This window comes from Gallinula chloropus, assembly GCF_964237585.1.
Source record: "Gallinula chloropus genome assembly, chromosome: 1".
In the NCBI taxonomy this organism is placed as follows: Eukaryota; Metazoa; Chordata; class Aves; order Gruiformes; family Rallidae; genus Gallinula; species Gallinula chloropus.
In genome coordinates, this window is record NC_140085.1 from 143,514,105 (window position 1) to 143,583,377 (window position 69,273).

Here is a 69,273-nt window from a genome sequence, read left to right on the forward strand (position 1 = left end):
TTCCACTGCCCTGTTTCTTTAGTTGTTACAAACTGCAACTACCATGACGGAGGGAGTTTCCTCCCCACCTCCTTAGAGAAGACAAGATTTCAAAACTGCTAACGTAGGTGTCAGGAAATCCTGGGTTTCCTCACATCTCCCTACAGTTTTTTTTCCCCAAAAAGACTGTTAATGTGACAACACCTGTCTCCCCCCCCTCAAAATTGCAATTGTAAACATACACAAGCCCAGGGAGTGCAGTGCTAAGGTGGCACCTCACACATATGTGCAGAAAGGGGAATGCTTGCCTCCACAGTGGGGTATTTATCTTCAAAGAAATTCCCTAGCAGGGTTTGTTGTTTGGCTTCTTTAGCTCATGGGGAGGTCTGGACATACATTGAGAGTGATTTCAGTCAGTCAGCAGCAATTTTTCCCCTTGTCAGGGTGAAGAGCCTAGAGACTTTTATGTAAAGACAGTAAACTACAGAGATGCTATACATTGCTATCTGTGTTTTTTAATGAGGAGAATTAAGGTGACGTAGGGGGCGATACATGAAGCTGACACCACAACGAAGCTCACAGTTTTCCCCAGCATTTCAGTTTGGACTCTAGCCAAAGGCTTTTCAGTTCTCATAACTAAATTCATATTGTTGATTGCTACCACTACTGTCCTCCTAATCGAGAATGATGGCTTCCCATAAAGGAAAAGCAGCTGCAACCAGATAAATTCAGGTCAGAAAGTAACTGTGAAGGCATCGATGAGCTTCCAACTGCAGTTGGGTTTCCTCTACCGCTCGCCTGCTTGCAAACATTGTGCAACCAAGGTAGCTCACAGAAGGAGCTGAGGAATTTTTATTCATGGCATATTTGTGCCTCAGGAAATGTAACCTAAGCCCAGAAACTGGACCACTTGGCTCAGCGAGGCAAACACGCAGCTCGAGCAACACATTTTAAGGGAGTGCTTGCTAGCAGCTATTCCTGAGCACCTCCGTGATCCAAACAGCTCTGACAGAAAGAGTGCCAGGCGATCCCAGGGAAACACATGAACAGAACCAGGATGTTAGTGCACGATTTATAAATGTAAACGGAGAAAACCATAACAAACAGAAGTTTACAGCAACAACAGAAGTTCAGCAAAGTTCAGCAAAGATTCTGTTTCGATGCAAATGCAGTTAAAAGCACAAACTGCAGGAAATAGGTAAGGCAAACCTTTTGTTTTTCCAAAGTGTAAGTATGTCCTTAGCATAATTTAAGTAATCCATTGCCGCTGCAATCGTGGCTGCTGTAAGTTGCAGGTAAACCTTTTGACCGCACCTATTGCACACTTTCTCCACAGCTACATCATAAAGCCCTTCTCCTGTACCACGAGATTCTTCACTCTGATTAGCTGATCTGTAGAAGTCCAGATAAGTAGTTGACTTAATTATCAAAGATGCTTATTCGTTTGCATTGGTCTATTTTATAATCCGTGGCATATCACTCCAAGCTTGTGATTTCTTTTTGGCCAGTTCCATCCACGATGGCTGATCCACAGCAGCATTACTGGCTTTCTTAAAGGGGCTTATTTCCTCTTTATCCACAGGTGCTGGTGATGGAGCTACTGTGAACAGAAGACATGGGTATTTTATGTTCACTTGCTGTGCAGCAATACAGCCTGGCTCTTTCATGAAAAACTTCCCCTAAGGTGAAAAATATCTACATTTCACATGGAAGCTGCTTCTGCAATACAGTATTGAGGCAATAACCGTTCTGTGCTCAAAAGAACACACTTCTTTTTTCCCCATCGCTAATATCTTTTGGTCCCTAAATCTACCAAAACCAACATGCTGACCTGGATTCCTTGCTGTGCCCTGTGCTAACACCCGGGCCAAAGAAAGGAGAGGCTTTTCACCTGCAAGAGCATTCATTTGTGACTTCTCCTTTACCCATAGGAATTTTATTACTTTCCAACTTTGGGCCCTTCTTTCAAGTTTGAATTTACCGAATCGATTTGAAGCTCTTGTGGGGGTGCTTCTGGGCAGAAGGTTTGTAATCACGTCATCCCAGCTCGCTGAGGAAGCTGCACTAAAATTGAATGCTCTTGGAAATAATTTGGCATGCATTTAACTTTTTACACTGGGCTGGTGCATTTGGGACCTCATCCCATGAAATGGCCTAGTGTCCTCAATTCACATGTCTTTCAACAAGAGCTTCTCCTCTGCTGTGTGATCAAAGGGGTAAAAGGAAGATGCTGCCAAATAAAACCCCAGACATGAGTGCTGGGAGAACAGTTTGCCTTTGCTGATGCAGGGCTGGGGATGAGATTAGGATCTACCCCCTACTCCTTTCCCAGCACATTCAAGCAGGATTTCTTCTGGCAGGGCTGTGAGATAACACCTTACATTTTAAGCATTTTATTTCCTACCAGGGACATGATGTGACAGGGAGCTGGTTCTTAGCAGCGGCTGCTTTGCTTCAGACTTTGTCTCTTTCCCATGCTCTTCAGATGGGGCTTTAGGTGCCAAGTGTGAAGGTTTGCTCCATTGCTGCTTCACTGACCCCTAGGCAGAGAGGACAAAATCCATGTAATGCAGAGAGAATGAGACTGGTTTGGAAGAACACAAGCAAAGGGAGTGGACGTGGTGGTCCAAAGACCACGCACATTCATCACACATTGGTCCCAAATCTCTCACTTGATAATGATACCTGTTGAGAAAGCTCCAGTGGTTTCATGTTAGTGTCCATGATACTCACCTTTACAAATTAAGGCTGTCCCTCTGTATCTCTTACTCACAACGGTTTCTATGAGTAGGGGATTATAGTTTTCAGTGCAAACTGTATTGCAAGTCCTTAGCATGCCTCTCCTAACATGCACAGGGTTTGGAAACAGCCTTGTTCTCTCATGTTCTTCCACGTTCTCCTTCCACCTCCCAAATTTTGTGGGTTAGGGCACTGTATTTTTGGAGGGCTGACAGCAAATGGATTTTCCATAAAAAAGAAATTGACTGCATCCTCCCATGGATTTTCTTGCCAGTATCAAAAACTGCCCTGAAGTGACAGTGCCTGCTGCCATGTGGGAGAGAGTGGGAGTAGGACAGTGGCACCAAGCCTCACACACTGCAGCCAGGAGCATCCTGGCATGTTTCTGTTTGCTGATAGAGGGAAATAAAATTCATGGCATGATTTTTAGGGAACGCTGCCAGCTACAATCTGGAGTTTCCTATTCTGACACAGAAACTGTCTTTGGGGATCATTTAAACCCTTGGTGTTTTAAGTGCTGTGCCAATGTGGAGAATTGTTGCAGTTCATAATCTTGCCTGGACCCTTTATTAGGTTTCATTTCTTGCTAATCCAACCACTGGCATTTTTCATCACCTAGAGATCTTCTCTTATTCCAGGGTATAATGCAGCTATCTGTGTTTCTAACAGTCCCATCTGAAGCAAGAAAGTAGGCCATTTGCGCTGGGAGTGCTGTACTGGTATAGGACACACACACGTTGCTGCATCAGCGCGGGGTCCTTACTGTGCAGGAGGAGATAGAGGCAGCGCTTGCACCCGGCTGCTGCCGCCTCCCTGAGCTACCCCGGTACCAGGGAAACCTCGTTGGCATTCTGGATGATCGCCAAGTGCTTCTGCTAGCACGGTTTTGTCATCTGGGCAGATCACTCGCTACAGGTACCATCACCCTCTTCTGCACGGGGCCTCTGAGGAGGCAGCGCCAGCCCGTGTTCCCTGGCACCACACGGCCGCCTGAGCTATCCACACAGAGAAAGCCAGAATTTAGATCTTGGCACCGTCTGCAAGTGCAAAAGTTATTTTTATCCCATTTCACTTCTCAAGGCTCTAAAATTTGTTACCTAGGAGCTTCTGGGACCGAGCTGTTCATTCAGTGTTAAATCAGTCATGAGGTAGAAGAGGCTCAATGAAGTGCTGTGCCTTTGAAGGACAGAGAGAGAATGTATTTCCTCTGTACTGAGGGTGAGCTGAGACTGTACAATTTAGCTCCCCAGTTTGGGTATTCCAGCATGCAATGCACACACTGGATCTGTGAAGTATGTGTTGGGCACCCAAGAAACTTCACAGACCTCATATAGTTCCAGGATTTCTTGGAGATACAAAATTACTTACCTGAATAATCAGAGAACTGTGAATCTGTAATGCATTTCCAGGAGCTGTGGCTATGTTACTTATGATTATATTCATTAAGTATCTGTAATTATTATGGTATTATGGCAATACAGCATTAGGTCCAAAGACTACCAGAGGAAGGTGGTACGGAACCATCACCTCTTTGTACTCTAAGTACCTCTGTTTGCTCCTTCTCGGTACTCGGCTTCTCTGTATCCGACTTAACATCCGAGGCCACGAGTTTCTCTCCGTCGAGTTCCTGCTCCTGCTGCATGCCCCTCTGCTTCTGCCTCGCTATGGAAATCCAGGCTGGCTGCGTGGGACTGTCGGGATGTCTTCCGGAGTCTCCAGCAGCCACGGGGGAAGACACGCTTCTCTCTGTTGACAGGGTATTTATATACATGGTTATTTGAAAGAGAGTTGTAATTAGCTCACGCTCGTTCCATATGCTGCTTGGTCCCAGGATGTGTGATGTGTAAAGAGGAATTCTGTTCAGTTTGGTGTCTGGAGAGCAATCTTCCTCTGCTCACTGTCTTTAAGTTACCGTCCCACTGCTGAAAATCACTTTGTTCAGCTACAGTCCCATGGTCACTGCCCTCACCTGAGCGACCATGGGGCTGTAGCTGAACAAAGTGATGCAGAAACACAAATCAAGCTTCATTAATCTACCTGTCTGTCAATGTCACCCCTTCTGCCCCCTCCTGCCCCCTCCTCCCACCTGCTTCATGGCCTCCTCAGAGACAAGCAGCTGCTGATTTAAAGCTGGACACAGCTGAACTGCGGTGTGGCAAAGGCAAACCCCTTCCTCACTGCAGCTGCCTTCAGCTCCTGCTCTTCCCAGCCCGATGCCTCAGCGTGGGTCCTGCCCTCCTTCCCCGGCTTTAGGGGCAGCCTCCCTCACACAGCCCCTCAGTGCCTGCAGCTGCTGCGGGTGACTGAGCACAATGCTCTGTGGCATCTCATCATGCAGGAACACTGCTAAAGCCAGAGGGTTGTTAACTCACCACCTCCTGACGTGAGGTTTACTTGGGCTGAGGTTTACCTGCTGACGCTGACCGCGCTCTCTGCTGTGGCCAGTCCCTTTCTCTGTGCTCTACCAGAGCTGAGGTTCCAGTGAGACAAATATAAATGAATAAATAAATTAAGCACTTTCCCGGAGTAAAGGGTGAAAAGTGCTACCCTGCTGGCCTCACAACTGCTACCCAGGGACGAGTGGTATCCAGAGGCACTGGGAAGTGAAATAACTGCTATTCAGATAGTCTGTGAAGGGAAATCCTGCCTGTACGCTGGGCAGAACTGGATTGAGAGAAGAGCCTCAGTTCCTCTGTTGGATCCAGCCCCCAGGTCCTCCACTTCTTCACTGGCTCACACTGCAACCAACATTCAGTTTCCCAACTAACGTGGAGTGTCTGTGTGGTTTAGAAAAGAGGAACAGGAACAGTACTAACACCCTTAGAGTCATGTTAGAGACATCTCTTTCTAGCCACTAATGTACTCAAATGTACAGAAGGCTCTTTGAGAGCAGACGTAAAGCTTCTCATCCTCAAATCACAGAATGACGAGGTTGGAAAAGACCTTTAAGATCATTGAGGCCAACCATACCTGTCCTCTAGGAGTCCTGCCCCGAGGAAAAGTCTGTTACCTAGTCAGTGCCTTGTTCAGGGACCCAGGGGGAGGCAGACCCAGCCAGGAACGATTACTGCCCCGGAGTCAGTCAGGGCTCAGCTGCTGTGCTGGCGTGGAGCTGGGACATCCAGCCACAGGACCCCGTGGAGCTGCCAGACACGTTACTGGAGAGCTATGGTCAGGTTTAGAGGAACGTGGCCCTGATCAGGAAAGCAGGCAGACGTCTCTGAAGGCACATCTGAGATGCCTCATGAAGGCACGGGAGATCAAAGGGGTGATGCTTTCCCAAGAGCCAGAGTCTGTAAACTCAGACACATTTATAAAAGCCCACAAATGTTCTTTGCTCAGGGACTTTCTCATCAGTGTTGTACCTCACTACAGACAGAGCCGTTATTTGAGCAAGGAAACATTGTAAAGCCTGTGTCAGCTAAAAACCACAAACAGAGAGAACACAAGTTTTGTTTTAAGGCCAAAGCAACATGTTGTGCCAGCGGATGCCTGCATTTCCCTTCACATTCACCTCGTGATCTTGCAGGGAAACATCTGAAAGGAACAAGGCAAAAAGTCCAGCTTTCTATCCACAGCACAGATAAAGCAGGGCCCCCAAACACTGAAGGAACTTCCTCACTCTCTCACAGCAGCTTACTCCAGTTCTCCACATCCCATCTATGCCCCATCTTTCCATGCCAACAGCTGTTCCTCCCATCCTCTTCTTCCCTTCTTTCACTAGCTACCCTTGCTCCATTTTTGGCTCGCTTTACGGGATGATAAAGAATAAGGCTGGGAGAAATCTCAAGATGTCATGTAATCCATCCTTCAGCTGCAAGGCAAGATCAATTTCACATAAACTGTTTCCTGACAAATATGTATCTAACATGTTTTTAAAACCCTCCAAAGATGAGACAGATCTCAAAGTCTTCTTAGATGACCTAACCTATGGCTTCGACCCTCTTTTTCAACTCAACTTTTCTCCCTTATTGGATAAATGAAATCTTCCTTGCTCTAATTCAAATCATTAACCTCTCCTATACACTGTGGACATGAGTCGATTACTCATAGCCTCCTTGCAGCAGCCTTTGATGCATTTGAAGACTCAGACCATGTCTTCCCCATTTTTTTTAACTTTTATGATTAGTCATATTCCCTAGGTCACTCTTGTTTTGTAGGAATTGCCCTGATTTGGTCCAAATCTTCTTCAAAATGTGGGGCTCAAAACTGGCACGTAGCACTTGAGACAAAGTGGTGTTAGCATCAGCTGAAGTGGAAGGACTACAACAGTTCACCTGAGATGGTCATGCAGAATCACCTTATTCCTCTCTTGTACTTAGTTGTGAGCTCCAGACTGTGTTACCTCCCCTCTCCTACGCCCCATGCGTGTCTCTGCATTACGTTACTTTTGCACACATAACAAGCCTTTCCACTTGTCTGCAATGAGAATCTTCCTCTCAGACCACGTTTGCATTTTCCCAAGGTAACCCCGATTTCTGTGGCTGTCCCCCAGTGTGCCCACAGGCTTACCAGCCTGGGGGATCTTGCAGATGTAATCAGCACACACTGAGTTCTGTCAGCCGTGCTCTTTAATATACCAAATAGTGTCAGACCTAGGAGGGTCACCATCTAGTGTGACGGTGAATCATCAGTTGGCACACTCAGTAGCTTTGCATCAACCCAATGAATAGCTCCACCAAGACTGTATTTATAGGGATGCCATGGTATTTATAGGAATGCCCTATGGTACTAGTTATTGTTTGACTTGACTGCTCTCAACCAAGCCACGTTGGCTGGAACTTATATTTGTGTTAAGGATCTTGCAGACATTAAGAAATAGCTCCATTATTCCTTTCAGTATTTCGTATTAAGTGGTATATAACACGCTTCCTCCCTCTATGTTTTCTCCATCTCACCTCCCTTTTCAAGATGTCTGACCTTCTGGAGCCTTCCCTTAACTTCCCCAGTTTGCCAAGATAACCATCTTCTCTGAGAATTTCATGGCAAACTTCATTAGGATCTCTGTAAGTAAACCCACACAGTCGAATTGATGTGATGCCTGCTAATAGCATCTGCCACCCCACTCCCTTCTCTGCTTGGAGGCCATGCCTTTGGATCCACCTGCACCCATCTGCACCTTCTTAGGTCATGGGCAATTTGGGCAGGACCTACGAGTGCACTGTTCAGTAAAACCAAGTACTGTGCTGCATCAGTTCCCAGTGCACCACAGTGGCATACAGATGGACCACCACTACTGAAGGTGATGGTGATGTCTAGTGTTACTCAGAACTGAGGATCTCTCACTGAGTACATAAAGTAGCTTTTCACTTTAGTTACTCACTATCCAAATTAGTGAACTGATTTTCCTGGCACCTTGTGAGGAATCCAATAGTTATGCTCAAAATTAATGTTTTCCCACTAAAGCCTCCCTGTGCCCTGCTGGACTCATCCTGTAGCTCCATCCCCTCAAACATACCCCTTCCTCACCACGTACAGGTCTCTGCCCAGAGAAGACCCAGGCTTCTTCTCTGAGTATACAGCTACAGACATACCACCACACACATCCTTTTCCACCACCTTTGTACCTTCCCTCACTGTCTGGAACATCTCGGTGCTCAAAAACACCCTCTTTACCCTGAAGACCCTTTCCAATCCACCCCCTAACATTCCAACGATACCAGGAACCTGGCTTCTGCCTTGATGCTGCCAGGGATGTGCTCTCTACGGCTCTGTGATTCCAAATCACCCTTTGTGTTCTGTCCCATTTTCCCTGTCGCACCGCAGGAGCTTTCTGTAAACACCAACTGAACTGCACGTTGCTCCTTCTCTGCTCCCACCACACAATCAATACTGACACAATGACTGCAATGCCCAGGCTTTATTTACTGCGCTACAGGTAATGCCCTTATTGCTACCTGTGCAATAGGGTTCCTCTGGCACCCTCAGGGGCTTAGGATTCATCTTCCTGTTATTTCAACGCCCACTACCCAGCACAACGGGGTTCCCAGTCCCGCAGCGACGGGGCTGTTATTACCACGCTGTTTTTCACAAGGCAGATCCTCTAACGAAGGCATCAAGCACTTCTGCTCTTCAGACAATTCTCCCTGATGAGATGCCAGGCATCCTAGTCAAGCCAATTAGAAAGCAGCCAAATTACAGCCAAGTATTATCCCGTAAGAGATGGTATCAGAATACCCCTGTGACAGTAGGGAACAAAACCTCTTTATCATCGCCTTAAAGATTATGCATCTGTACGGGCCTGACTTAGTACAGGAGAGTAGCATCACCTACAGTGGACTGAGAGCTGATCTGCTTTTGGGAGGGGCTTTCTTCTTTCTTTAAGCAATTACGTTCTGCCCTTGTTCCTGTGAGAGCCTTTGCTGCAGAAAGCCAGGCAGGCAGGCATGGCAGGGAATTGCCTTCTCTTCAGCAGAATGCAATAGGTGCAACCCCTGTGGGATCTGTCACCTCTCTGTACACCAGAGTTACTGGACAGGGTACAAGAGGCATCTTCACTATTTATTATCATTCCCATTTCCTTTTACATCCTCCCACCTCCAACCAGAGAAGGTTTCTTGGCAGTCTACATGCACCGTTGTTCCAGCCAGACAGATGAAAGGTGGTGAAGTAACCCAGGAGATGGTACAGTGAAGTGATTTGGCACTTTAAGATAGTCTGAGACTCTCCTATGAAGCACTCGGTACCCTGAGGGGTATCAAGAGGCCAAAAGCTTGTGCAGGAAGTGACTGCTTGCAATGTAAGTGCTGCTTGCACATCTTCCTCAGTTCAGTGACTGTCTGATCACCTTGAAAACCCCTCCCTGTCTTATTTCATACAGTCACAAGGTAGTCTGCACGCTCGTATGGTTTACCATGTGGCAAAGAGCACGGTGTCTAAGGAACCAGATAGCCAGGGTGGAACCAAAAGTCCTCAAAAGCACAGTCTAACTCCTGCCTCTGTGCACGTGACATGCACATCAGCCAGCACAACAGCTCCCAGCTGGTAGATGCCACAGTCAGGGAGACCACACAGCACGAAAGGCAAGCAGGAGCCTCCTCCATCGGACACTGTGAGAATTCAACGGGCCACAGCTGCTGCGAACGCCCCAAGTTTCACTTCTCCTCGGGCGAGGCAGGGCTGAGGCTCTTGCTTCCACGTTACACTCACAAGATTTTCTGAAGAATGCTAAAATCTTCTTCAGTTCTTATTACAACACGTTATTTTAAACAATATGCTATTCAACTTGTTACTTAATAACTTCATGAGCTAATAAAGGATGTTGCTGGCAGCAGTTTCTCTCTGGTTTGCTCCGCTTTAACCTCATGACTGCATCTTTCCCTGGCTTCCTTGGAGCTGACTTGGCCTGAGGCTTTCTGAAAGATGAGCAAGCCCCTTCTCCTCCTCGGGATAAATCACCGACAGTGGGAGAATACCAGGTCAGGACTTGTGCAGCCGCTCTGTGCATAATGTCACCGTGTATTAAAACTCGTATTTAATGTGGGCTGCCAAGGTCTTCTGCTGCCACCTGAAACCACACCCAGAGGCAACTGAGGCCCCTCTCTTCACCCCTTTCCCACAGCCACCAAAAGACACACGGACAGTGGCGAGACCAGCCACCTCATCTGCGTTCTTCATCCCTTCAGCACCTTCCAGACTGACCACCGAAGGTGTGTGAAGTCAAGTGAACCACACAGCTACCTGAGCTCCTCTCAGCTGGGTCTGACAGCGGTAAGGCTAGCTGCCTCAGTGGTCCCTAAGGGGGGGAATCCCACCCCCTGCTTCCTGCAGCCTCATTACATGCAGGTATCTGTTTCCCTTGTCACCTTACTAATGCAGCTTCGTTATTTGTTCCTCTCAGAGATGAATGCTCTGATTGATCTTATAGATGACATTTCTTCTGCCTAAATGTTGTGGAAATGAGTGTGTACGCTTCTCATTGATAGCTGGCTGTTACTGCTTAATGTGTGTCAGACTGGTTGTGCGAACAATGAGACGAAGATAAAACATTCATCTTGATGTACAAAAGGAGGATCTAGGATTGATTTGTTATTGTGGATTGTACTGCTTACACACACAGAGAAAGTGAAAGAGAAACACATACCTATTTCTGTCTATTGACAGAACACTTGGTGTATTCAAATACATCTGGAGGGGTGTGTGCTGCTTATACGGCTAACCACAGAGAAGACACATTGCCCTGAGATTCAGGGATTGAGCTTTTAATTATTGTTTTTTCAGAGATGGCCCCAGCTATTGCACCTATTTTCTTTAAACCTAAAAGCCTTTGTGCACATGGAATGCAGCAGAGGCTCTGGACAGCATTTAAATCTTGTACCTGGAAATGAGTATCTTATGCCTGCAAGAACTGCAGAGAGTGGTTGCTCTTTTATGTAGGTCTGTGCAAAGCAAAAGGTCAGCGGCAGAGTGTTGGAGCCTTTTGAAAGTCGTACCTCTAATGGCAAGTAAAGCTAACTTGTGGATTCCCTGCGTATTTTAAAAGCAAACATACTCAAAACTAATCCAAACAACTTCACACAGGGAGATAACACCCCCTGTAACAACAGTGTCATTGTTTTATAACACTGCTTATGCCTGCATATTTAATTCCACGCCGTTGTATCTCTGCTCATTTATAAAACCCCAGCTATTTTAAGAAGGGTTTTACAAATGCATATGGCATTTAGTATATCCTGGCCTTCATATTTCCCTTTGTTTATTAAAGCACCGCGTGCGTCCGTGTCGGTGTCCACACCCAATTCCTTAATTTCAGACAAAGCTATTTGAAAAGACTTGGCTGAGTATCTCTGACATTTCTTTCTTCCCTAAGCTGCTCTGAGAGGTATCTGACTTTTGGTTGGGTCCGTGCTGCCGACGCCAGGAGAGTCTGTTTTACACAAGAAGCTGCTATGTTTGCATCAAAGTCTATTTCGCTGCTGGAAAACAGCCATGTTGCAAAACAGCCTGACACAACCGAACAGGCAACTTCTTTTGGGGGGAAAAAAAATAAATTGCAGCTTTCTTTTCAGCCATAGCCAGGACAGCAGTAAAGAGATGTCTTCTTTATGTAGAGAGAAACATCTTTCTTGTCATTTCAGAGCCTGTGTTTGCTAGACAATACAGCATCACAGAATCACAGAATGGTAGGGGTTGGAAAGAGCCTCAAGAGATCATTGAGTCCAACCCCCCTGCCAAAGCAGGTCCCCTAGGACAGGTCACACAGGTAGGTAGGTGTCCAGACAGGTCTTGAATATCTCCAGAGAAGGAGACTCCACAACCCCCCTGGGCAGCCTGTGCCAGGGCTCTGTGTACTCACTGTGAAAAGGTTCCTCCATGCCAGTTTAACCCACTGTTACATTCACCGTCCCTCCCCAAGCTCCTTTTCTCCGTTAGACCACATCTCCCTGCTACAGCTCCTTGAGGGCTGGTTCTCATACACCCTAACACACAGGTTCACACAGGCACTGCTGGTGGTTTCGCTCTTGTTAGCATATGGTAGTTGTTTCTGTCGATTTATAGCAAAGCGTGTAAACCCCAGACAACACAGTTTAACCTTCTAATTCTTGCAAAGAGCTGTGCCTTCAGCTACAGAAATTTAAATACTACTCCTTCTGGGGTGACTACTTTCACACAGGCATTAAAGAGCCACCTTGCAGCCCAACAGAGGCCAAGCAGTCCCCTGCAAGTTCCCCAGAAAACTCTGGAGAGCTGGAGTGCTGATTTGACGTGGAGCAGGGAGCCAGCCTCCCACCAGCCTCCCACCAACCCTCCCGTTGGCTGCCTTTGGTGCTGGGAGTGCTGAAAATCTAAAAATTGAACTGAATGAGGCAAATTGCTCCTGCTCACCCCGTGACACAGCAAATTGACTTTGTGAGATGCGTGTCCATGAGAAAGGAACTGCCCCCCTCCTCTTGCAGCACCATTCTGCAACTTCTCCTCTTGTTCAGTGCAGGGATTTCCTAACACCCTGTGGGAATAAATTCCCTGGCAGCATAAAGCATCTCCCGACGGTGACCACAGCTTCTCAAAAGGGCTGATGGACCTGAGGGCTGGGAGAGGGCTGGGTGCCAGCATTAAAGGCAAAAGAAGTGGGTGTCCCAGGGGATCAGGAGGCCAGAGAGGGTTGGGAAGTCACGCCATCCGCAGAGAGCTGTGCTGATTGCACTTGTCAGATGTCTGCTGCTTGCAGTTTGAAAGACATGCTCCTGACTCACTGGACTGTGGCAAACCCTTCAAAGAGCTTAAAATGATGTTTGGGCAGGGTTATTCCCATGCTAAGCCCTCGCTGCATCCCGTGGCTGTCCTACATCTTGGAGAAGGGCATTGCTTCTGGGGTCACTGTGCAACTCCCACCACCACCAAGGCTGGTGTGATGCCAGGGCAGCCAGAAGAGGTAGGCTCACACTGTTCACCCATGACCTCAGGCAAGCAGCTGATGTGGCCACTGAGCACAAGGAAGTGCTTGGTCAGATGTCTAAGGAGAAAGGTCTGCAGTGGGGTAGGAAGGACCTCAGGCCAGTTTAGAACAGCCCACTGTGTATTTCAAATTAAACTCTTCATCCTGGCATGCCCACATATCAGAACACGTTACCAATCTATGCAAAGCTGGAAACGCATGGGAAACCACAGCAGCTTTGCTTAAGGTGATACAGTAAGATCAGTGGGGCTGGTAGATAAGGACAAAGACTAATTATCCTCAGACCAATTGGAATCACTGTGTTAACAACCCCAGGACATACAGATTAGGTGTAATACTGTCAGGTGGGGAGGAGGGGGAAAGGATGTCAAACAAAGGGCTTGTTGACCTGCAGTCCCACTCTAAAGTTTCAGGTGTGTGCATCCCTGCCAGGGGGCCAGGAATGGATCTCACCCACAGAACCTACTTTGCAGAGGACAGTTCTGAGCCTGGGAACAGGGAGTGTCCTTCTCCTCAGGGCTGTGGAGCAGAGGAGAAGTCTGGAGGAGAAATGTGCTCCCCAGCTTCATTTCTTCCCCATCTCCCTCCTACAGTACCTGCTGTCTCCCACCCCATTCCCACTGTAGGCACCCTGGGACTCAGCAGGAGGGATGTACAAAAAGGCTGGGGGCAGGAGTGCTGGTACCACTGCTGCTTTCCCCTGTCCTCTGCCAGACCAACCCTACCGTGCTAGCTCTCCTCCTCTCTTGTTCCTGCCATGACCCTTCCCAAAATCTCAATCAATTAGATATCTGGGCATCACTACAAATAATGAGCTACTCCTCAGGGCAGGGCTGGGGGGAAAATGCCTTTAAATAGAGCATTGGGATTATCAAAAAGGAGAGCACTGTGCCCGTGGAGTCTGGGGAGGCTCTGGCTGGGTGGCTGTGGGAACCTTGTCCAGCCATGGAGGCCCAGAGCTGGTGAACTCCCTCCTTTATGGCTGCTGGGAGAGCAGGAAACTGTAAACATGGCCAAAGCCCTCCAAAAACATCTGTGATGCTGCAGCAGATGACAACTGGAATTAGCTGTCACTCAGGGCATCAACAGGTTGCCTCTGAGGCCAGGAAGAGGCTTTTGTCACCTGGTGTTTTCTCCATTCCAAAGCCCAGAGACTGATCCCAACTGAAGAAAAGGAACCAGAGAGGGGGAGTTCTGCAGTGGCACAAAGAAACCTTTTCCTTTGCTTGGCCAGCATCTCCTCCTCACGTTCTTAACATCAAACATCAGACAGGTTCAGGGCAGGGAAGAAGTTTCTCCCACAAATCAGAAGACCTAAAGATTTTTTTTGTCCCCAACCTTGGCTGTTTTCCGAAGTGGAGAGCAGAGGTCTCCTGCTAGAACTGCTTGAGTGTGCTTCCCCTAACTTGTTTACTGTCACTGCAAAGACCTCAGACAGCAGTGCCCCTTCCAGTCTTCTCTGTTCTTTGCCTGGAGCCCAGAATATATTAGTCTCCAGAGGCCTATGGGGTTTTTTAACTCTAACCCAATTATATAATACAGACAACAGAGTGAAATTTAACAACCTGCCATAGACATGATCTTATGGTCTCTCCTGGCTTTAAAATCCAGGAAGCTGCAGGGTAGTTAATTTTTGGTTTTAAACAAGGAATGAGTAATGATAGAGATGGATAAATGAACAAGCAGAGCTCACAGGAGACAATAAATAAATGTCGTGTTGGGCATGCCAGGCAGTTAGTGGTATTTCTGCCTCGATGCTATGGTGGAAAAGAAGGTCTAAAGGTCTGAGTCACTCATCCCTTGCAGGGCACTCTGCTTGGTATGTGCTCCTGGCTTTGGGCTTGCCATACAGCAGCTATAAATGGGGACACTTAGTGGCTTGTTATTTCTGTTCCACAATACTTGCTAATGCACTTTCATTTTTTGAGTGTCACTTGGAACATTTTTTAAACAATGCCCCGAAATGCAAAAATCACAGGCAGGAAGGTCTTACTCTGTCTGCTGCTTCCTCCCTGCTGTCCCAACAGCCTTTTTTAGCAAGGGAGCATCAGGGAGCAACATGACTGAAGGCAGAGCCATCAGCTCACTCCCTCCAGCGTTGTGACTGGCGTGAGAGGGTCACCTCACTCTCTCTCACAGGTAAGGTCATTCCTTGTGAGTTAAGGCAACGTTCTAAGGTAGCGGGGGGCTTACCAGGCACTTTAAAAGGATTTGACTTTTCCTCCAAATCTCTGTCTTCACTTCTGGGTTCAGGAGAGGGAATAGCTTTGTCCTGCTTCTCCTTGCTTGCAGCAGGGTTTGGAATGGTTGTGCTTTGGAAGGCTGGCTTTTTAGGCAGCGGAGGTTTGCTGCTAAGCTGTTCCGAGGACTTTGCTTTGGGTTTGATCTTTTCATGGAAGGAATCACCACTATTTGGATCAGCTGTTTGCCTGGTCTGTGCCTTATCACCTTTCAGAAAGGAAGCCAGTCGCTCATTTTCTAGATTAAACTCTGCACTGTATCTTTTCATCCCTTTTGATTCTGGTGACGAGTTGTCTCCGTACTTCAAGGACAGCGAGGTGGATCTAAGTTTCACTTGAAAAGGACTTCTCTCTTCACAGCTTGGCCGATTCTGAGATACCACCAAAGAATCACTTGGCACTGGCACCTCATCCACAGCCAGAGAAACACAGCCAGACAAAATTTCTGTAGGTTGGCCCGTGTTCCCGGAGTCAGAGTCTGGCTGCAAAGTCTGGTTTTTGTTGCTACTTTTTTCCACCTCCTGATCTGATCCCTTCTGGAAGTCATCTTGCCACTTGTCATTTATTGAGGAGACCTTTGCTTTGGACAGGAAGAATCCAGTATTTAATGGGCTTTCCAACTCTGATCTTTCTGGGAAGTGCAGGCTCCTGGTCCTTGGTCTCTCATGTGCAGAGGAAACAGAAAATTTTCTCAAGGCATTGAGCTCATTGGCTGCTCTCAAAGCTTTCTTCCCCAAAAGTTCCTCCTTGTGAACCAGTGACTGACTGTTTTTGCCAGAAGCCGTTGCTTCTTGTGCAGTCTTTGTTTTCTTTAGCGAGCAGGAACCAGATGATCCCATCTGCACTGAGGAAGCAGGATGTGAAACATGGAACGAGTCTGTGGGCTGGAAAGAACCTACAGAAAATTGCTTGCCGGACTCTGACAATACCTCTCTCTTTGCCTCTTTATTACAGGGCGTTTCCACACCATCCTGCAATCTGTTTTCTTCTGACCCTTCCAAACAAACAATACTACTCTTACTAATTGAAATATCTTCTTCAGATGGCATTTTATTTACTGAAAACACAACAGGAAGGTCCTTATTTTCTTGTTTTAAAACACTGACTGACACATCGCTCAGGTCCACAGACAACAGAACTGGTGTCTCTGAGAAATCTTCTGGCTTTTGTACTTCTCTGTCTGGACTAGAGGAGAAAGAAGTTGTGGGGTGTTTGCCTTCTAACAGCAGCGAGGGCTCGAACTTCACACACGGTGTTTCCAGTGCTGGTTGGCAGCCCTCCGGCTTATTCTCTGGTAGCAAAGCTTCCTGAATCACAGCTGACTCAGAAGTAGGTTGAGTCATCACTGGTCTCAGAGCAGGGGATAGGTCCTCAGGCATTCTGGGCTTGGGCCAGGATGCCACATCCTGTGCTGCAGCTGTGCCGAACGGCAGCTCTTGATTGCGGGGTTTGAACACCGCATCTGGCAAGTCAGTCTGCATCTCCTTTTCATCATCCTCTTCTTCTTCTTCTTCTTCTGGGGTACAGCTCAAATCAGACAGAGATTCAGACTGGGTCCTCTGCAAGAGAGAAATTCAGAAAGCCCCATCACCACCTGCAGATTCACTGTTTTTCTTATTCATCATTATATTTACAACCAAGATCTCAGAGAGGAACGCGACACTCGCCTCCAACGCTGAGCCTGCTGTCTTCTTAACCTACATACTGGATGCTTTTTTATCTAAGCAGATCCTGGAATAATGTATTTAACCAACATGAAAGCAACGAGGGACACTTCCTCCTGCACAGCTAATGCCTTTGTAGATGGGAAGTTCATCAAAACAATGGCCATTGGAGCATCTTTGGCACTTGATTCCCCAGAGCATACTGGCTATGTTGTGTTGCTCCTGGCAAAAAGCAGCACTTGAAAGAGAAAAATCTGGCCCTTTGTATTTTGCTACTCCATGCTAGCATTAAAAATAAAACAACCCATTCTTCCTAGAGCATGACTCTGAAGAGGGAAGGGTATATAGAAGGAAGAGCAAAAGCCTGACAAGTCCATCCGGTTGTGACACTCTATGCCAGCTGAGTATCTACCCCCACATGGCAGTCATCTGTCTCATCCCACTGCTGCAGCATTACAGCCTTGCCTCCTTTGTGTAAAAGTCTCCTTTTTCTTTCAAGAGTTAAGCAATTTGATAAAAGTTTATAAATGCACCTAGTTATCTGTGGTCACGTGATTAAGCTTCAGCTAAGGACTGGCTAAATGTACAGGATTATTTGAAAGCACATTATTAAGCTGCTGAATGTGGCTTTTGACACAATGCCCATATTAGCTCACTGATACACTGCAGTTTGTTGGGTAAATATATGTTTTGGATGTAGGCCCTAACACTAAGAACACAAAACTTGCCCTCTGAAGACACTGTCAGGGTTCTTCCAGTTTCTTCTTTCACAAGTGCAACTGCAAAGTCAAAGCCACAAAGCCACAGTGCCACATTCCATATACAAAGGGACACAGAAGCAAAAGACTTCCATAGGCCAAAAGCAAGGTGCACAGGCAGAGTTGAGCAGTAAAGTACTAAAAACTGTATTATCAAAAGATGCGAACGCTCTCCAGGAGGGCTCAGTCATCTGGCAGTCGATAGGCAGGCTGGACAAAGCAACTGTATTTTGGTAACAACATTACAATGGATGAGGAGGTTATTGCTTTACGTGCTTTTCTAAGTAACCATCCCTGTTAAAATAACCCCCATCGCTGGGTTGCTCACAGAGGTGCTCTACCCAGCCCCAAGATCACTCACAGATTTTGGAAAATATCAGCTAAGTAATATTTAAAGACAGGGGGAATAACATTCCTGGTGATAACAAAGCCAATTACATGGGTTTAATGTATTTAAAGCATCGAGAGAAACCACAAACAACGAAGTGCAAATACTGTAGTGAGGGCTGCAAACCTCAGTTCTAAAATGAGGAGAGAGAAAAATTACATTATGTCCTTCAGAAGATATGGCAAAGAATCAGATAAATGGTGTTTTTAAAGGATGGTTTAAAAAATAATGTTTCTTTTAATGGTATACACTTCTTTTTTTCAGTGGAGACTTATTTTAAGTCTCTGTAGTGCACATAAAGGGTTGCCAAGTTTTAGGGCAGGGAGAGGTCTGAATTCAGAACAGTCCTAATGTACGGAAAGGGGCTCCAATTAATAGGTCACCAATTAATCTTTCTGATTGCCTTCTGAACACAAAAGCCCAATTATATTTGGGAAGTTAAACCAGCTCCTCCATCAACAGTCTCTCAAAGAATCAAGATTTTACAAGATCCTTCAGACTAGGAAAGGTACTCAAGTTGACCATAACACTTTTCAAAACCAATTTTTAAAGAAAGAAATGAAGCAGTCAGCTCCACCTTCTGCATCAGGAACCAGACAATAAATTGTATTGCATGGGACATTTAAGAAAAATGGTTACATTAACCACAGCATCAAGAGTTAACAAGGAAACTCATGTGATCTGTTCCTAGCATCTACACCAGATACGTAGGCTATTTAAATGACAGCAATTAAAATGCAATGAAATACCCATGCCACAACCTGACTCTCTGTATCATAACTGGGTTTGAAATACCAAGTCCAGGAAGAACCTCCTGGGTTTGTGTCAAAGGTGACACTTTATTTTCACAAGTACCTGAGAAAATCTTCTCATTTTACTGGATCTCTGGTTCCGGGGTTTTATTAAAAGCTTGTGTTTAGCAGCAGAATTATCCAAGCAAGAGGAAAGCTCAGGTGGAGAGTCAAAATCTGCTGCAGGTGAAACAGTACTGTCAGATATCTGGGGAGCTCCAGTTTTGGCACTTCCATGCCTAGGGAACAGCTGACTGTCTGTAGAGCAAGATCTAGAAGAAGGACTCAATGTAACCTGGAAAAAAAAAAAAAAGAATCCCCAAGTAGAGAGTCAAAGAAAGACATGAAAATAACAATTCTACACTTTGGATGCCATGTTTATTGGCATTTTAAGGTTGCCTCTTTTACTTTTTGACCTCTCTTTAAAATACATGCTGCATGTGGGGTACTGGTGTTACCAATTCTGCATTTTTAGCTGCTTTGGGAAGGGCCAAGTCACATTTAACTAGAAGTCCTAAAGCACACAAATACATGGCCAGCATGTTTGAGAGGACAGATTTATGAAGAGTACTCAAGTTGCAGAACCTAAAGGGCAAGGTTTATTTCTGTGTCTGCCCTCCAGCATCCATGTCTATGCTCCTACCCACAGTTATTCTGGGCTGGAACATCTCTAGCTTCCTCTACTTCATCAGGTCCCTTCCAACTCTATAACACTCTCCTAAAGACAAAAGAATCAAACATCAATGGCATTGACACTGAAGTCAGCTTGCATTTCTTTCCTCATGTATTTACATCTGCAAAATAACTAGGGAGCTTTCATGAAATGTGAAGTTTCATGTGTAGACCATGCTGGGAAAGGAAACATTGAATAATTCCTAATAGCAGCCAATAATACACCTAGAAACAACTACTGAGCACTCCAAGGGGTGCACTACTTCCATAAAGCTGGAATCCAGCTTGCCTGTGCATTTCACCAAAAACTACCCTAGTCCCAAGGCTGATGCAAAAAGGACTACACATAGTTTGTGAAAGAGGCTACAAAGAGTAGAGTCTTCCTTTCTCCCTGATTCTGTTTCAGCAAATAGGCAAAATGATATTTCCCTGTCATGGCATGAACATGACCCCTGACAACTTATGACAAGACTCCCTTTGTAGGATTGAAATTCTGGCTCATTTCACTAGAAGCAGCAGCTTTCCTCCTTTGCCATGCTTTCATTTGTGGGCTTTCTTCTTCTTCTTTCATCTTTCTTCTCTCTCAGGAAGCGTATTTTACTGAGGGGGTTGGATGGGAAAAGCGAAGAGGAAGATAGCGTTCGTTGTATTTAGGGAAGGAAAAAGCATCAGCATTTTCTGCAAGGAGAGTTCTGCATTATGTGTTGCAGCCAAAAGACACTCTGTGTGTGGTGAGGGCCTGCTACAGCTTCCTCAACGGCCAGGGGAAAACACCCATTGATTTCAGCAGAGGCTGGATCCATAGCTTCCGATCGTGCCTTCTATTTTAGAGGGAAAAAAAAAATAGAAGTAGCTCAGCCATGCTGAATAATGGATGCTCTCATTAATTTTCACTCTACAATATCTGCAGCCTAGTACTCAAACATGACTAATGTACAACAAACGATACGTGGCTGCATTATACATTAGTACCTAACAGTGAATACATTGACATTTCAGCTCCACGATAGAGGCGCAGCACATGTTCTCTTTCAAGGCACGTCATTATTTGCCTGCCTTTCTCCTGGCTTCTGCTTTTCCTCGAGAACTTTGCATGTCTTCTCCTTGGCAGTGTTCAGTGTTGGCCATTATGCTGGAAAACCAAGAATCTGGTTTGTTACTTAAATCTCAGCAGCCCGAGGGAATGCCAGCTCCGAGCCTCCAGGCAGGAGTTGCCTGTCCTATGAAGTCTGGCTCTGGTGAAGCCTGCTGGAGGCGGGGTCGGCTGCCAGACCCTTTTCCCCAAACCTCATGTGTCTTGGCTCAGTTCTCCTTCGGACGGTCGCACCGGGTGGCACAAGGTGGGAAGCCATGAAGCACCATCACCTCCAAAGCCAGGAGAGGACTGTTGGGATCTCTTTCTCCCTTCTTCAATTCATAAATCTTCCAAGAAACCAAAAATTTCATGGCTGCATTGTGCAAAAGTCCTCAGGCCTGCAAGCTGGATGACTCTGACTTCTAGAAGGGCTAATCCCTCCAAAATGCCAGGTAGTCGACCCTGCGGTGTGGGAGGAACACCTTCAGATGGGACTGCTTTCTGGCTGCACTCTGAAACTGGGCTGGGATGAAGAGATCTCTGGGCTAAATAATGGGGCATGTGGAAAAAGCTGAGAAGCCACATAGTTACAACCGTGTCTTGGGAGACAGTGAGTGAATCAGAGTGTCATGTTAATGGAACAGGGAGACATAAATTCTCCTTTAGCAAATATAATCTGGACTTGACAAATTTACAGTGAGCCTATACCAGTTTTCAAGAAATGCCTTCTTCCTTCTTTGTGTGTTCTGTTGTTTTCCTTTACAAATATTAAGGTTTCACTGTATACAAGCAGTTTTTCAAACAGCTTCACGTGGAACCTAACAACTATGGCCAGAAATCTTTGCTACGCCCTGCTGCAGCTGGCCTTGAAATACATTTTACGTAATTACCAAGGAATAGTCAGGTCAGGGGTAGCTTCTTCATTTCCTTTCTGCAATTTCCCTCCATGCCTCCTCCTACCTCTAGAAAATGCTCTTCCCTTTCCCCCCCATCTTGTTTCCACGATGACTCCAGCTGCGGACAACTGAAAGGGACTCTTCAGAGCCTTTCAAAACTGCCCTTTAATCAGCTAGAACGGCTGGCTGCTGATTGAAGAAAACCATCTATTTGCCTGTACTCGAGTCCTGAAAACATCACTTCAGCAAAATTCACAGCTCGTGCCGGCTCACGTGGCCGGAATCCAAGCAAAAGCCGAACCTCAGACTCCCAAGCAGCAATGTCAGCCCCTATCATCACCCAAACACTTTCTCTATCAGTGCGAGGTCACCTCACACTGAAAGCAAGGGAATGGGCAGATTTCAGGGGATCTGGATTTTATTCACGGCTCCTCAACAAGCTTCCCCCCTTACCCGATGCAGACAACCCAAGCAGCTTTTAATGCAATTTCCCATCTTTAAAAAAAGAAGAGATACTCTTTCAGTGCCTAAATCTGGTTGGTCGTGCTTGGAGATTAAATCATGCCTGTAAAGTTTGCTAGAGGATAGGAGCAATTCTAGAGGGCTTAATTATTATTAACTAGAGATTACCGGGTATCAGAATTACATTGATAAATAATCATAACTTATCTTAGATGGACTGGCATTAAAAAAGCACAGCAAAGACAGGCATGCAATTACATACATACAAGGTTGGTTTTTATCAGCAGATGGGCAACAAAATAGTATTTATGTCTTACATTTCTTTTCAAAACTACTATGCATAATTGCTGTGCCCTTAATACATTCGGCAGAAGTTACCTGTCCTTCTTCTTCTTCACTGCCTGTTCCAGCTAAACTCAAAGAGCTAAGGTGCTTGTGAGAGTCAGAGAACTGTGGGATGGAATGAGGAAGAGATTCAGTAAAAGATGACAAACGAGGCGGATATACTCGCAGAAACCATCTACACAAAGTGCACACAGGTACTGACAATGTAAGTTGTTTTTTCTCTGTAGTCTTAAGGGTTAGCAAGGACACTGCAAACACAAAGTGTTAAGACATGCAGATAAAGAATGAAATAATGTACAACAAAACTATCATTTAAAAAGAAAAAAACAATTTCCAATTCTTTTATGTTTCTTTTTCTGATGACAGCCTGGGAAAACATTAAAGAAGAGAGCTCCCTTATCAGCACATTCAAGGGAGAATACAGATTTTTCAGTCTTTTTTTTATGCTTGACAGCTTGCTGTATTCCCTAAAAAACCCAGCATCCCCATGCACACACACACAAACAAATTCTCTCCTTCCTAGTTCTACATTTTCTGGCGTGATATTTATATTTTAACAGGAACAGAGATTCTAAGTAACTGTTGACACAGAGAAATAGCATTTTCCCATTTCCAGTAAGGTATTTCAGACATGAAGTAGTGATACATATAGCAAACCAAATAATTTATTCTGCCTTCCACACATAGGAAAAACAAGTCATTAAATGCTGACTTTTTGTGAACACCAGAACTACTCACTCTTGTTGTGCCTGAACTTAGGTTGCTGTGGAGCAAAGACATTTCTGGAGGGCTCCTGGGCAATCCGTCATCTTCAGAACTGGTCCCAGTGTCCTCTGTTCGCTTTGCGTGGAGTCCAAATGGAGGCGGAGGTCCCAATTTCATGGTCGGCTGGAGCTTCAGCTTCAGCATGGCATAAAGTACATTAGCACGTGATAGTGATGGAGGTTTCCCCAGTACATTTTTTAGCTCAGGCCAACGTGTTACCTTTATTTTAACTTCACAACTGAATGATCCAGAGCACAGGACATCTCACTTTAGATGTTCTCCCAGGGAGCCAAACAACCTACCCTTTTTTCAACTGCTATTTAAGGAGAACCAAGATATAATACTGGTCTCTAATTAACAAATGTGGCATTTAATGTAAGCTGCAGACAGATATTACTTGTTAATCAATTACAACTATTATAAAAAATAATAATCAACCCTGGAAAGACATTCTACCTCTTGCATTTGAGAAAATTCCGTTGTGTAAATTACCTGCAAAGCTCTAATCCGATCGGAAATGTTTTCTTGAGAAAACACTCTCACTGGCCTTGCAGACTCCTGCCCAGTCTCAGGGATGAAAATGCTATCGTGTGACAAAGCTCTGCTTCCCATGATGCCTTTATGTGTCCTGGAGGAATATAATAAATGAGTGAAAACACATGGACTTTTCTGCCAGTCCTCTTGCTCGTAGCTCAGGTGGGCTGTTGAAGATGGAGCGGGAGACAGGTGTTGTGCAGCACACATGAGACTTCTCCACGAATATGAATCAGCCGTTTAGGCTCATCTGGGTAACACCTTTAAAAACCAAATGAAAACCTGCAAATGCTGTTATCTGTCAGGTTAGTGAATTCAATCGAGGTCAGAGACACTGTAACCCCAGCAACTGAGCTACACCTTCGGGAAAAGCTAGGAGCCAGCGGCTGGGTGGCGTGACAGCACTGCAGGCAAACCCGGGCGCCAGGTGAAGGCAGTTCACTGAAAGGAGCCTGTGCCTGCGACGGAGTGACTTCTCACTAATGTAAGAACACAGCCTGTAAATGACTACCATTACCCTAAGAACAATAAGTACCCTTTACTATTTAAGTGTAATACAGCATTTAATGTATCTCTGCCGCACAGGTCATTAAGAAAGATTTTTCCAAGCAATATAGTTCTCACATAGAATAATTTACATAAATCCTCACAAGGTGCTTCCAAGGTCCTGTGCTCTTTATCAAGATCCCCTGGGGTTTTCCCTTATGAGCCTATGGGACACATTTTTTCATGGACACTCTAAGGGCTGGTGAGAGGAAGGAGGAGATGTGTTGTGGGTAAGCTTCTCTCATATTCTGTTTCCTACTTTAGATACACGTGGGATGTAACTTCTTTTGCAGATGTTACATGTGGGGCATGAACACCTTGTTTCCTCATGAGAACCATATGGACTGAAAGCCATGGACTGACAGCTAACTAGGAGGTCTCTTGTGCTTATTTTTCTCAGCTTAGCTAATAGTCTTACTGAGCAGGGACCAGAAATATTGCACGTGGCATTTCTTCTAGAACTCCCTTCTTTTAAATGTTTTAAATAAGATGGCTCTGAAACAGCAAACCAGTGTACAGAAGACAGAACTGTTTGGGTTCATGTTACTATCAAGTCAACTGAGCAGACACTCTAAAGACAAAAAAAGAAAGAAAGAAAAAAAATAAGGAGGAGAACTGTGTATTTTTGGATCTTAGATACTGTCATACGGACACTCTGGAACATAAACAAACATGGCAGAAAGTAACATTTTCCTTGTAATGGCTGCTATAAATACATCTGATAAAACAATAGTAGGAAAAAGTTGATCTGTATCCCTGCTGCCGAAGGAAGGAAAGCCTGCTGCTTCTGCTTCATGCGTTAGAGCCATTAGAAGAACAATTTATCTAAGTGAAAATGTGATCTCTGCAGTGTGTGCCGGGACAGACAGATCCACAGCCCTTTGCAGAGCAAATGCCAGTCAGGGCTGCGACGGCTGCTCAACACAGAGACATCTTACAAGGGCTGCAGGGGCAGCCAGGGAAGCTGCCCTGCTGCACCTGCACATCCATCCCTGTGCACTACCTCTGCTTGCTCTGTCTCGCAGCCACCCGCCTCCCCGGCGCGTAGCGGAGGGACCCGAGATGTCTCTTCAGATTACCAGCGCTCAAGTTATTTTTCCTTCCTTCCTTTCATGGAATTTCCCAGTCTTTGTCTGAACAAACACTAAGGGACAATAAACGTGACAACCCTGCAAGTAATGAGAGAGGAACAGGGCCAAAGCACCCACTCAGACATGACCTTGTTGAGTCGTGCACAAAGGTGAGAGAAGGGGACCATCCATGCCTTGAAATTACGTTGTTGAACGACAGCACTGTTAGACTTGGTCCTGCCAGCCCAGAAGTCCTCGAGCTTCAAGCTGGACCAGTATGACTGCTGCCAAAGCCACAAAAGACAACAAAGGGAATTGTCAGGAATTTCTGTTGGTGGTTTGGCGCTGCCTGGTGGCCACGTCGTATAATGTCGTGTTAAACGGCCTGGATGGTTTGCCTTTCCCACCCCTGCCCACAGCAGCATCTCGCCCCTGAGAACCAGGAGATTTGTTGTGAAAGGCACAACATCCATCAACGCAGGATCGTCAGTCCATCTCTCCATCCAGGAACACATTTGAGCTTTAGGCCAGGTTTCTCATGGCTACCTTTCGGAGTGGGTGACTTTTTTGGCAACTCCTGAAGAAAGATGGGATTTTTGGAGGCAGACAGATACATAGATACTTCAGACATTAAACCACAGGTATCTACATCAGAACTGTCCATACTGGCTCTCTAGAACTAGGTGCTTCTAGAGCCTGGTTCATCTGAAGATGTTCAGATGTCTACACGAGTGATACAAGCCTTTTCAGTTACGTTGACCTATCTCTGCTGATTATAAAAAGGCAGTTGGTGAATAACTCAGACACAGACATTTGTCCTTTGGTCAGATGAGTCCCATGGTCACAGAGGAAACAAAGGCTGATTTCAGCTCCAGTCGTCCCCTCATCCCTTCCTTGCCTTCAAAACCTGGTGCAAATGGTTACGTATCTAAATTTCTTTATCAATCCTTAGGAATTTCATTTTAGGGGTATAAAACAGTTCTGGTAAGATATAAACTGAGTACCTAATTAATTTCTGAAGATTGGAATTACATTCTTTTGAAACAATAACCCAAGGCTTATTTATGATTAAATGAAAACTTTTTCAGTTATTATTTCTTGCTGCACTGCATCTAATTCCCTTGCAAGTTGTCTTGCATTACTCATTTTAATTTCTGCTTTCCTGGAAAAAGGCAACTGTTTGAGAATGCAGCATTCTGAAGAAAAAGAGGAGGGAGGTAATTTTGGGGTGTCTTTAATCTACAAACATTGTAGCAGTTCTGTATTTGTTTCCCAGACAGAGTCCAAAGACTTACTCAAGCTCATCTTCGGAATCGTAATTAACGTGTGTGTCAGGCGAGGCTGCGACATCGCTCGTTGACTGGAATAACTTCAGACTGCTGCTTCCAGAAGATGACGTCTCTTTCCTTTTCTTTTTAACAAAAAACTTTTTGAAAGATTTGAACTTCGATTTTTTCTTCCCTAAACGAAGAAACATAAAGAAGATGCAACCACCACCACCACATTGTTGAACAATAATAATTCCCTTCTAATTTCTGCATAAGCAGATGACTTTATTTCCTGGAAAATGCAACACAGTCCACTCTCACATGAATGTCTTTCAGGACTCTACTGATAGCATGAAATTCTTATTATTATCTTGGAGAAAGGATTGCTGTGTTTATGACATGAGAAATAACCCATGGTGTTGGATCTTTCCTAATAGAGTTTCTATTTGCCTCTTGAGATAATTAGACTGTGAAGAAAAACTTTGGTATTAACAGCCTGTGATAGTGAGAAGAAATTACAACTTGGAAACTCACTGCCTTTGTTCAGCAAGCTAAATAGTGATGATAAGGACAATGTTTTTACCAAAACCAATTTAAATGTAGAAAAGGCTACCTAAGGTGGAATGTGCAGTGTCGGGAGGCTAATGATTTTATAATGTCAGTCTTATAATGCACCCCAGAATATTCTGAATGCTAATTACAAGACTCAGTGGATCGAGCAATAATCTTGAAAAGCAATGCTGGTTTGCTCAGTAAGGAAAGACTTTAATTAGGATCAGTTGCAAGGTCTGAGAAGAAAGCTACCTGAAATCAGTTTTGCACAAGGCATCCCAACAACCTGTGGCTGTCCCACATAAATTGGCATGACAGCACAGCGAGGCATCCCTGTCAGCTTATTTCACTTACTGTTGGATCTTGCTGAGTAAAAAAAAAAAGTCAGGTTTGTCACAAGATGCTAGAAAGATCTTATTTCAAGCCTCTGGAAATGTCAAAAATGTAACTGCTCTTGGAGACAGGAGGAGAAAAATGGAGGATGCACTCTCTAAACAAACAGATTCACTTCTTTCAGGGAGCTAAGGCATAGATGCTCAAGAAATCACAGCACTTTTCATTCACTGGGGAAGGGAGCAATTCTACCTGAATTGTCCTCTCCATCTCCTTCAGTGTCTCGCACTTTAGGGTCCATTATCCTTGAGGAACTCATGTGACAGTCACTAAAGGAGGTAGAAAAACTGTCAGTCATACCAACAAAATAACAGTACTTCACTATATATGTATACATACATACATACATACAGGCAAGTTACTAAATATAACATAATGTATTATGTATATGCTTTTACTTGTAGACAACATATATCTTAAAATATATATTATATCTATATCTACATATATTATGTTTTAAGCATATATAAATATTCTTAAAACATAAAAATATCGTGTAGGATGAAGTTTAGGAGTTTAAGGTATAATAAATTCCATACAACATTTCCCCTTTGATAAAACATTAGCACATTAGGGTTTAGCAAACCAACGAGCCTCTCCTGACTGAAAACTGAGTTTGGAGTATTTCATGGAGTCTAGTTTTTCTTCTTTTTTAAGTAACTTGTGAAAAGGTTGAGAAGTGGTTTTATTCCTTTGCTCATACAGACAGCAGAAAAATACAAGCAAAAATAAAACATGTTCTTCTTTTCTTCTTGCTGCTTTGTTTTTTGGAAGCAAAGCATCCCTTTGCTCACGAAGGTTCCTAAGTAACAAAACATTTCCAAAATTTAACATGTCCCAAGCCTGGGGACAGAATATTTCTAATTTTAAAAGCATTTTCAGAGCAGTAGTTTGCTTGTACTCTCTTTTCTTCATCTGGAAAAACATAATTTCATGGTCAAGGAAGAATAAAGCCATGGATGCCATTGTCTGGATAGCAAGGTAAATGCTGCAGAGTAACACTCTGGGCTGTAACAGTGACACCACAACCTGGATGGGAAGGAAGGTGAGTACACCGTGGCTATTTTGATCCCCTGAAGTACCAGCAGGCTTCAGTAACAAGGTTCTTAAATTCAAAGAGTTGGTGAAATGGAAATGAAAAATTTAGTACTCAAATCTAAACCACATTGTGTTGCCTGGACCCTCAGCAAGCGCTCGAGCCAGGCGATGACAAACGGCTCCAGGACAGCCACAGTAAAGGCACCTCTGCTGTCCAGCAGCTCCAGAGCTCCTACCAGCCAGAGCTGCATCCCCTGCCACCACTGCTTGGGACACCAAAACAGAGGTAAACACAAAGACAAGGGAGAGCAACCTTTGGTCAAGGGCAACTGCCTTGTGTAGGTACAATTAGGAAGGAACCAGCCCTAGAAAAGAAGAGAGTTGGATGATACACGTGTTTTTCAAGTAAATGCCTGATGGGAGGTAACAGATAAATATGTATTGTGGGCTGGGGCACATCTAGGCAATTATTAAACAGGCTCAGGGTGTCTCAGATTCACACTGTCCTGATGCACCAGCAAAGGCAGGAGTGCAAATCAATACCTTTAAAGGCTCAGCTGTTCAGTACATGCCCTGCAGCATCTATAAGCTACACGCATGCAGAGCTAGGATCCTAAAAATCTCCGTATGAATTATGGATGCCATAACTCAGGTCCCCAGCTGTGGCCTGCTGGCACAGCTCTGCTGCATCCAGCTGCACTCAGGTGAGGGCATATCCTTTTTAATCTGAATATTTATATGCTATACTTCACCAGTTCTGACTAGCAAAGGCACCAGGGGATAAGTACCCACATAATGGAAACGTTAGTTTGAAACATGCAGGCAAGTATAAACACGCTCCCTCTGGCAAAACCCAAGCAGATAATATGTTGTGTTTCTGGCAATCCAGAACCGTGGTGCTGTCCCACCTCAAAGCTTAGCAGCCAATCTTCTAGGGAATACAAAAGATTTTAAAAAGGACTGCTCCCCCATAATGTCAGAGATCTGTGTGACTCCTAAGGTCATGAAGAGAGTTTCCACTGGCTGTGCCAAACATTTGGGGACGGTAATACATGATCGGGGGTCACGTACATCTCTTCACTTAGGAGAAACAGAAAGACACTGAACCCTGGTGAGCCCTCTCTTTTGCTAGCTGTGTGTCTTGAAGCAAGGTCCTCACTCCCCTTCTCCCCTCAGTCCCCGCAGCCATTCCTCAGGTCTGCCACGTTTTTGCTGTTTTCTAAGGTTGCGTTAAGAATGACTGTGTCCTCCCAAAGAGTGCCCCAGATCTGGGGAAGGCAGCCCACCATTGCTGTGCTGCTGGGAATGTCTCTTGCAAGGGCACAACACCGGGCACAGAGCTGGAGGACCAGCTTGTGAGAAGGAGCCAGGTCCCTGCCCAGATCCCACCATCACTGCAGGAATTGTCCCTGGATGGCTCCTGGGTGCTGCCTGGAGGAAGAGCTAGCTGCTTCCCTGTGGGAAAGGTGCCAAAGAGATCCAAGCAGTGTGTGGAGAGACAGGGCGTCCAGGTAAGATGACTTCAGGGTGATGCAGAAAGCAATCCAAGGTGTGAGTCAGAAATGTCTAGGGTGGAGGAGACACCAGGCACAAGCACCAGCAGCCACCGCCTCCTGTGCTGGAGCCTGTAGACTCTGATGGCGTCAGCAGGAATGTGGTTATTTTAAACAGTAAACACAGTAAATAAATCCTGGAAGTCTGGGTGACAGGATCAATATTGCTTTTGCAATGGGGGAACTGTAAGACTTCTATAAATACTACTGTGTCTCAACTTGGCATGCAATTGCAAGGATTGGGCAACCATGTGGACCTTTCACTGCCCAGAACTCACCAGTGGATGAACCCCAGGTTTTCAGTTCAAAAGGCAAGTTTCAGGTCTGAACCCCGGGTTTGATGTGAGTGAGCCCGTGCTGGCTGACACGCAGGAGGAGGAGGAGGAGGTAGTGGCAGCAGCTCTCGCCGCAGTCCCTACGTTGTGCAAACACACACCTGTATGAGGACTGTGAGGCACTGGCCCTGCCCAGCACCAAGGCTGCAGGAGGAGTTTTATAGCTCCTGTTACCAGGGGGACATTTGTTTGCATCAAGGGATGAACCTGAGGACGGCAGAGGTGATCGGGGAGCAGTGGAGGGGACTGGAAGGAGTTGTGAAAAGCTTGGCAGGTGGTGCGCTGGGGACCAGCTTTTGGAAGTATGCTCGAAGGTCAACAGATTGTTCCCTTGATTGTAAGGAAATACTGAAGCTGAGACCTAGCCACTGGCTTGAGTGTTTTGCCAAGCAATGGTTTCTGCTGGAGCAAAGAGATACTGATTCCTGCTGAGTATCCGACAGCTGCCAGAGATCCTCTGTGCCTGGCTGCAGGCAATCACCAAACCAGGCACTGCCTGGCTTATCTCACCAAACCTAGCTGTAGGCAATCACATTCACTCCTTCCTTAAAATTTATGATGTCATTTTAATTGACCTGGGGCAAAGTTGTTTTTTTCTTTAAATACTTCCTTTGCTGATCGTTGTTAAGAGCAATGCTGGTTTTCACTTGCTCACCACCCACCATAACTATTTTCCTTCCCAAATACATGAACTCAGTGAACTGTTCCATTTATATATCCCTTTTTTTTTTCCCTTCATTATAACATATTTCAACAATCTCTTTAGGCAGGTTTTCAATCTTTCAAGCCTCTTCCTCAGCATCTGTAACAAACCCTCTGGAATTAATACATTGATCACAGGAAAGATTTCACTAAAACATGATACTTAAGAGGAAAAACCCCAAAAGACAACAGAGGCCAAAGTTTACCTTTGGTATGACTATAACTGCTCATCACTTCTCTGACGTAAACAGAGATTTGATTGTTTGTTTTGGAGCTAAATTTTATCTTCCCAAAGCTTTACCTGAGATCTATGACGGCCTGCGAGTTTAATAGTCATGCAAATGGTGCTGACAAAGTCCAGTAGCTTTGAGCCATCCTCCCTGGGCACAGGTGGCACTCAGTGTGCTTGGATCTGGAGGCTTGGCTGCAGAGCAGGGCTGATGAGCTTTCTCATTTCCAGTTTCCCCAAGGATTTGCTGAAGTCCATCACTAAGTTAAATCACCCTGTGATCTGAGGACTCAGCAGGATTCGCATCCTGGAGGAGCAGTCTGCAACACTTCTCCATTAGCAAGGGCAAGATTTACCACACTGCTGGTAGCTGCTCTCTTTTTTCCCCCTCTTTTTTTTTTCTTCCTTTGCATTTTATGTGTGGTTCTTTTCACAGTGGGATACTAGAGATACCTGGTTTATCAATTTCTTATGAGATTTTTATAAGCCCAAAATGTCTGGTGATAAATTGCTAAATATTACCTGAGCTTATAACAGTATTTTTTCTATATTGGCCTTTTCCCAGCAGAGACTTTTTCCACTTTCCTTCTTCCTTGGCATGCCCTCTCTAGATGAGCTAAGGCACAAGAAATACAGCTGACGCTCGGTGCGTGCAGAGAACAGAGAGGGAACATGGCCATACAATGGGTGTTTATTCCCCTTCCTACCCCTCCCAAATGTCCATACATTCAAAAATGTGGACCAAAAGAATCCCAGCTGAACCAACCAACAACAATTGACACCTTTTATTCCTACATTGCATAAACATTTCCTTTTTCTAGTAGGCAAAGAAATATCAGGAATTAAAGTGATTTTTAAAAATCTGGATTTAGGGAAATTATTTCACGTGAGAGAAAGCCCTGCCCTGTTCTCTTCACAGTATCATGTGGTGCAATAACAGTCCTTCTGGTGTTACACATAGCCTTGTGGATTTGGGAAAGAAAATGCAGGGATTCTGGGGATACAAAGCAAACCCAAATATTCAAAAAGACTCCTCTAGTTGAGGTAGTAACTGAACTAAAACATCCTAAATACAAAGGGTGAAGACTGAGGCAGTTTTTCCTCACCCTCCTGGCTCTCTGGGGGCTCAGGCAACATCCACAGGCCATGCAGCCCTATTTCCCGCCACACGGACTGCAGAAAAGGGACAGCTTGAAGAATCCAGAGGGAAGAAAGCCCAGGGCACCTGCTGCAATCCTCTGCCAGCAGCAGGCACATCAGAAGAGCTTTCACACTTCTGGAGATGCTCCAGCTCTCCAGCACGTGGATTAGCAAGAGTATCATCTGGGCACAGCCCCAGAACACCAGGTCTTGGCAGAGCACGTGTCCAAAAGCTTGTCACGATCGCCTGTCTCCAAAGCAAGGGTTTATCCCTGTAACTAGGGGAGACCATGCACTGAAGATATCACCCAGTGGGGTGTGTTAGAAGGAAGGGTAGGAGAAGGGGGAATGAGCTTGTGATGAGGAGGTATTTACAAAACAAAAGAAACACACTTCAGACTTTCGCTTATGGAGAAGAGAGATTCCCAACATCAATCCCACCCCCCCACCACCACTTTCAAGCTCTCAAACCACTTTTAGTGGTCCCAAGTGATAACACTTGGACCTAGCCACAACTACATCTCTCACAGTGTGCCCAGTTACAACAGCCTTTCCAGAAGCCATCCATCATCTTAAGCTTACATTACTAAGATAAACTTCTCCTCTGTACTTCCTCCCCTTCTGCAACAGGAGGTCGAGGAAACACAGTGAAGTGATGCCCTGAGCTAGCACAGCACATACCAGCCCAGGTATTAGCAGTGTCCAGGAGTGAGATGCAGGTCTCTGGGAATCCAATTAGTTTGTATAAACACATCCAGAAAGCCACATAAAGGGACAGGAGAATTCAATAACAACTGCAACACCATTTCCAAAGCCATACATCTTCCTGCTCCAGACCTCTCTTTATGTCAAAGGAGGACAGCTTTTGCATTTTATTTGGCCTCCAATTTTTAAATCAAATGAACAGATGACCTGGGTTCATGCTTACACACATATGCAGAGTCCTAGCACTGTGACTGAAGGGCCACCCTGCCTTTCCACCATATGCCAACACCTATACAGGATCTGTACATTTTCTAGCTGCATCCCCATCCTTTTTGAATTATTGAAAATAATTTATCCAGAGAAGACATATTTCCTGAGAAAAATGCACTGCTTTCATCTGCCAAATCTATATAAAACATCAAAAATACACTTCATGCCAAACCAAAAGGAAAAAACCCAGCCTGTCACTTTATGTATACAGCTTTGCCTTTTGTTTTCCAAGTTGTGCAGACAACCATCTTCTTCCATTTTGTTCAAATGTTTTGAATCAGTAACTGAATCAGTAGCTACTCTGAAAAGCCTCTGACTTCATGTGTTCTCTGCTCCTTTTAATAATTTAGTGCAGATGCTGTTAGCACCTACTTGTTTACGCCGCCTGATGTCCATGGGGACATCACCTTCAAAGGGCAGCATTTTCACAAATGGTTTGCTGTCTAAAACATGATAGTTGGTTACCCAAATTCATCAGTCTCACACTGAACCCAGTACACCTTCTCCATCTTTTCTTATCTGCATTACTGGTTAATAAAGTGTTTTGTTTCTTTGCTTGTGGCTGATATTTTTCTCCAGCTGCTCTGTAGCACGTTCTGATGTTATTAGAATATCTGTGTGTTGTGCAACCACAGTGGTGTGGGGACAGCCTGTGTGCTGCTCCTCATGCTCAGAGCAAGGCTGGCGATGAGCAGCTTTGCTACCAGCGTCCTCTCCCGGGCTGTGCAGGTCCTAGGCTGGCACTGAGGTGAGAGCACCCAGCCTGAACTCAACACCAATGCCCTCCTCCTAAAACCTCTGCCTTTTAGGGACCCTCCCATCCTCTTCCCAGTTGCTGTGAAAATTAATAGTGCTAGCAGTAACTGATTTGCCCTTTCTCTCAGAAACAGCTAACAAAATTCAGTTGTATCAATGCATAACCTCTTCCAATGCTGCTCCTTATGCCAGACATCAGTGGAGGTGGAAGAACAGCAAGCTGTGGTGCAGGAACCAACTATGTATAAATACAGTCACACTACTATGTCTCTGCACCAACTCTTTCCTTCTCAGTACTCACTCAAGTACCCTGTTGCACACTGTGTAAGCACAGGGTGGTGCCCAGCGTCACAGTGGTCAATGACAAAAGAGACATCAAAGGATCTCAAGTAATAAAATACCTGCTGAAAGGAAGGTGGGAGGGGGGAGATAGGATACAGCTCACTGCACGGGCTTTTGTGCAAACAGGGTGGCACCTGCCACAGCCGGTGTGTTGGACTTCAGGGGGCTTGGAGAGGAGTTGCAGGTGCACCTTCCCCAGCCTTTCAATGGGCTTTCTGGGAGTGTGGTTGTTCTCATTCTTCCAGCTTCTTTCACTGCTGTTGGGCAGCGCGCACCTTCCTTTGCCTGACTAACCCAAACTCTGCCCTGCCTTATCTGTCCCTGTTATTCCAAAGGCTCTGCAGATTCTCCTGCAGGATCCTCATCAGCCCTTCTGACATGGCCCTGCAACAGCACATTCCTTTCTCTATTAGAAGTACAATGCATTTCCAACAGACAGGAAAATACAACCCCTGCGCTCTCTGTTGGGTTGGGTTGTTGTGGGTTTTTTCCAAGAATTATTAGACCTTCCTTCCCCCATCATTTCTGAAAGAAATAAGAAACACTCCATAAAATAAACTTTCCTCACCATAAAACAAACTTTCCTCTCAAGCAGCCTTTGAGGAGCGAGCTTTTTTGTTTAAAAAAGAAAAAAAATCAAGTGCACTGCAACAAAGCACACAGACATAAGAGGTCAGAAGGCACCACTGAGGTTGCCCAGTCTGATCTCCTGGGCAGCACAGGGAATAGGCTGCCCCTCAGAACGGTGAAGGGAACTCTTCCTCCCTGTAACTCTTGGGTATACACCTTGTCAAAGGTTGTGTTTTGCTCAAGGGAAAAGCCTTAGCTTGCATGCTTTCTTTAAACAAACAAAAAAACCCCTCAAACCAATAACAAAGCAAAACCAAACAACCATATTAAAAAAAAAAAAAAAGAATTAAAGGGAGTGGGAGGAGGAAGGAGTTTACTTTGGCAACAGAATAAAGCAAACTCATGTGAAATGTCTTATTCCTAGGGAGTAACCCCTTCCTTCTTGCTTTCAGTTCTCTATTTTTTGTGATTTAATAGAGGGGCCAGGAGGTCTATCTATTCTACCAATATGGAAAGCATTATTATTAAAATTCCTGCTAGAGTAATAAAACCACATTGATTCTCCTTCTTCTTTCTCAGCATGCAGGGATAATAAAGACATAGCTGTTTTACACAAAGGCACAAGACCTCCCTGGGCCAGCTCCCTACCAGAGACCCTCTGCTATATTTAGAAGCACAAACAGCTCAACATACTACGGGAGTATCAACCATCTTTATTGATAGAAGCAAAATCTGTATTTTTAACTTAAATAATATCAAGTGTTCCCATAGAGTACTTTGGCTAATAATGTTCTGAAGTCCACCCTTTCCATACAACAGCAGACTAACGTCACTCAGAGTCAAGGGTCGGCAAAGTATTAAAAATTCACTGTGAGTCTCCATGGTAAGCAGTAGAAAATAAAGTCAAATGCCTTGCTTTAGTTAGAACAAAATTACATTTGATTCTACACATCACAATTGTAATTATTCTTGAATTCAGCACCGGGAACATTCCTGAAGCTATTTCACAAAAATAATTATACAACTCTTTTGGTATTCAGAAGAAGTAGGAAAAAAAAAAATCAAAATCAACGTTGTTGATAAGGTCTCAATGCCTTCAAATTCAAGGAAGCATAACAGGCTTTCATTGATCCTTTCTTGCATTTTGGAACCATGAATACACTAAATTGGCTATATACATACACACACACACACAAACTTTATGGCAAAGAAAGAGTAAGACTCACTTGGAACCACAGGAAGCCCTGAGGAATGGCGCACGTACACCTGCTGCCCCACCAATTAGGCTAATGTAAGCATGTTCTTGTACAGCGTGGAGGTTAATGGGAGTTCAAGATGCAGAAAGTGTTTAGCACTACCCAGAATTAGATCCTCATTCAGCTTTATCTGCTGTTCTGAGGAACACTCAGCAGGCCAAGCTAACCAGACAATGAAAGCAACTGCTACCATCAGAACTGAATTTGGCCCAATTTTCATCCCGAGCCTATCTACACCACATTTACTTTCAGTTGCATAACGTATGGTACTCAGCAGTGTCATTTCAACTGGTTTATTAAGTTTCTTTAAAAAGTTAATGACAAATCGTTTCAGATGTCATGTTCACGTGAGCACAGAATATTGTGACAATCTCAGGCCTACTTCCAAACTGCCATTAATGTGGTGAAAGATACAGTCCACTTTTGGCCAAGCACAAGTAATGAAAAAAAGAGATTAGGCTGGGATTTACTGGCTTCCTTGGGAATTCCTATGCTGGAAAAATGGAATAATCTTTGTGATTATCTATGCACCACGTGCAGAATAGTTTTAATATTGAAAGAAGAGAAAAAAGAAAGGAGGTAACAAATGCAAAGAGAATAAACTAAATATTCTAAGAAAAGCCTGAGCCCTTCCAGGCAGAGATCCACCCACCTACCAGCTGAGACTAGCCAGAACATAAGCAGGGTGATTTCTAGAAGCTGCTCATGAAAGGTGCTATTGGGGCCCCTCAGTCCCCAACACTCCCTTGGCTTTGTCTCGCTTCAGCCCGAACCGCTCTGCTGCAGAGGCTGCAGCTGTGCGCTAACCTGGAGTCACCTCGGATGCACGGATAACAAGAAGCCATGTCTCCAGCCCAAGGACCAGTTCACCCTCCTGGGTCATCCTAGCATGAAGGAGCTGCAAGGATGGAGTGAGATCCAGCTGGAGTGGTGGGATGGCAGCAGGAGGCGGTGGGGAAGGGGAGCATCTTCCCCTGCTTCCCCCCCCACAGCACTCTGACTGCAGACTCCGAGGCTGGTTTCTTCTTCAACATCCACACAGACTGTCCAGGAGCTACAGCCGCTGTCAGCGCAATCTCAATCCTCTGAAATTTCCCCGGGCAACAGTGTTCACATATTTCAGCAATAACTGCTACCTTGTAAACAGATTCCACATTCCTGTTCCATTAAAACCCCAGGGGCCAAATGCAAAGCTGAACCGCCTCTTGTCTATTGTCTATTGAGGCTCATTCTGAAGTGGTACATGTGGCAGGCTTTTAATTGGGAAGGACCTTATTTAGCCTCTTTTGACCCTTCCTAATTTAGTCCCTCTTGACTTTCAATTGTTAATCATTTTCTTGAGCCCAGATGTGAGAGAGATGAGCCACGGGTTCCTTTCTCTTTCCTCCACCCAAGTAACACTCAGATTGCTCCCAGAAAAGAGAGCGTGAGTTTTTTAATGCAAGGCCACAACAATACACCACTACCGAGGGAATTTCAGGTAGGAGACTGCTAAGTTGGACAGTCTTTCTAACCCAAGAGGTTTCTTAGATGAACAGGCTGGAAGGTTGCTTTCTGCCCACGTGAAAATCATTGCTGAGTCCTTTCATCTTTGCTCGGAACCTTCCTCCACAATCTACAAGAAACACACAATCGGGATTTCACAAACATGAGACCTATTTGGGTTTTGGGGTTTTTTTTGTCATTTACTCCCTCGTAACGTGTACCTGCAAACTTGTCACTCTTACTATCCATCCAGGACAAATCTGTTATGTTGTGCTTGAAAGAGAGGAGAGATTTTCCTGTAGCTCTTCTCTCCCTGTACGCTTACAGCTCTGCGCTCCAAACCATGCTCAGTGTTCCAAAACAAGGAGATGAGCAAATGGAAATAACCTCCACTTGCTCAGGTTCTTGTTTTTCCCCTCTGCTCCTTCCCTGCAGAAACAAGCTCAGTGAAAATAACCTCTGGCAAGTCACCCCGCACGTTTCACCTCCAGTTGCCACTTCAGACTTGCAGACTTTTGGAAGTTAATACCCTGAATGAGGCTTAATAGTTTTCACTGCTGCCTTGTCAGAAGCCGAGAGCCAAGTCTCCCGTGTGCCCTGCACCACCTGCACGAGCACACTCACTCCCTTGGACTGGGAAGCCAAAAGCATTTGCGCATGCCAACTCGGCCAGGGCAGGAAGCAGTCAGCATGTGGGTTCATATATTCCTAAGATTGTATGCAGAAATATTACATGCAGAACAAAATGAGGAGAGGGGGCTGGAGGAAGTACAAGGACGGGCAGCATGGATGACCCCAAACCTTCCCCCAGAGTGTTTATAACAGCGGCATGGGACGGAGGCGCTGGGAGGGCTCCTGCTCCTTATCTACCCAGAGCAGCAGCAGAATACCAGTCACAGTGTTATACTGATAGCACATCCTCTCTCATCTGCAAAACAGATGGATCCAGCCCTGACAGCTCTTTCATCTTAAACCATTGGAGGAGGATGGGTGATAAACATCACCATACAATGCTGCTACTCCTTATGCTTAATTTCCTAAGGAAGTAACAGTTACGTGACTGCACTGCCTATCCTGCTGCCCTTTCCCATGCTTCCCCACCACTTTTGAAGTCGTTGGTCCTTTTCAGCTGAGTTTGATGGGGGGATGCATCTCCAAGCTATGAAGCTCCTACCAGTTTTGTAAACTATGCAGCCCTGATGAGCCTCCAGGCTGGCCTCTAGAGGACGTGGACAGTTCAGGGTACGGTGGAGAGTCCAAAGGGAGGGACCAAATGTGATTTCTTGCAGAAAGCACGGGGTGAGGGGGGGGTGGTGGGAGGGGAGTTACATACTGCAGCAGAAGCCAGATGCTATTTAGATAATGGCACTGATGCTGCTGATGTTTTATTTGGAGGTGGAAAGAAGGAAAGGGAGTGAAAGAGGCAGCATAGGACTTTCTGGAGAACATCATGGCACTTCAATAAACTGTACTACCAAGGTAGCTGTTTCTATCCATACCACTACAAAGCCTTCCATGCTGAACCAGTCCATACAAATACAATGTTGGGATGACAACCAGCCTACAACTTGAAAAGGCTCTCTCCAAAGGGGGGAAAAGACTTGTTGGCACCCACATTTTACAGATGGGAGCAAAAGCATGGGGAGATTAAATGCTCTTTTGGATGCAAACCTCATGAAGTTCAACAAGGCCAAGTCCAAAGTCCTGCACACATGTCAGTGCAATCCCAAGCACAACTACAGGGCAGAGAATGGATTAAGAGCAGCTCTGAGGAGAAGGACTTGGGGGTGTTGATTGATGTAAAGCTGAACATGAACCAGCATTGTGTGCTTGCAGCCCAGAAAGTCAACTGTGTCCTGGCCTGCATCAAAAGCAGCGTGACCTGCAAGTCATGGGAAGTGATTCTGCCCTTCCACTCCCATGAGACCCCACCTGGAGTACCCCATCCAGTACATGAAAGACATGGACCTGCTGGAGTAAGTCCAGAGGAGCGTCATGAAGATGATCAGAGAGCTGGATCAGACAGGCTGAGAGAGTTAGAGCTTCTCAGCCTGGAGAAGAGGAGGCTCTGGAGAGACCTTATAGCAGCCTGCCAGTACCTGAAGGTGGCCTACAGGAAAGCTGGAGAAGGGCTGTTTACAAGGAAAAGGGGTACCATTTTTAAACCAAAAGTAGGTAGATTTAGCCTAGATAATTCTTCCCTGTGAGGGTGGCCAGGCACTGGCCCACATTGCCCAGAGAAGATATGGACACCCTCTCCCTGACAGTGTTCAAGGCCAGGTTGGATGGGGCTTTGGGCAGTTTGGTCTAGTGTCCCTGCCCATGGCAGGAGGTTGAAACTAGATGGGCTTTGAGGCCCCTCCCAACCCAAACCAGACTGTGATATGATTGTATGAGTCCATGTCCTTCAAGAAGCATGTCTCAGAGTAGGGACCAGGGGGAGTCTGTCACGCAGGAGTGGCACTCAGTTCCAGGCCTGTCCCTTGGTCCAGCTCTGCTGGAGCAGACGGCACAGACTGAGGTGTCCTCTCTGATCCTGGGCCCAGCTTCCAGTGGCAGCCTGTGGTGGTGTGGAAATCAGGAGGCAAAGGGAATTGGATACCATTCCCCGGATCTCCCTTGGAATGGTTCCCACAGATCACTGGTGGGGAATACGCCCCCTTTTTCCTACATCACCACCTGCACTCAGACTTCTCTCATTTCTGCTGCTGAGGCAGAAATTCTCCCTCTCCTCTGACCTAAGGAGCACTTTCCTTGTGAAACCTCCCGCTGGTCTAAGATCTCTTTGGCAGAAAGCTCTCACACACAAATGTGTCTCTGGCTGCATCTTCCTCTAGGCAACAGAAAAAAAGAAGACACCAGATATTAATAGCTCCAAATGACCTTACTCTGAGGAGCTGCCTCTCTGCAGAGGATAGAGGGAAGCTAGGGTTATCTAGCTTAGATAGGTGCTCTGCTCTCCCATCATCACTGTCCTAGCCCCCGTGCCAAGTAAGCCCCAAAGACTACACAAGAACCCGAAAATGCTGTTTAAAAGGGGCAGAAAGGAAGGGACCCATTTGGAGACTCAGCCTATTTGTCCCCAGGCTCTCTACCTTTTACCACAAATGGTTTTACTCCAATACTCAAAAGCCTGATGAGATGCAGGTTATTAATTTATGACTATGACAAGATTATTATGGTTAATTTAACATGTGCAGGCACTTAACTAACTACTGTTGGGAAATATTTGTCATTAATTCAAAAAATTTCCTGCCTGCAATTTGGCAGCTACAGCGCAAGTGAGCTGCAGAAATCCAGCATGACATAAAGAGCTCTCATCTGCCATCACCTTTGCACGTGACTGTACAATACTTGAGCTCTGCCTGATTTAAATGGGCACAACAAAATGTACTCCAGCATTCATAAATTAAATGGCACTGGCATTCAGACACTAGAAAAATCTAACTGAAAAGTCTGCCCTTTCAGGTGTAGGAAGAGGAACAGAGAGACACACAATGTCCCCCTGGGGAATGAAAGGGACGTTGTTTGGATAGAGGGTGGCAGAGCAGCATTCCTAATCAAAGCTCAGAAAGCAAACCTGTGTGAGAAAAAGCTGCTTTTGGTGGGCTTTCCTCCCATCTCCTGTGGGTCTGCTGTGATCCCAACCAAGTCAGGCAGTTCAGAGTAAAGCCACTGAAGTGGTTTCATTCAGTGGCAACCTGTCCCCCAGGCATGGTACAGCCCTCCAGGGCCATCCCACCACTCCTGGGGAGGCATCTCCTTGCCTCACACTGTTGTGTCTCGCTTGCTTTCCCATGGAAGTAGATGAAAAAACATGTGTGTAAAGAGTTACAGCAACAAATCAAAAGTCATGTCCGAATGACCAGCCTCACGACACTTCTGAAGGGTTTCAGCACTTCTTGGCTTTTCCTGATCCCCTGGTCAGGTCCAAAGTCACAAAAGAGACGGTCAGCACCCATCCAGTCTCTTACATACTTTAGTCATGAATGGTTTTGCCGCCAAAGGCTCTTTAGCTCAGTGTTTTTGCAAGACCTATGACTAGCAGATGCCTCCCACCTATCAGCCCTTCCCAGCACAGGGCCTCCATGCACTGCCTGGACTTTCTCAGTTCTCGCATACGGTAAAGTCTCCTGAGGAATGACATAAAAACTTCAAGCTTCACATAGGACTATCAAGATAAAACTTGGGAACATACTGCCAGAGAGGATTTCGTGAGCACTCAGTCCCATGCTGTTGCTGGCAAACACTCCACACAATCCTTTCACAGGCTGATTTAAGTCCTTATTTTGATACCTATTCAATTTTCCCCATCCATTTAGCTGAAATGCTATTCCAGAATTTTGTGCTTTGATGGTTAGAAATTCCCAGACAAAATGGCCAGTCTATACCTATTTATTTTCATGCCAATGTGATCCTTTTCTTGGGGGAGCTTTTCTCTCCTGCCAGCAGTATTTAGAGAAAACCACAGCCTCCCCTTTAATCTTTCACCTGAGAAGCCAAACAATCCACGGCACCTTAACTTCCTCCCAGAGAAAAGCTCTCCAGTCTCCTGTTTGTCTTACTGACCCTCCTCTGTACCCACCCCGCTCAGAGCTCACCTCTTCTGCCCAGAACCAGGTGCTGGATCCAGGCAGCCTCTACAGCTAGATGACACACAGGTTGCTCTTGGATTTAGGCTTCCCAGCTAGACTTGCGCAGGTTGGCAGCCAGGCAGGGAGGACAGCATTCACCTTACAGCTCTGCTTCACTCTCTGCTGCAGAGTCCAAGGACATGCCTGAGCCGTTTGCTGTCAAGAAACGCCGTTCTGTGCAAGCCATATGTTCCAATAACCTCCCCAGACTTGTCTGTTTCCTACACCCAGCCACGCAGATCGCTGACGCCGGCTGCCAGGACTACACCAGACTACAGGACCCACTCCAGCTCCTTTTCAAACCCCGAAGCACCGGCGCACGCTCCCTTGGCTGGACTCACAAGGGCCCAGCCATCTGTGCATCTGCAGAGCCTCTCTGGTGGAGGTGTAATGGGAAAATATTTTTACATGCAGTTGGCGAACGCACTAGCGCTCAAGCTCGAGGAAAATCTGACCCTCCTTGCTTAGGGGCCTCCTTCCTTTTAACATCTTTTTTCCCCGACATTTTGAACATACTTGTGAGTCAGGGCAATGGGCAGGGAATGAGATGTCTAGCAGAGCTCCCAGCTCTGGCAGAAGAGCATTACCAAAAGGACACTGCAAGGCTTTGTGAACAGAAGAAAGATGAGGGGAGTGCCAGATGACTTAATCTCTCAGGTTCCACGGTATCCTCTGAGGGTGCTGCTTTACTGAAACAGCTAGATCAAAGTGACTAAAGAGGTTTCTGCTGTTAACTCTCACCTGAAAGCCGTTGACCTGGAGACCGGAACAATTAAATGAAATGTGAAGCGCCTCCTCAAGCAGATATTTCTCCTCCTCTGTCCTACATCACCTAAACACACAGTAGTGTGAAGTTACATACTTGGGAGAGCCTTTTGTAGTAAAGAACATCCTGAACTGCTTAAAGATCCTGCCTTGGGATAGATTTTTCCTCTCTTCTTCAGTGGACACTACCCTGTGGGTCCTAGGAACGGATGTATGAGCTCTTCTGTATCTGTGACAGAGACAAAAAGCTCAGGATACCAAATTAGACATGCACACTTTGGAAAAAGCCTGCTGTATTGGGTATGCAATGTGACACTCTGGGAACCATTTTTCTGGATACTAACTGTGGCACCTATCAACTGGAACTCCACTTGCTAGTGTCTCTGTTGAAATCAGCTCCTGAATACCTTAGAGTCAGACTCAAATTTAGCAGCTCCATATTAGAGACAATTAAAATATATGGCTTTAAAGAATTCTGGTCTTTTACAGAGTGCACCACTACAGCCTCCTGTTCAAAAAATCCTATGAACTTGCTTGCAGTGTACCTTTCCTAGAGATGTGCAGCCAGATCTTGGGCTGATATCTCTTGGCAGGCCACTGCTGAAGTTAATTGGAGCTGTACCGAATCGTATCGCCGAGGAGACAGAAGGTGCTGTTTACACACTTGTAATACAGGCAGGTTAAATAGCTCATATGCACTTGCAGGCATTAATTTCCACATTTTTCAACATGTGAAAACTATTTTCTGTGAGGAGTGGTCCTTCAGAAAACTATCACACCAGCCCCAGAGCAGCACTAGATAGAAATATACCCTGGCACACCTCCCACCATCTCTGCTATCTGAGAGCAGAAAAGAGAGACAACAGCACCAGGAAGACAACATATTTTTTTTTGTTCAACAGTTGTTTTTAGAACAGCACATCACTTTAATTTTTTACATTTGTCAAAGGGTTTCTACTTGTAATCTATCAAAGGAAAAGAAAAAAGCACTAACAAATCCCATTGTGTTACCAACCAGAGGCAACAGTTGCCGGCCTCTGCACACAATAGTTAGAGGGACTTGCTGCTTTCCATTTTGTAACTGTGCTACAAGGAGCCCGTCCCAGTGAGAGCGTGGCAACTTGATCACCCAAGGATTTTTCATTTGCGAATTCCACAGTAAACTAACTGGAGAAGTTTAAAGGTTGTTTTCAGCACTTTATAGACAGACACCACAAGGAGCTAGGGAAGACAGTTCCACCTTCCACTTAACTTTTATTACTTGCCATCTGATTAAACTTACAAAGTACAAAGGCAGGTCAATACTTGCACAACTCAATGTTGTGCAACAGGGTAACCAAGAAACGCATCACACCTGCAGGAAAGCAATCTTTAAAGCCCCTCAGACATAAGCTTTCTTCAGCTGCTTACCTGCGTCCGTTCCTCTTTGCCAGATTCAAGGTAACACAAAAGGCTACTGGTGTTTCAAAAAGGATCTGTCACCTCGCCAGACATTTAAGCGGAGGCAAAACCAGCAGAGGCGCTGCTTTCAAGTTTGCACGGAGGCTTCTCAAAGTCTCGATTCGGTTCGACTCGGGTAGTGCACCCCTATGTCTCATCAGTTACCCAGCACCCGGCTACGCTCTGCCTTCCCGAAGCGTGAGTTATTAGCACTGCCCCGATCCCTTCATCAAGTGATCCCTGCATCTAAGCCGAAGGAGTCAGAGGAGAAAGCACCAGTATCCCCCAGTTGCTAGGAAACAAGCAGGGGAGATCCTGACCTGAATTCTTAGCGGAGGCTGATGTTGCTCAGGAAGCTTAGCTGGGTCCTTCCTGGAAAGGCAGGGAGGTGCCAAAGTTACCCCTGGCTTTGCAAAGGCCACTGCCTAGCACAGCCCAGGACAAAGGGTCAGCAGCCGAGCTACTTCCATGACAAAAAGGCACCTGTTACGAGAATGGGAAGCACACATGCAAAGATGGAGGGGGAATTCTCTGTTCTTTGTGCCCGTGTTTAACCTTCAAATAGGATCTCTGATTTCAAATTTAGTCATTAGATAAAGCAGAAGAAACTATTCACCCTGCACACAGTCACAGCACTACCAAATGCAACGGCTGAATATTAAACATACATTAGGATTATCCTAGACACGTATGCCACGAGGCGTATTCAAAAGCCCAACTCCTAACATAAAAAACTGTAGAGAAGCAAATCAGGAAAGTTAATGATGACACAAGAACTCTGCTTTTCCTGACCTTTAAAATATTTTAAGTTACTGACATGCCACTGTATTAATTCCCCTGTTTAGCTTCAATGTCCTCAGTACGTGTTTTCTAAAGGATGGAAAAGAAGAGCTGGACTGGGCCTGAAGAGCTAAAGAGCTTCTGGGTCTCCAGCATAGGGTGTAACTGACCCTAGTCATTCTGCATAGGGAACGGAAATAATGACTCCTCAGATGTGGCATAATACATATGCCTCACACAGGCCAGATTATCTGAAAAAAAAAATGCCCATTTCCCTTCCACTGACTGCAAGAAACGTCTGTTCTCTTGGGAAAAATGTCATGAGGCGATGCTGTGCACATCCCACGCAGCATGGTCCCCACAGGCTGGAGGGGCTGCTGAGGCTGGGAGGGACGATGGGTGTCGGTGAAGAAACAAGTCCTTTCATTCCGGCCAAATGCTCCCCCATTGCATCTGGGCACGTTCTCACATGTGAGCAGCTCTCTCCTTGCTCAAGTGGTCACGGCCAATCCCGGACAGGAATATCAGTGAGGACCCATGGCCCAGCCAGGAAAGTAGTTCCAGTATCATCTTTGCAGGGCACATGAGATTTGTAGTGGGTACACTACCACGCAGCCACCACGTGGGCAGAGGCTCTTTTAAAGAGGGGTCTCAGGCACTGGAAGGCTGGCCTGTCGTATCTGGAGAAGTCCAGCTATGACTTGAAAAGGAAATTACTCAGTAACTTCTGACAGCTTTTTATCTGTTAGAGGTCCAGTTTTAATGCAGGGAAAGTGCACCCAAGTGTCTCTGCAAAAACACCAGACCATCTCTGCTGTGCAATGGCACACCTAAGGTTTACTGCTGATGTGTGTAGCGTACCCCCAAAAAGGCATTCTCTTTGTTATTACATATAGCCAGGTCCAGGGGCCCAATAAAGCTGCGTTCAACACAGGCTCAGGGTCAGGCAATGGTCTCCTAGTTATGCTTGAAATCTCTCCCTCCCCCATAAATGTCTGATCAGTCTATCCCTGCAGCAATTATAACTGCCCAAAGGCAGATGAGTATTACAGCGTGTCGGGTACCTTTCTGAGCAGCAGCCAAAGCCCATCACATTGATAGAAAAATTACAGTTCTTTAGTTCACTTCCCTTCTCTCATCTTTTTGCAGAAATAGGAAGAGTTCAATCTTAAGTCTTATCCCAAAAGTACGCAAATTTCCAAACAGAATCGTTACGGATGTTATAACCCAGGGAGCAGCAAAGCTGCATTAATCCAGGTTTTAAAGAGAGTCACAATTAAAAAAAAAATTAAAAAATAGATAACCAAGTGACATTTGGATGAATCAAACTGAAAATTTCAGATGTTAAACACGTACCTTCCACTAAAGAAAAGCTGATCACTTAACAGAATACCGAGTGCAAGGCAGAAATCATAGCTCTGTGCAGTGCACCTGTATTTCAAGCAGTGCAGGTATTCTGAACCAATTTTCTTTACAAAAGGCCACCCTAAAGATACCATCACCAGAAGGCAGAATGATACAGAGAAGCTACTCACAGAAATACCTGTACTTTAGATAGCACTAGATTAATTTACTAGAGACTCTTCTTTTGCGAACCGAGCGCACGCCACTTCAGTGCATTTTTTTTCCTACAGATGTTTCCAAACGGCCTTAATGTTCAGCAACGCAACGAGCTGATGCTAAATAACAGCAATTAGAGGAAGCTGGGCAAAATGAAAGGCACAGCAAATATAAGCTTTTAATAACAAGGCCCTTAATAGAGGCAAAGATACATTTAAAGATGCAAGTACAGAAGATCTGAGAAGAAACGGAGAATTGCTGAGCCTGAGAGAGGAAGGGAGAGGGAGAGCCCTTCTGGGACAAGAATTTCAGATGTGAAAGGGGAAGAGGAAGTTGAGAAAAAATACTTCTGGATTTTTCTACAGACAGGCCAAAGGACGTTTACCACAGCTGTCATGTAGGTAGGGAGCCACAGGAGATACTTGGTAGAGAAGAGATTCCTTCAGGTAGGTGCCAGAATCCAGTGATCTGGCCACAGAGGAGCGCACGGCTCAGCCAGTGATTTGTCATGGACACTCTTGGCAGAGCTGCCAGTTATCATACGGCCATTGATTATTCTTTCTTGTCTTAGGTGTTTTCAAGCATAAGCAAAATGCTGTGAAGACTCAAGGGAAGTTTTAAACTTCTTCTGTGTGGAAAAGGGGGTGTGAATGATACGTGGAGCAGAGCGATAACTGGCAATAAAGCAGGGAGAACCACAAAGCAATAAAGCAGTTGTATACAGAAGTTAGGAAAGGGATATAGACGGGAACAATGCTGCTGGAAATGCTGATTCAAGGCAGAGCCCAAACTGGGCTCCTTTCCTCCTTCTTAACATTTCCTCTGAGCAGCAAGAACAGGCGAGTAGTAAAACGGATCTGGGTGGGGTACAGAAAAGCCATTCCATAGTGTTAAAAATAACCTGACACATCTTCCTATTGTCTAAATTGGCCTAACTCCACCGGCTTCATTTTATGCCGGCTTAAGACCTGGCTGAATGCACTAAGGGGAAGGCGGCAGTTCCTCTTACATGCTTCACTTTGCCTGCAGGCAGGCTTCAACAAAGCACACGTCTAATTCCAGGGGAGGAAATGTAATGAAGGATTTAATCTTCCTGATGAATACAGAAGGATGCTGAAGTACAGAACTCCTCAAACACACCTTGTAATCAAATACATTGCTAAAAATTTGCTTTACTCAGCTATGCGTTTGTAAAGCCACGCAAAACAGTTCGAAACTGCCTGACTTCAGCCACTGACAGTCAAATGCTGCTGTCCAAAAGTCTGTGCAAAGGTATAGTTTTACAGTAATTGAGATAGTGGGTAATCCGGTCACATCTCCACACACATCAGTAATACAGTACGGAGAAGTCTCCTGGTTGTTCAGGCGCAGAAGGAGCCGCGTGAAGCATTGATTCACACTGATGAATTGTATCCAAGCAACACTGCCAGCATCCCCCCAGCCCATTGTTTGTCCGAGCTGGGGAGAATAGCAGCAGAACAGCACGGAAAACCTGCCAAACTCTGACTTCCCCGATGAAAGGATACCACCCCTCTAACGCTAGATATAGCACGCTCTTTAACCAAAATTTAATAGATATAAACTGTTACCTTCCTTTCAGTAAAAATGTAAGGGCACGCCTGAAGGCAGCAACTGTATTTCTTGTGCCTCCGTGACTTTCTTGTAAATAATCTTTACAAAAGAAACAGTTCGAATTTACTTTACACAAAAAGTGCAGGGCAATGAATTATTCATCTGAGCAGAGGGACAGAAATACTGCCTTTTTGTTTGCCTGGCCATTAGACGCTGAGGGAAACTAAAGACAACTTTCTCAGATACAATAACTAATCAGTAACAACACAGATGAGATGGAAAGGAAGCAGATACTTGAAAAAAAAAATTGTTCAGTGAGAGCTGGCAACTGTTTTCCACAGAAGCTTCTGAAACCAACAGTTAAACACACAAAATACAGCTACTACGTCATCATCAGACACGAACCCTGTTATCAACAGAGGCATTAAAAATGGCATCACAATACTGAATTGTTTCCTTTTATTGCAGTTAAGTCTGAGTGGTGGGATTATCTGTTCTGTTCAAAGCCACAGGCTTGGACATCAAGATGAAAATTCATTGTGAAATGATCCGCTGTTGCTCTTTGTGGGACTAAGATGATGACACAGCTTGCCAAAAGACAGTTACTAGAGAACCTGAATATTCAAGATGTGCCACAGTCCCCCAGTGCTAACAGGAAAAAAAAAAGTACATGTATAAATTCAGAATAAGACACAGAATCAACTTGCTTTTATAATGTAAAAGACAGGCTAGCAGCTGTGTGCATTTCTCAGAGTATAAAAAACCAAAGCACTGACCTGTAAAACAGAAATAGTAATAACATCTGCTAGACTTCTGGGCTCTGAAATCACATTCCCTGAGAGCAAGTTTCCAAAAGAAAGGCTGGGCACTTACATAAGATACCATGTCCCTTTTCAATGAATTGTGCTTCTCTTTTGAATCTTTATTTAAAAGCTGGAGTGCAAAAACCACATACATCTCTCTCCTCTGAGAACAAAAGTAGTAGGGCGAAGTAACAAACTGCCATGGTGCTGGTATAAAAGCAGATTTATCAATACCTTTCCGAATTTGGGATGTATTAGATCACCTTCTTTGCTAACTCCCTGCTTTTCTTATTAATCCTGTTCTACAAACTAGGTCCCTAGATGTGGTCTTCTCAACCCCCTCGCAGGGGATCAAGCAAGTCCTGTATTCACTGTTCTATGTGGAGCATCACCAGGATCTCATACAGGTAAAAAAGCTGCTGGTGCTTAGACTCACTTTGCTTGGCAGTTGAGGGTCTGTCCTGTAACTCCTCAATGCTGCCAAAGGTTTTGACACTCCACAGAGCTTCTTATAGAGTCAAAGTCTGCTCTCCTATGGCATGGGTTCCCAGCAACTTCCTCTCGGTTGTGAGCAGATGTTTAAAGCAGAACTTGGTCTCATCTTCTTTCCTCTCATAGGTTTACCAGATGGCTTTATTTAATGTCTATTCCCTGGATTGGGTCTTAGATTGATTTTTTTTCCTCTACATTTGCCATCTGCTGGTCCAAACAGCTAAATGATACACTTGCTTTCCAATCTTATGGCATTGATTCATTCTTGATGTCAACTTGGCATCCAAAATAGTGCAGCAGGAACAAAGCACAAAGCCAGAGCAAAAGACAAGGTACTGAGAGGAACTGAACCATGTTTTTTCATTGATTGGAAGTGGTCTTGTGTCATGGCTATCGCCTGGAAGCAGGATTTGCAGCCCCAGCAGCTGATGATGTGTGGCCTCGTGCAAAGAGAAGATACCCTGTTGTGCAGTGGCTAATGGCAGAGAATTGCATGTGCACTTCCAAAAGAAACAAAAGCTGCATGAAAAAAACCACAACAAACCCTTGACTTGGATCTTCCGAATTGTTTTCCAGAGTCTTTGGCAACTGCCTCTCTCTTTTCAGTGACAATGTTCGGGGACTCTTATGAAATAACCAGTGTGAGCACGGGTATGGTGCCCGTGCCCTGCAGGGTACTCAACTTGGGCAGCACTCCAGGAGAGAGGGAAAGGCAAGTGACCGCTGGCCAGCCCAGAATTCTGGCAGCCAGGATAAGGGCCTGAAAAACTGCAGCAGCAACTGCATGGGAAGGGTGCGAGGAAGAGGACCGAGGGAAGAGGAAGGGAAAGGTGCCAACAGGTCTTGCTGTGACCCTACTTAAATGCCTAACAGCAAGGTATTGCTGAGCTGCTTGAATATGGGTGGTTTACCCATCTTGTTACTTTAAACTCAGAGTTTTTGAGAGACGATTCTGTCTCTCGAGTGTTTGCACAGCTCCAAGCACAATAGCTCCTTGTGCTGGCTGAGTCCTTTGAATGCTACGAGAATACAATTAAATAATAAGAGCAGTAAAAAGCTTCATGCTATTCATACTTGAGAAGATCTTGTGGGGCTCTTGGACAAATCACAGGCGCAGCAACACTCTCAACAAACACATTTTCTAATGCTTTCATTATTTTTGTTCCTCTCTCTTGAAGGTATTTTAAAGTAAGAAAAAAACATTCCTTTCATGAAAAAAAATATTAATTTCATTCCATATCTGCATATCACAAAGGACCAACAATTTATCCAAATGGTTTAAATGAACAAAAGCTTGTGAGCTCCCTCACTCGGTGCTTGAATTTGCACAAGCACTTGGCTGTTCCTGATCCCCTCGTGCTCTCGGTGGCCCAGCTGACAACCAAATAGCCCGCCTGCTCTCAGGTCTGCATCACACGGCCAAGTGGGATCAGTGTGAGGTCTGCAGCACCTAGATCTTTCAATGTTTAGGTAAACACTGACACTTACAGACCTGGTCCTGCTTTTCCAGAGCTTCCCAACCTCAGTTATGAAACTAATAAACTACCCTAGCTGTTCAGTGTCCTTGGTCTCAGCAGCTCTGATCTGATACCCGCGGAGGCCAAAAAGAAACACTCCCTAATTACGCAGTGAGTGCCAAATCAAGCGCAATTAGACTCGAGTGCAAGTGAAGAACAAGACGTGTAAATCCTTTTGCAATGCAAATTCCTTCGCTACTGAGCTGCACTGCACTGACCCGCCTGCTCTGGGTCTTCCCCTGTAAGGTGACACTCCACACACCACCACCCAGCCTGCAAGGGAGCGGCGCCCAGAAACTGATTTCTTGAATTTCCCAAGCTGCTTTATGTACTTCACGTTAGTCGTTCGTAAAGAGATGACAATCACATTGCTGGTTGTCACCAGCATGAATGGAAGGATAAAAATTCAGTGACAAGTTATGAAACCTTACATCTGCTTGAGAGGGTAGAACTACCAGCCAAAACCAACGTGTCACAGAAACATGTAAAACAGCACCAGATCTAGCCAGATGCAGCACAAGCCAGGTCTATATTTGAAGGCTGCGCTGGCACAGCTGTTAGTAGATGTACTGAATAAAGGACAGGAAGACTCTACCACCAGTCTGCATATCCATGGTAACCAAGAGAGGATCTCCTGAGGAAAAGGGTGGTGCAATGGGGAACAAAGGAGCTTTATTCTTTTCCCCTTCACATTAGGACTAAACAGCTTTCACATTGTATAGTGAAATTATTTAGGCTGGGGTTGTGTTCACCTCCAGATAACAGCAGCAATGATGAAAAAGAACAGGGATTCATCAGCATCTTCAGTCCTCAGAGGGCTTGTCCAGCTTGTGCTGTGGTCCACATCTCTGCAATCTCACAGCTACTGTCCCTAAGCTGGCTGGTGCAAACACATCCAGCCGTACTGCAGACAACCCATTATGATATAGACAATACAGCATAGTACACAAGACATGCACTGGTTGGCTGGGGCATGCAGTTGCATCCACTGCAGGCAGTGTTTGACCATCTTCAGTGTCTTATAATTGCTCACAAGATTTCTGTTACTGTCAAAGGACAAGGACCAGTGAAAGAACAAGCTACTGCATATGCAATTAAATGATTGGGATCTCCATACAAGAACACAGAGTGATACCAGTATCCTCCAAGTGTGCCAACTGCATTACTCCACTGATCCAAAAGCTCCTGCTCCTCCATGTACCCCAACAGACCCTGGCAGGGACACGGTCTCTCTCCCTCTCCTTCCAGTTATCACTGGGGCAAGAGGCGTTGCTGTGCCCGACACCGAGCCCACACAGACTGCCTGCTGGGTACCTGTGCGCCGAGCTGCCAAGGAGGAAGCCAAGGAAAACAAAAGCAAGAGGCACCATCTGCCCTGTTACTTTAGGCAACTTCTGAAGTAGCAGGATGAAAAGTGGTTACAAACACAGTTACTTAATAATCTCCTCTTCTGATTCTCCTGTCCCTGCCACAAATGTCATTTTATTCCATTTGTGAGTCTGACAGCTCTCTGCACGCAGCCCATTCCTCTGGCTCAAGCCTGATGCCAGTTCTCCCTGGGCTTCACTAGAAGCAAGAAACAGTAACATTAAAATGAAAGAGGGAAAGAAAATGGAGACAGTAATGCCTTAACATACTCAAAAAGCCATCTGAACATCCAAACAGGAGCAGAAAAGCTCCTCCTCCTTCTTAAAAGTATCTTTTGTTTCCATGTTATACTATCTACAGGGTATTTTTTAGCAGTCTCTTCTAAAACAAATTGGGCACAGTCCTGTTACTAAATATATGATTTGAGAATCATATAGCAGAGCAAACTACTTTCTTAATAATTTGACAATCATATAGCAGAGCAAACTACTTTCCTAATCTGGATAAAATTCTTGAATTCTACAATGCCTTTAAGAAAATAGTGCTTAAGTACCTTTTATTTCTCTATCAATTTATAAGCCCAGGAAAAAGTAATTTTGTCTCTGTTTTCATTGGTTTTGAAAGTCTTGGAATTGACAGTTGTATGTGAACAGTTTACACCTTCACTTTTACAGCTACATGAAATCAGCATTGATTTATGCAGCACACTATGTCTTTATTTCTTGATTAACTTCCTTTCAGGCTTTCACTGCAAGCCAGTCATATTTTATTAGAGATAACAGCGATACTTGTATTAATTTCCTTCATTATATTCAGCTGCCGGTAAGTTTGGCAGGTAGTGTAACTTTCAGTTCCCCTGAGAGGGAAGGCAAAAGGATGAAGAGCTTGTGGTGGTGTAATTAAAGTCCACCCCACATGCAAGAGGCAGGTTGTGGCTGCACAATGAACCTTGGTTCTGACACACTCGAGTTTGTGCCTCCACTCAGCAGAGTAAACGACGCTCTTTCCAAGCAGTCTGGACAAAGCTGTCAGGGCGTTCTGGTTTAACACACAGCATGCTACCAGACATTACACATGCAACAGAATTAATTAAAACATTTAAAAACTGAAGTGTTTTCCCCTGGGATTTGACAATCTGCTGTTCCTAAGAAAAGTGGTTGAGGGTTTAATAAGAAACGTCAAAATGTGAAATTCATTTTCATTACGAGCCTTCTCATATTAGTAGACCACTTGCATGTTCCTGTTGCAGTAGGTCCCTCACCTACACTAGCAAATGCCTTTTGCTTCCTTACCTGAACATATTAAAGCAGATATTGTCACCAGATCCCTACTTGTTGTGGGATATAATATTTTAATGACACCACAGCAGACTCTTGGGCTGAGCTAAGGTGAGCTCTCAGCTTTAGACCAACTCTGAGAGCGAAGTAAAGAGAGACAGGATAATGCAGAGTGCTCCTGGAAATTCCAGCCTAGTTCTATCCTAAAGAGAAATTAAAATGGTGAAATCACTTATAAATATTATGAAGAAAACTGTATGTTGGTCAGTTTTATTTTGCCTTATGCTTCAGAAACAGAGGCTATTAAAATAACAACTAGTCAGATAAGAAAAGCTAATGGGAAATGAGACACTATATTGTGGAGATAGAGCTCACAAAATTTAGTGCTGTAGGAGTAGATTTGGTTGGAAATGCAATGAAATACTTTTCAGCTGAATTTGCAAGTTCTTATTGTGGAGATGGAGCCAGGAAGCCCTTGCTGGAGTCTCCCACCACCATCACCCACAGATCCAATGTCCCCACCAGTCCGACAGGAAGGTCCATACTGAGATGTACCTGTTTGCACACATGGCTGTCTTTTATAACCCAAGTTACTGTTGTGATTGGGCTACAGCTTGTGCTTTCAGAGTAAGACGCCAAAGCAGCTGAGCTGGTTATTAAACCAGATAGCTGAAGTAACTTGAATAAAAATTAGAGAATTGGACTTAAAGGTTACAGGTTAACTGCCAGGAAACCCATTTCATTTACTTTGACTAAGAAACTGCTACATCAGGCTCACTGCAAGAGTTGAAGAGAAAATTTCTGCAAAGTTTCAAGATGCTCACAGAGTCATTTGGCATCAGATTCACAGGACCAGCTTTAACTAAAAAAAAATTTAAAAATTAAAAAAGAAATCCTCTCACCATGAGAAAGGTTGTGTAAACAACCTCTTCAGAGCAGAGAGCACCTCTTTAAAGCAGTCCACCAGAGCCCAAATATAAACCCTCATATGCTTGTGCTAACAGCGCTGAGTTACACAAGAGATGGCAACCACCTGAAAGAGCATAAAACAGGAGGTCAGCTAGCATTATCCTCTCAGACACTGCAGACTCACTGCAAATCTCAGAGAGGAGCCAGACCGTTTACCTGGTTCAGACAGCTCCAAAACGGGCCAACCTTCAGTCCCATAAAAACTCTGAACTTTGCCCGTTCGAGGGTTGAAGGCCTCTTGGGGATCCTGGCATACCAGATATGCCTTACACACCCAGGAGTTCAGCTTGCTTCTAGGACAGAAATGTCTCTCTCCTATCATCTTCAGCTGTTAAATTTCAAGCTTAAAGCCAAGGGGAAAATTACTAAGCCAAGTTATTGTTGTGACTGAGTTAAACATTACTGAAGCAATGGCTATAATTCAGAGCAAGTGTAAAAAGCAACAGAGCTTCTTTATCAAAGTAGATAACATGGGACCAACAGAACCATCATTTGTAGATGCATGGCAAGTCCAAAGAAGAAACTGATGTGGGCCAAAGGAGATGTCAAAAAGGAGGGAAAGGAGACAAAGGAATGAGAAGCATTGTAGGAAAAACAATATGGAAAAGACTGCAGAAAGTCTAAGAGAGAATGAGAATAGCTGTTGGGAAAACTTCCCTGGAAAGTCCAGATGCCAGAGCACCATCTCACTGGTGGCAGAACAAAGCAGGGAGTGATGTGCAGAGAAGCTTCCCTCCTCTTCACTGAATTCCACTTCATCCACGGAATCAAGGTTATTTTTTTTAATTATCATGATTTACTCTGTCTTCACCACTAGATTAACATTAGCTGTCACTTCATAAAAATTCACCGAACCACAGAATCACAGAACATTAGGAGTTGGAAGGGACCTTGAAAGATCATCTAGTCCAACCCCCCTGCCAGAGCAGGATCACCCAGACTAGATCACACAGGAACACATCCAGGCAGGGTTTGAATGTCTCCATTCAAAGGAGACTCCACAGCCTTTCTGGGCAGCCTGTCCCAGTGATCTGACATCCTCACAGTGAAAAAGTTTCTCCTTACATTCACATGGAATTTCCTATGCTCCAGCTTGTACCTGTTGCCCCTTGTCCTATTGCTGGCCATCACTGAGAAAAAACTGCCTGGTTTTAACCTAAGTTTTCACAGCCTGAACTCAAGTGAATCCAGGGTCACAACCCCAATTCTGCCCTTGCAGCAGTTCCTTGTTCTGTCTTGCCCAAGCATGGTTTCCTTCGCACAGACTGCTCTGTTCTGAAATGCTGGCGCAGAAGTGGAAGAAGCAGCATCACATCCACTCTCAGGGGGTGAGAATTAATAACAGCAAACCTGTCAAAATAGGCTAGTGAGCCTGTTGTACAGCTACAAGGCCACAGACACAAGGACAGCTACGCACCGCACTGATCAGGGGCACCCAACGTTCGCAGGAGAAATCTCTCTAATTGATGACACTGCCCTGCACGCCTGGTGACACCAGAGTCGGGTGATGAGAAGCATGACCAGATCTTATAGCACCTCCCCCCACCCCTCCCTTCTTAGCAGACTTCACTTTAGTCAGGATTTCACTCCCTTCTTTCCCTGCATTGTGGCACAGGGAGGGGCAGGGACTAGGGGAATGGGGGTTTGGGTCAGTTCCCCACAAGTTAGTTTCCTTCTTGGCTGGTGGGGGGGGAGGCATTCACTCCACACACCCTTCCCCTGCTGCACCGTGGGGTCCCACAGAAGAAGACTCCTGTGGGAGGTGCTGTGCTGAACTCCCACCAGTCTTTCACCGGAGCCAGCAGTGCTCCTCAGTGCACTCCACTGCCCAGCTTACCAGCCATGTCACCTTCACTCCGTCACGGCACCCAACACGGCGCTCCTTCGGACACGCGCACAGGGGAAGCAGGTACCTGTGAAATTCTGTCCAGCAAACAGAAGAGTCAGTTCCTTCAAGTCCCTTGGGCTTCTCAGCTGATTGCAGGATGTGCCACAGTTTCTCAAAACTAGTCAGTTGCTTCAGAGAAACACGAAACTTCTGAGGAGAATCTGTCAATGCCTTCACAATCTATGCTCCCCCACAAATACATCACACCGATTGGAACTGACATTTAAGATGACCCACACCCTATATAAGCCTCACAAAAACTGCCGAGTTATTCACTTTTCCAGCTTGGCAATTTAAGCCTCCATAGTCAGTGTCAAGCTAAAACATTTGTTAAAATAATTCTTGGCTTCCTTCCACTCCAAACAAATTCATCAGACAGATATTTCAACTCATTTTTGACTCGAGCAAGCAGAAGTAGGGGGGTACAAAAGCAGAGGTATAAAAGCCTTCATTAGCTAGAACGTGGGGCGGGGGGGTTGTACACCTTTTTCTTCCACATAGGGATGATGGAAGGTTTTGGCTATTTTTGAGGTCACTGTCTCCAATTAAGAGTAACACATAAGCTTTAAACAAATCAGACAACCGTGGAACAATTTTAATCCCTGAATGAATAAATCCCTTGGGGGACCTGGCTGCAGAGAAATCAATGGGCAATTCTATTAAGCCTTAACAGCAAATAAGGCACAATCTGGCTTCTACAGTGAACCTCAAAGCCACAAATCCTGTCATAAGAATTTATCAGATTCATGTGATCAGTCATCAGTGTACAGAACCCGATTATACCCAGAATGTCTTCTGCTTACAGCAGCTGTTGGAACAGCGTTGTGCTAGATCATCTTTTGGTTAGGGGCTATAATCTTATGGGGAAAAATAAGGCAGTAATAAGCATTACCTGGGTGAACAGTAATTTGTTCCAGGGAAGTGCTACCCTTATCAGCACTCTGCTGCCCACAGACCTTACCTCTAGCTCAGAAGTGTTAAGAGAAGTGTCAGCCGTGACTGTGAGAAGCTCGGCATTTGCTCCCACAGCCTTTCACAGCAACATATAAATGACCTCTCCTGCCCTGCAGACTGGAAGTGCTGTGGGATCAAACACAAATCATTCATACTGTGCTACAAAAATACACCACAGCCTGGCATAGAAAACAGAACTGTGCTTTAAAAAAAAAAAAAAAATCATCAAACCAGAAGAGGCAATTTCCCCTCCTCCCCAGTACAACTAAACCCTCACCTACTGACATCTCTCAGGATGGATAAAGGATAAAATCACTTTGCTTAGTATAGCTGATACAGCCCCTAGCCCAAAACCAGGAGTGTCTGCAGTGTGCCTTGGGTTTTATCTTTCTTGTAAATGACATGCTCTCAGGACCATTCTGTGGCATTGGAGCCAATGGCTTGAAACCAGGCTGCTGAACTTTCATAGTCCTGGAAAGAAAGCAGCTATGTCCACACTGCTTATGGAAAACCATCGCTTAGCCTATCCATCCAGGGCCGTGTCCAGGGATGCTCTAACAACCTGAAAGGACAAGTGATAAGTGACTGTCTGATTGGGGAAAGCTCCCTGTGCTGTTCAGAAGCACAGATGCATCTTCTCCATCCAGTTACCCAAAATTGTTCAGATTTGGGGCACGTCCAAGGTGCATCACAGCTGTCTCTTTACTCATAGAACCAAATTTCCTTTCCTTGAAAAGAAGACACGTGAACAACATGCTTTGGCAGGGGGGGTTGGACTCAATGATCTCTTGAGGTCCCTTCCAACCCCTACAATTCTGTGATTCTGTGAAAAGAGGGTGAAAATAACACACGTGCAGCTCCTACCCAGACAGAGCTATGATAGAGACACAGCACACCCTGTGCTCAGAAGCTCCGAAGTACGCGCCCTGAGCACCCACTGTTTAGACACATAGTTCTAGAGAGTCATGTTCTCAGAGCCTTTAAATGCTTCAAGATAGAGATGGGAGCCATCACCTCTTACAATGAATAGGAAGCATTAGCTGGTAAGTTGTGCAGCGGGATTTTCAGGTTAGGTGCCTCAATCCTATTGCAATTGACTGGAATTATATCCCTGAAGATGTTAAAAGCCTCCACGTAAGAGAGGTACCTCTGTTATCCCTCGGCACCCAAGTACAATGTCTCTAATCCATGTTGCTGGTTTATGAAAGAAAGAAATATGGGAGTAATACTACAAGCAAGTGTTGACTTCCTCCTCCTGGGTAAATAAAAAGTAGCACCAGTATATTTCAGCTTTGAGATCTTGCTTCAGGTCTATCTCTGAGCAAATAAATGGAAGTCCCATGGAAGCCGCTGAGGTACATTTCAACACTGCCTGGCAGCGTGAGACACAAGACAAGTAGAAACAGTAAGGTAGTTTAATTCACACTGGTTTGGCACCCTGTCAAAAAACTAAACTAGCAAAGTATCACAGCACTCTTCATCAGCTGGTTCAGCAGCAATTAGCTAGGCTGGCTTTACAGCCTGCACCATACTTTCTTCCTACTTTCACCTCACCTACAGAAAGATGTGAAAAAGACCCAGGCTGTAAGATATATTAACCAATCAATCAATCAATCATATTGTCTACCATAGCTCCCATTATTTTGAATCAAATAACCGTTGAGGTAAGTACATATATTTGAAGTGAATATTTGGGAGCAGTAAACTCTGCAATATCTTCTTATAAAGCAGGTCGGTAAGGAACAAAATAAACCCATGGATCAGATATAGTCTATGACTTTGCTTTGCTTATTTAGGGCTGAGTGGCTTTGGGGGAGGATGCACCTGGACAGGAAAGAAAGTGAATCCGTCTCCTGCCAAACAGGTCAGGCAGTTCTCCCTGGGCTGTGGAAAAAAAATCTCATTTCTGCTATAAAGCAATTAGCAAACTAGGGGAAAATTCTAGCATGCACTGAGACAAGGTAATACACCACATTAACTGATCCCATAAACTTTAATGGTAAGTAGGAGGGATGGAAATAAAAGAAAATGTTATCCTCCTTACACTATCAAGGGCTGCCTTTATCAAAAATATGTTGGATGCATTCATGCTTAGGAGCCAAATTTAAGATACCTGAAGCAGGCTCCATTTTCATTAGCTGTTGAGCACTCCTCTCTGACAAAACATCAGTCTTTAGAGTCCATCCACCTTGAGCGTCCCAAAGACAACAGCCACTTAAGGACAATTCAGAACACTGCACTCCAACGCACTGCCTTGTGTTTCTTTAAAATCTCCCTTTCAAACTCCTGGGAGAACACTGCTGATGAGGATAGCATTTTATTTGTCATGCTTGGGTTATGTGCCAGGGTAGCAAAATTCAGCTACCACTGCTGGGCTGAACAGATCACGCTAGATACCAAGGAGGAGGATCTCTGCATGTCTGCATGTTCGTTCATGCTTACAAAACCGAAGAGACCCAGATCTAAGCGACCGATTGACTTATTTTACCTATTTGCTTAACCGGTGATCAGCCCCAACAAGTTTCTCATCTGCTCTTCTGGCTTCACACTCTTTTGCATATCTGTTTATAATATGCTGTTGCAGGAACCAAGGACTGGTCTCTGTTTGGCTAGGCATCAAGCAAGCTCTATTTTATCATGATGCTGCCACTTATAGTCTTTCTGAATACCACACTACCACTGCAGGTTTATTTCCATTTACAAAAATTACAATGTTTATCCTTTGTTGAAACTCTGAACATCACCGACCCCTTGCTAAAGAGAAATTTGAAAGAAAATGTTTGGGGGGAAAACCTTTTGTCATCTTTCCCCTGTGATTTCCGACCCCACGGACCTTCCCAGTTTTGCCCTCTCTGATGTTAACTCTGATGAAGACTTGGCAGTCAGCAGGTCTGAAGAACAGATGACCCTGAGGTGAATGCTTATCAAACTATCACGAATGGTACTTGCAGACCACAGAGAGCACGCCTGGGCAACACCATGCAACCAGCCTATGGTGCAAAAGAGAGGGATGGAAACCACATCTGAAGTTTCTGTGAAGCCCAACAGAGAACTACCTACCAGCCACTCCTATTCTACTTCGTTCATACTCTGCTTCTGCGTGCTGATTAGCGCCACTAAGCAGTGACATTAATTCTCTTCCTCTCCCAGTGTTTTTCTGTACAATAGCTTTTTTAAGCTAACATATAATTAAGTAAAAAATGGATCTTGATGAGACCAGACTTACATGCCTCTTTGCTGCAGAGCAGCACACAAAGTGATGTAAATTGGGAAATGTCTCCACGCTGTAGTCTTACAAGTGGAGACCTAAGCCATATGGATGCTTTGCACAGCGCTCCTAGCTATGAAACTGTCAACTCAGCGGTGATATATTAAACACTATAGCAGGCCAAAAGGCCTGCAGCTTCAGAAATCAGCGGTTCATTCTTTTTCTGGGAGTGGAAGTGGTTAGAAGGACAGACAGCACGTCTGTCCCTCCTTAACCTCCGATTTGTCCGAGTACCTTGAACGTGCCCGTGGTCAGCTGAGGCAGCGCAGCCCTCGCTTCGGCCTAAACCCCTAATGCCTCGCAAGCAGCTTAGCAATACCCATTCCAGCATTAAGGGAAGAATGTCACAACTGCAAGATTTCAGGAGTTAGTAAATTTGATGGCATCCAGTGCCCTCTTATCTACAAACCTGAGTTTTCCTTAAGCTCCGTGTTATACCGTATTTATAGCTTCTTTCTTCGGTTCTGGAATATTTTCCCTTTTAGGAAGGAAAGAAATCTAATCAAGTGCAGAATCAAATAAACCCCAGAATTCTAAAATACAGGCAGCTGATAGCATTGTATTAGACAATGAGTTAGAAGATTAAGCTGTCCCTTTGTTATTCTATTTTTCTTTAAATAGCAGAATTGCCAAAGCTGATGTGATAAAAGAAGAACGACACTGAGAAAGAGAAGAAACTGGCTAATTATCCCATCTCCCTTATCACTTTTGGATACAAAGGGGTAAAACTGCAACTTGTCTCCCCTGCTTCCTGGTGCCTTCATGTGCTACAGATAAAGCAGCAAAGCACAATAAATTTTTAGCTTTTCCATGAGGCAGTACTAAACACCACCACTCAAAATGAATTGACTTTATAAAAAACCCAAAAACCATCAACCACCTCCCCCAAAAACACAATACCCTACCAATTGTTTTTGCTGTTTAAAAAAGCAGAGCTATTCTGTATTTTTTATCTCTAGAATATAATAAACTGCTTATGTAGACTGTAGCTTAGCAGTGTGAGCTGGAGCACTTTTTATAACTCTGTACTCTTGAGAGTGTGTCTCCCTTGTGAATTCAGACATGCACATCATACCTAAAACTGTAAATGTAGCCATACGGAAAACAAGCTGTACTTCAGTACAGTAAAGATATTTTTCTTGGATGATTTTTTTTTTAAAGCTACTTCTGTCTTGGCTTAAGAATGGACTTCATCAGGAAACCAGCTGGTAGAGGACACCACCAAAAATACATACCACCCTGTTCCACACCTGGGTTTCCTATGTACCATGGGCTGATGGATGAAGTCTGCTCTGAAGCAGTTGAGAGCATGGAGAACCTCAGGCCTGGGAATTCTGAGAAACAAAATGTACTGGAAGATATACCAAAGAAATCAGTGTCCTGTTTTATCTCAGTCTCTTTGAACATCAACAGACAGGTTAAAAAAATGTTTGCCCTGGGTAAATATTCTTGCAATTATACTTCACTACTTTTTCAAGGTCACAGAGAGTCAATGGTGACAAACTGCTAAAGAAAAAACAATCTCACTGTCTCTCTTAGACCTGTTTTGACACATATTTCTTCGAGTCATCACTTCAATTCTCCTCTTGCATTATTTCAAAATTTGTTGTAATTTAAGGCTTCACCAGCACATGCAGCAAAACTTGCTCCCAAGGTACATTTCAAAATTGCCCGACAAAGGTAGACATACCATCTGCTGTTGGAAGGGCTCTAAGACAGTTTTCTGTCAGCTAAACTCCTACAAAGTCTCCTGGATAAGCTACCACTTACTGCCCAGAGAAATTCTGTTGGCTCCAGCTGAGCCTATACAGAGTACGGCCACCACCAGCAGCGGGACTTGCAGGAGGTACGAACGCTATAAAAAGGTTACCCTTACAATCAAGGCATTGATTACTGCAGTCTCAGCTTCATTAAAAACACTGCTGCTGATTGTCTTTGCAGGAGCATCTATTACTACATTCATGCTGTGCCCCCAGACAGCTGCCAGTACCTTCCCGGGTGCCGACAGACCCAACGGCTTCTGTTTGAACTGCCGAGATTTTTAGTTTCACCTTGTTGTAACACATGAAACAGGTGTAGGTGTCGTACACTCAACGTTCTACAACACAAAATGCTCACACTCCACAGACACCGAAAAATAAAGTACACCAGAGTTACTGCACTGATTGCAATTTTAAACCCTTTGCACCCTCCCCATTTATATTCAGTTTTAAACTCTTCCATTTTTAATGGAGCCCCCCGTGCCTCTGACATTGCCCTTTGGAAAAATCCACAACATCCATCTGCAAAATGTTAATCTGATACTGAATTAGAAAGATCTTTCTATTAATGACTTGATGAGATCACGCACATTTAATGAGCATATCTTAGCTTAGCCCTCCTGACATGGAGTGATGGAGAGAGCGAGGCTGCAGTACGACACCGAGAAGGCTCTGGGGAGTACAAGGAGGAACTTGTGTGGCACTAGCTGACCCAAAACCATAAACTGTGAGGACCTCACCTGAACTTGAAGCTGATGAATGGAGAAACGTAATTTCGAGGCAGTTTTGTGGACTGTAGTATGAGTAGCAACCCATTGAAATGCCTCTGTACTGATAAAGCCATCATCCTTAAGTGGATCTTTTGCCCATGAATGGGTATTTCACCAGAAGAAAATGGGTAACTAAATGGTGTCCTTCCCTGACCTTTTTGCATAGCTGTTCTTTTCTCTTTAATAATACAGAATCAAAAATCTCTCAGTAAGAGAAGACTGTATATTTAGTACCTTGGACACATCACATTTAGTGGTCTATGACTGAATTTCCATCCCTCCCATGACTGTTAACTCTCTTGCAGAGTACGCAAAGCTGGGAAATGAAGTAGCTTTTCTGACATGAGTATGTTACAATCCTGGCACATACAGCCTTCATTCTGCTACCCCCAACAAACATTTCCATGTTCAAATGGGTGTCCTTTAATATTTTGGACTGATACAAACCAGACACATTCAGTTCACCAGCACCTACACTCCCAGAAAGGCACTTCTAGGCATCTGAAAATGAAGATAAATGAGCTGTGCACCAGTGGATATATACCACATTTAATGAGCCACAGACAGTGCTTGCTGTTAAGAACCAAGACATCAGAGGATGAGAGAACTGATGCACTCCAGCTGGGGAGGACACCGGCCAAAAGATCCATGATGCCACTAAAAGCAGACTTAGGAGACACCTTCACTTTCTGCACAGTGAGTGTTCTGCAGGGTCCCCATCTGCAATGTGGTTATGGTGTTCCAGTCAGGGGACTGGCTGTGCTGGCAACATACATCTGAAACTGAGTGGAACAGCTGGATGCTCTACAAGGCAATGGACATTTATTACACCTTCACACAAACACACAGAGAACTTGTCTCTGTGTAATGACATCGATGATTTCACTTTAGTCCTGCTGAATTTGAAATGCAGTTTTGCTACTGCAGTAAATATTTGCCCGAGACATTTCCATAATTTAATCATATTTTCAGTTCCTTAGTAACAGTTTGGTGCCAGCCCCTGCTATTACAGAGCTCTTTCTTTTCTCTTCCTTGGTACTCTTCAGTCACGACTATAAATACTGAATCTGCCAGTCAGGTGCCCTTGTTTAGCCCCAGCTGGCAGCTGCCGCTCGCTCACCCCTCTCCCCAGTGGGATGGGGAGGAGAATCAGAAGAAAGAGGTAAAACTCATGGGTAGGGGTAAGGACAGTTTACTGAGTCAGCAAAGGAAGAAGAAAAATAACAACAGTACTTATAAATTAATATGCAAAGCAGGTGATACACAACGTCATTTGCTCACCACCCAGAGCCCAATGCCTAGCCCAGCCCCCAACCAGCAACCCCTTCTCCCCTGCCAGCCCTCTTTATATCCTGAGCATTGCACCATATGGTATGGAATATCCCTTTGGCGAGTTTGGATCAGGCACCCTGCCTGTGTCCCCTCCCAGCTTCAGGTGAAAATTAACATCATCCCAGCCAAAAAAACAGGAGTAACTTACAGTTGTTAGTATCCTGCATGAAAGGAGAGCAGAGAGTGTCATCAGTACTGCTCCAGGCCCATTGTGAGCAGAGCCCTTATCCCAGGAGAGCTCGGCGGCAGGCAGACGGCTCTCATATTCCTATGCGCTAACAACACTGCCGCTGTCACTACTGCACAGGCTACTTACCCCCAGCCAAGAGAAGAATCAGACTGTATCTACCTGCAAGCATACTTGATGCTAAAGAAAACTTTTTTTTGACTAAAAACCTAGAAGTAAAATACACAAGGCCATTGTGAAAGCAAAGAAACGAGACCTTCTACTGTCTATGAACTCTGACGTCTCCACACAGACAAATTAATTACCCATCACTACAACCACAAAAAGTTTCTACTTCATCAGTGATCAAGCTACAGGCACCTGCTCCCTCTCCTTTAATGATAAGCCAACTCCTACCACCAAACTGCCTTCTTTCAATGATTAAAGAGCTACAAGGCAAGCGCAAGTAATAATGTTACTTTTTTTTTTTTTCCTTCTGTAATCTAATCTTTGCCCTGTAGAAACTGCTGATGAGAGCTCGCTTCCACTTAAAATTTACATAAAACCAATCCATATCATGTTGCACAGAAAAGGACTGGTGCCCCGGTGTTTATTGGCACAGCGATATGAGGAATAAGAAATGACTCGGATGCAAAAATGATATACAGCCTTGTATCAGTATCAAACAGGCTTTGATGCATGGTTACTATTTTTAGAGGCTAATGATATGTGAGCGATAAAGCAAATGAACTTTCTAATGATGACAAATACAAGAGACTACACGGCACTGAGTAGGGAACATGACGTCCAACTGAAGAAAGATTTATGGGAGCTAATTCTGGTGTGTTAGATTTATAAGGGGAAAACAGTAGAAGAGGAAAAAACTTCTGGAAGACCTTGTTTTTGTCAACCTGGAATAACAATTTACTCTCAGAGAAGGGATGGAACATACAGTCCACTGCACGCTTCTAGATGATATTTATATTGCTTTGGTATTTATATGCATATAAAGCCTAAGATATGCATGATTTTATGCAAATTAAATACAATTAAACTAGCTATAGAAAAAAAATGTCATTTTTAAGTAGCATGAAAGCGTGCAAATAATTAGTGGTTATACTAGTATTAAATATGGGGGGGTGTCAGTTAATCATATGGTAAAACTGGCAGGACGACATCTTCACAACTGAAGTAAATTTCATCCCACTCCTACAGTTTATTTTACCTGCAGGGTGTCCCCTACAGATCCGTCAGTGGCAGGTAAAGTCCAACACATTAAATATACTACTGGCAATAAAGTTTGTCAATGGAAGTTAACAGAACAGTGAGAAAACGTGGCTTCAGCATTTCAGGCCTCTTGTCCAAAAACACCTCGGAGGCGGGGAGGAGGTGACCACGCTTAAGGACAACCTCAGGCCACAGGATCAGTTAGCACTGTGCCAGACGCCTGAGGAACGGGAGAGGGAAAGTCACAGGCTTTTGGGGCAAGAACACAGGCCCACAAGCCGAACTCGGCTGTCCCGAGTGCTGCTGAGGGCAGCAAGCCTTTCACCTCAATCTCGTTCGCACCTCTGATAAACCTCCAAGCGCTGATGGTGAGGGAACCGTCATTAAGGGTTGGACTTGATGATCTTAAAGGTCTTTTCCAACCTTGTAATTCTGTGATTCCGTGCCTACACGGAAACCAGGGTCCCACTGTGCGCCCCGGGCCCCCCGCCGCAGCGCCTGTTTCGGTTCAGTTCGGTCGCCGCCCTGAAAAACGGGCTCGGGAGAACACGACGGGGCGCAGAGCCGTTCCCCGCCGGCGGGCAGGGCCGCGGCAGCAGCCAGCCTCCCTGCCCCCGACGGCAGCGCCGACAACGGCTCCACCGCGGCTCGACGCCCGACAAGAAGGAGCCGCCGGGCTGGCAGGGTCCCGGCGGGCTGAGGCGAGCGGCGGGATCCCGGCGGATGAGACTGAGGAGAAAGGGTGTCCCGGCGGGGGAGGAGGCAGCGGGGCGAGCCTAAGGGAGTGTTCGTGGGCTGCCGCCGAGGCGTAACGTGGCTCTGCTTCCTCACGCTTCCACGACCGAGAGCCCACAGCAAACGGCCTGCGGCGAGGCTGCCCCCCCACCCCCCGCAGCGTCCATCTTTGGGCACCTGCCGCCGCTTCCTGGCGGCTTTCCTCGTCTCCCGCCGCTATGCGGGGGCGCGGCGGAGCCGACGAGGCCTCCCCCCGCTCCGCGGCGACGCGCTCGCCCGGGACTCCGCGGACACACACGCGCGGTGCCAGCGACGGGGCTCTCTGAGGGGCTCCGCGCTGCCTTCACTCACCTGGGGTCCGTGGGCGGAGGGAGGCGACAGCCCTTCGCCGCCGGGTGCAGCGCAGCCCGGGACACCGACAGCCCGCAGAAGGCAGGACAGCGGTGCCTGGGGCGGGCGGCGCCCCGGAGACGTCGGGGTCTGAGTCAGGCAGCACCGGCCCATCCGAGCGCACCTCAGCCGCTGACCTGCGGCCACCTGCCCGCAGCCCTACCTCCTTCCCTCCCTCCTCCCCGCCCGGCCCAGCAGCCACCTGCGGCGCAGGACCCGCCCGCAGCCGCGGGGCCAAAGGCGAGGCGAGGCGGCAACGTTATCCGGGCAGCTGGCGGGCGGGGTGCGGTGCTGAGGGAAGGGGCACGGCGGCCCAGGCCCCCGCCTCGGGTCGGGGCAGGGAAGAGGGTCGCTCCAGCCGTGTCCCTGAGGTACAGGGGGAGCTGAGGAGAAGAGCACCGAGGAACAATTGTAAAAGAGCTATTGAGCCACTAAAACTCTCCGCTGTAACTTTTCCTTCCCCTTTGCCCAGCCATTAGTGGTTTAAGATAGCAACTGGGCATCTCCAGTTTTCTTCTGAAGCGGGTTAAACACTTGGAGCTGGCAAGGTGATTGGAGCTTGTACCTACGGTCAGTAGCTACGTCAAAAATTAAAAATCACAGTCAAGGTACATACAGTGGGATCAGGAACGAAAGGCTCTAGCAGTAGTTCCCTGTAGCTGTGCACAGAAATACCTTTGGATATTCAACTAGTACATCTGAAGCTTGGTTTTCATGCAAGAGGCAGGAAAGGAAGGCTGGAAGAATTGGCTGGAAGAGCTGACAAAACCAGTGTAAAGAGAGTAGTTTCCCACATAGCATCTGTCTATTTCAATAAATTTCTCTAAAATTTCTAAGCTCTAGTTTCAGCATGAGCACGTTTTTGTCTCTACAGAGAGTCCCTGGTGTAAGATCAGCGAGTCTGAGGACAGTAGAAAGTACTTTGCATAGAAAACATAGGTGTTGCTTGAAAAAAAAGAACAAATGCCTTGCAGTCCAAGGTAAGAGTGTTGTAATGCTGTGGAGCATGCTTGTTCCTTAGGCCAGAGCTAAGGGGAGCAGAAAGGAAAATGCTAAACTAGTGCACACTCAGTCTTAGCATGTGAAATCATTTCAACATCATTTCTGGAGCAGCTGCTGTGGGTCAAAAAAGAGAAAAAGACATTCAATTACAGGTTTTATTTCTGTTAAGTAGGGCTGTTTTTAAAATGCGTATGCATTGGCAACAGTAATTTTATACAACATTAGCGTGTACAGGAAAGACATACCCTTGCATAAAGCAAATCTGAGAAGCACATTGTTCACCTGCTAGGTTACACCGCTGCTCTGACAACAAAGAAGTTTTCTGCTTTGTGTACTCTATATAATTGCTTGGGTGTAGGCTGCGTTCAAGATATAAAAACGTGTTTGTTCTTCTCCCACCTCAGGAAATAAAATCACTGAAAATATAATGTAGATGAGAAGCACAAGCTGGGAAACGTAAAACTAAGCTTTGACATTTGCATCTGCTGAAATAAATGTGGAAACTGTGTCACGGATTTTAATAAAAGTCGAACGTGAGACAGCCTAGAGAAATACCAAACTGCAGGGTATTAAGGAGTCAGGTCCATTGGATAGAAACATCATTTCAGGCCATGTCTTATACATAACACTTTAATTATAAGCAGACTTTGTTTCTTCAAAGCTTATTAATAAAAAAAACCTAATCAATGT

At 45.3% G+C, this 69,273-nt stretch overlaps 1 protein-coding gene across 1 annotated transcript; it reads right to left on the minus strand.

Annotated features, from left to right (window-relative positions):
* Positions 1 to 1,433: 1,433 nt before the first annotated feature.
* On the minus strand, positions 1,434 to 27,792 carry CRACDL (CRACD like; the record flags this gene model as incomplete). The annotated part of the gene is made up of 10 exons (XM_084279166.1): positions 1,434 to 1,579; positions 2,384 to 2,519; positions 4,265 to 4,464; positions 15,308 to 16,913; positions 19,020 to 19,250; positions 22,439 to 22,510; positions 23,144 to 23,305; positions 23,663 to 23,798; positions 26,616 to 26,781; positions 27,726 to 27,792. 10 exons carry the CDS (start codon positions 27,790 to 27,792, stop codon positions 1,434 to 1,436), a joined length of 2,922 nt encoding a protein of 973 aa, XP_084135292.1.
* Between the last annotated feature and the right edge of the window lie 41,481 nt (positions 27,793 to 69,273).